This window comes from Emys orbicularis, chromosome 7 (assembly GCF_028017835.1).
Source record: "Emys orbicularis isolate rEmyOrb1 chromosome 7, rEmyOrb1.hap1, whole genome shotgun sequence".
Lineage (NCBI taxonomy): Eukaryota > Metazoa > Chordata > Testudines > Emydidae > Emys > Emys orbicularis.
Window position 1 is genome coordinate 73,561,281 of NC_088689.1, and position 71,149 is coordinate 73,632,429.

Consider the following 71,149-nt stretch of genomic DNA (forward strand, 5'->3'; position numbering starts at 1 on the left):
TCATCAGGGTGATAGTTGTTTCCTGACAGGTGCTTGGAATAGCTCCCACCAGTGGAGTTTTACAGACACTTGTTTCTTGAATTCTGTTTAAACTCATCCAGTCAAGGGGATTTTCCATTGGGGAGGCCATCTGTCACTTCTCTCCCCTTTTCAAACATGCTGGCACCACTGCTCTTTGGTTCAGGGTAGAATTTGGAAGTTCAGGGTGCCCAGGGAATCCTGTCTAGTTACATTTGGGCTTTGATTTTAACTAAGGCACCAATCCTGCCACCGCTCACTACTGGGTGAAATCAGTTGAACAACTCACAGGAGGAAACACTGCCCCTGGTACTAAGTGTTCACAGGAGTGGAATCTAAGTTAAAATTGAATACAGTTGGGAATGAATATCTAGTAAATCACATGTTCTAGCCAATTTCCCTAGCATAACTATTTGCTGCAGATCATGAAACTTATAAAACACAGCTGTTTAACAATCTTTTGTTTTCTTGCTTTTGACTAGTATATAACCATGACCTCTTAGAAATGAATACTTCTAACAGCTACCTAAGTGAAACCCACCATAGTATGACGATCATTTAAATAACTGAAATTACTGAGCACCGTCTCAAATGTTACAGATTGTCCATTCAGGAAGCATGTACAAACCTCAATTAGTCAGCAGTTCCCGTTGGTGCACCAACTGGTACAAACTAGGGGCATGATCTATTGTAGGGGTCGGCAACCTTTCAGAAGTGGTGGGCCGAGTCTTCATTTAGTCACTCTCATTTAAGGTTTCGCATGCCAGTAATACATTTTAAGGTTTTTAGAAGGTCTCTTTCTATAAGTCTATAATATATAACTAAACTATTGTTGTATGTAAAGTAAATAAGGTTTTTAAAATGTTTAAGAAGCTTCATTTAAAATTAAATTAAAATGCAGAGTCCCCCGGACCGGTGGCCAGGACCCAGGCAGTGTGAGTGCCACTGAAAATCAGCTCCTGTGCAACCTTTGGCACGCGTGCCATAGGTTGCCTACCCCTGATTACATGATCTATGCACACCCACTCCCTCACTGCAAGATGGTGACAGCTGACACAGCTAATGAACCCTTCCCTTGTAGTAGATAACTCCACTGCGTGCCTGTTTGGTCTAACCTAAACTAAATGGCCCAAATGATTAAATTAAGGCTAGGTCTACACTACCTGCCTGAATCAACGGGTAGAAATCGACCTCTCGGGGATCGATTTATCGCGTCCCGTCGGGACGCGACAATCGATCCCCGAATCAACTCTCTTACTCCACCAGCGAAGGTGGGAGTAAGCGCCGTCGACGGGAAGCCGCAGAGGTCGATTTTGCCACCGTCCCTACAGCGGGGTAAGTCGGCTGCGATACGTCAAATTCAGCTACGCTATTCGCGTAGCTGAATTTGCGTATCTTAAATCGACCCCCCCCCGTAGTGAAGACGTCGCCTAAATGAAGTATCAGATGTGAGATAAACCCAGGCCTGTTGGGTACAGCAGAGTAGTCCTATTGGGTACTGGGAAGTGGGCAGGCGGAAGCCCGCCTACAGCAGAGTAGTCGAAGGCAGATATACTGGCCACTGGATAAGCAGTTTTCTGTTCCTTGACTGACCAGAGCGGGGGCTGGTCCAGGTTAGGCTAATGAGAACACCTGACTCCAATTAACCTGCAAAGAGTCAGGAGAGGCTGTTAAGCTAATGTGAACACCTGACTCTAATTAAGGCCCCTCTGAGACTGTAAAAGAGCTCGCTCCAGTCAGGCTGGGGGGAGAAAAAGGGAGCCGGGGGGAGGAAGTGTAGTTGAAGGGCTGGGTAATGAAGACACCCTCAAGGCACTGGAAAGGGAGCCCTAAGGTAAGGGTGAAGAAGGCATTAAGAGAGAGAGAGAAGTGGGAGAGCTGTGGGGAAGTGGCCCAGGGAACTGTAGCAGCTCTGGCAGTGAAAGGTCGGCTGTCAACAGTTGCTGCCACTAGGGTCCCTGGGCCAGAACCTGGAGCAGAGGGCGGGCCTAGGTTCCCCCCAACCTCCCACTACAGAAACACCTCCTGGGAAGGGAAGACAGGCCCCTGTCAGGACAGGAGGCTAAACTGTTCTTGAATAAGCCCCTAGGGACAATAGAGACTGTGGGAGTTCTCTCACCAACCTCCTTGCTGGCTTATGATGAAAAGGGCTCCGTAGATTGCAACCCTGGCCCTAGAGAGAGAAGGGCTACGTGGAGAGTCGCAGGGAGCCTCTGAAGCTAGCAATAACCACCTGGAAGCACGGGACCCACAGGGACAAGGTCGGAGCTCTGCCACACAGAGTACTTGGCAAGTATTTAAAAATATGAATAATCTGCCCCGCAGCTGCTCAGACCTCCCAAAAGCTACTTACTTTCCCTGTTCAGGACAATTGTTTTTAAGATTCTTGTTAAGATTATGTACCTATAGGTGGACTTCTGCAGTCAGAGAGATCTTCAACTTTTTAATGAGTGAATGCTCTCTGCTTCTGCCTTTGTATAACTTTTATATATTTAAATCTTATTACACAAAGGCTGTTGATAGAAATCCTTTAGTCTCAGTGGGTCTTGGTAGCAATTTTCCAATAGTTCCTGTAGTCTCTAGTACTGAAGTGTTTTTAAGTGCTTGTCTGAAACTCCTTTTTGTTATAGGTCTGAAAAACCTATTCAGGCTTTTCTGCACATCACAATACCATTTTAGGCCCAAACTTTCCCATGTTGCAGTCTTCTAAAGGTTGGGTAGGTTGTCTACCGCTTCACTCAAGCCAGATATTACTGGGGTAGCAGCCTTACACGGAAAAGCCTGCCAGTGCTGGTCAAGACTCAATCTATAGGTAAACTACAAAGATGAACTACTATTTATTAATAAACCTTATGCATTTGTAAATAGATGTACTCCAAACAGAAACCACAGGAGATGCTTTTTCTGACCTAACACTAGCAATTACTGAACACTTACTCTGTGATGTTCTGATATGGGATTACTGTCCTAATTAAACATTGGATAAAACCAGGTCCTATCCTACATGAAACTTGCCACCAGTGCTTCAAAAGCACTGGTAAATATTTTGAAAGCTCTACTGTCTAGCACATGTGTAGAGCTCTCCTAGGTACCTTGCTTCTGCATAAGGTGTCTTCGTGTTCTGTTATTTTTATCATTTTTCATTAGTCTCATACCAAAAATGCACAACTGGCAACACAATCTGATCAGAGACCAATTCTTGTTTCTCTTCATCTAGCGGCTGGGATATGTCCACGTGATATTATATTATTGTAGTGCCTAGGAGCTTCCTTATTAACACAGTTGATACTGATAAAATGAGAGAACACACTTTGGATTGCAGTAAACTTAGGCCAGGTAAGTTTTGTCAGCATAGCTGTCAGGTGTGTGAAAATACCACGCCCTCTAGTGACATCGCTATGCTGGCAAAGCCCTCAGGGATGGTCAACACTAAACTTAGGTCAGCTATGTAGTTACGCTGACCCAAGCCCCGGCGTAGATGCTGCTAGGTTGACAAAATAATTGTTCTGGCTACACAACTACTACCTCTTGTGGAGGTGGATTTACTCAGCAATGGCCAAACCCCTTCTGTCTCTGCAGGTGTTCCATTGTAGCCTTTCTAGCGGACACATACCCTCAGTATAGAGGCAACTGTGCTGCAGGGTGTGGCTGTTGGCATAACTAACATCACTGTGGTACTGTCCTGCCAGAAAAACTCCTCCTGTCAGCATATGCTGTGTCTACACCAAGGGACACTTGGTCTAGCTATACCTGCAAAGGATTTGTACTGTAGCTGAGACCTTCATTTCTCTGTGGGGCAAGGACTGTCTGCTCATCTGTTAGAAAGCACCTACTGCTGCAGGCACTTCCTCAATCTAATGACTATTCACCCATGGCCTCTGTGGCAGTGCTGTGGCCATTATTACTAGGAGTGACAGTGTCCTTGACATTTTCCTGGAGAACGCTGCTTGGACTCTCCGGCTCTGTGCTGATGGATCAGTGAATGCAGTGGCTCCTAACCATACAGTTGGAGCCCCCCTTGTGACTGACTGGACAGGCATACCCTGCCGTAGCCCCTCACTGCCACACACCAGCACAGCTGAAGTCTTTTTTTTTTTTTTTCTTCAGGCTTTCCCCTCTTTCCCTTTCTTCCCTCTCACTTTTTCTCTGGGAGACAAGGTGGGGGAGGTAATATCTTCTATTGGACCAACTTCTGCTGGTGTGAGAGACAAGCTTTCAAGCCTCACAGAGCTCTTCTCCAGGTCTGGGAAATGTATTCAGAGTCACAGCTAAATACAGGGTGGAACAGATTGTTTAGAAGAAGTAGTTAACACACGTTCTAAGAGACCATTTGAGGTGAAATGGCCTGTTAACACTTCTGCAGTCACAGGACAAAAAGGGGGGTTAGTGGGTTACAGGTTGTTGTAATAAGCCATAAATCCTGTGTCCCTATTAAGACCATGATGTGTAATGTCTAGCAAAGTTATGAACTAAAGCCATAGGCGCTGACTCAGTGGGTGCTCCAGCACCACCCATCAGCCCCCCATCAGCTCCTCCTCTGCCCCGCAGTGTTTGCTGCCCATCAGCAGGCCCTGCTTCCCCCTCCCTCCCTGTGCCTCCTGCCCACCATGATCAGCTGTTTTGCGGCATGCAGGGGGCACAGGGAGGGAGGGGGAGGAGCGAGAGCGTGGCGTGCTGGGGGCAGGGGACGGAACATGAGAGGAAAGAACAGAGGAGTGCAGACACGGATCCGAGAGTTAAACCCTCGAGCTTTTTATGTCCCATGCAGTTCTCATTCATTGGACTTGGTGGTCAGTGATGCAGCATCAGCTTCTAGTGAGGCTGCTGAATTTTTTTAATGTAATTCAAAGCATCTATTTTTTTTTTTCTGCATCAACTCATCAATGGCAAATTTTGAGGCAACATCTGGGAACATCCTCTCTGACACTGAAACCACTGAGTGCCACACGATGGGAAAGTTGAGTGGAGGAGATAAAGCCTATCAAACGCCAAATTGGGAAGATAGATGATGCCATAGTTGCCATTATGGAGGATAATGCTATGACAGGAACTGTTCGTGGGAGAACAGTGGCAGAGGGAAATGGAATCACCAGAAACATACATAACTTCACATTTCTGTGTGGCTTTGTGTTGTGGCATGCCATACTGTTTGAAATAAATATTGTAAGCAAGACTCAAAGGTGTTGACCTTGATATATCTGGAGCAATGGAACAACTGGACAAAGCAAAGTCATACCTACAGTCTTACTAGTCAGATGAGGGATTTCAAAACATTCTGAAGAGTGCACAGAAGTTGGCAGAGGAACTTCACACTGAAGCTATTTTCCCACCCATTCAAGAATACAAGTCACTAAAGAAGAAGACATTTTGATTACGAGGCACTGGATAATCCCATAAGAGACCCCAAACAACAATTCAAAGTTGAATTCTTTAACCAGGTGCTAGATTGTGCAACACAGTCAGTTGAACGTTTCATGCAGCTCAAGGAACACAGCAGTATATTTGGGATGTTGTATGATATTCCAAAACTCCTCACTATACCTCAAGAAGACCTACACTAGCAAGGCAGGGCACTAGAGACAGTGTTAACACATGATGACATGTGTGATATTGATGCGAGTGATTTAAGCGATGAACTGAAAGCCCTTTCAAGGTACATTTCAGCAGGATCAACTCCAAAGGCTGTTCTGGAATATATGCGCACAAATAAGATGACCACCCTCTTTCCAAATGCTTTTGTTGTTCTGTGCATACTTCTAACACTTCCTGTAACAGTTGCCAGTGGAGAACGCAGCTTCTCCAAGCTGAAGTTAATAAAAACACATCAACGCTCCACAATGACACAGGAGAGGCTGGTCGGCCTTGCAACCATCTCAGTAGAGCATGAGCTGTCCCAGACTGTGGACCTTCAGCAGGAAGCAGTTCAAATCTTTGCAACCAAGAAGGCACAGAAAGCACCACTTTGATTATTCAAACAGTGTTTGAATGCCAGTGTTTACTATGCAGACAAGAAAAGTTACATTTGCTGTTCAGGCGTTTGAAAGTTAAGTGTTACTTAAAATTTTTGAACAAGACATTTTAAGTTGTTAGTTCTCCTTTATTGGGGTAGGTAGCACAGCAGTCCCATGAGAGGAGTAGAACAGGAAGAAGGCAGAATTGAAACCTTTCAAAGTTTTGGCCCAAGCGAGGGGGTATGAGGGCATCATTTGAGCTCCCCGCCTCAGATGCCAAAATGTTGTGGGTTAGCCCTGCTGGCACCCTTGGATTGGGAAACTCTGAATTAACGGTGAAACTCAGGCCCCTACTGACCTGACATTGCACAGGAATTTACAATGTAAAATGGAGAAAACTGTTTGGAAATTGACAGACAAGTTGTTTGTCCCTGACATGGGTATGTAGTGTTAGAGGGGGAGGAGGTTCCAGGAAACCTGACACATTCCGGGGTGCAATCCAGACCAACAAGGGGCTGTGACACTGCCTGCCCTGCAACCTTAGGCCTGGTCTACACTACGAGTTTAGGTCGACTTTAGCAGCGTTAAATCGAATTAAGCCTGGACACGTTCACACGACGAAGCCCTTTCTTTCGACTTAAAGGGCCCTTTAAACCGGTTTATTTACTCCACCTCCGATGAGGGGATTAGCGATAAAATCGGCCTTAGCGGGTTGGAATTGGGGTAGTGTGGACGGAATTAGACGTTATTGGCCTCCGGGAGCTATCCCACAGTGCTTCATTGTGACCGCTCTGGACAGCACTCTCAACTCAGATGCACTGACCAGGTAGACAGGAAAAGCCCCGCGAACTTTTGAATTTCATTTCCTGTTTGCTCAGCGTGGAGAGCACAGGTGACCACGCAGAGCTCATCAGCACAGGTAACCGTGATGGAGTCCCAGGATCGCAAAAGAGCTCCAGCATGGACAGAACGGGAGGTACGGGATCTGCTCACCATATGGGTAGATGAATCAGTGCTAGCTGAACTCCGAAGCAGTAAACGAAATGGCAAAATATTAGAAAAGGTCTCCAAAGCCATGAAGGACAGAGGCCATAACAGGGACGCACAGCAGTGCCGCGTGAAAATTAAGGAGCTACAGCAAGCCTACCACAAAGCCAGAGAAGCAAACGGAAGGTCCGGGGCAGAGCCGCAAACATGCCGCTTCTACGCGGAGCTGCATGCCATTCTAGGGGGTGCAGCCACCACTACCCCAACCGTGTGCTATGACTCCCTCATTGGAGAAACACACAGGGAAGCGGGTTCGGGGTACGAGGAAGATGAGGATGGAGATAATGTAGATAGCTCACAGCAGCAAGGTAGCGGAGAAACCGGTTTCCCCAACAGCCAGGATATGTTTATCACCCTGGACCTGGAACCAGTAACCCCCGAACTCACCCAAGGCGTGCTCCCAGACCCTGAGGGCACACAGGGGACCTCTGGTGAGTGTACCTTTGTAAATATTACACATGGTTTAAAAGCAAGCGTGTTTAATGATTAATGATTAATTTGCCCTGGCAATCCCGGCCAGTACAGCTACTGGAAAAGTCTGTTAACGTGTATGGGAATGGAGCGGAAATCCTCCAGGGACATCTTCAGAAAGCTCTCCTTCATGTACTCCCAAAGCCTTTGCAAAAGGTTTCTGGGGAGGGCTGCCTTATCCCGTCCGCCATGGTAGGACACTTTACCACGCCAGGCCAGTAGCATGTAGTCTGGAATCATTGCATAACAAAGCATTGTAGCGTATGGTCCCGGTGTTTGCTGGCATGCAGACAACATCCATTCCTTATCGCTCTTTGTTATCCTCAGGAGAGTGATATAATTCACGGTCACCTGGTTGAAATGGGGCGATTTTATTAAGGGGACATTCAGAGGTGCCCGTTCCTGCTCTGCTGAACAGAAATGTTCCCCGCTGTTAGCCACGCGGTGGGGGGGAGGGGTGAAGTGATCATCCCAGAGAATGGGGGGGGGGGGGGTTAGTTGGGTTTGTGCTGCATGTTAACCCGGAAACCGCAGCCCCTCCTTTTACATTGCAAACCCATTTTAAATGGCCAACCCAATGGGTGCTTGATATGGGAAATGAGGGCGCTGCTGTTTGAAACCATTCCCACATGTTAAGAAAGTTAAAAAAGCCAAAAGACTGTGGCTTACCATGGCTGCCTGCAAGCCGAAATCTGTTGCCTGGCACTGCGTGAGTGATCTCTCACACCAAACCGGCAGGCCCTCAATATAAAAGGAAAAATGCGACCTTGTAACGAAAGCACATGTGCTGTGTAATGTGAACAGCAAAATTTAACGTGAAAGAGTGTACCCATTACACTGCTTCACTGTTGTAGCTCCCAACCTGCACTGCTCCCAAAGAGCCTGCAGGTCACACCCGGAGCGTCGGTGTACAGCTGCAGCCCTGGTTCAGCAACCTGTTAGCGACACACCAGCCACCCTCTGGCTTCCAGCAGCCTGTTACTACCCGCAGGGTGATTCAACACACTTCCAGCCCTCTCCTGGACAGTTCAGATATTAAAGTTCTGTTGCCCCTGCTATATAGGGTCAATATTCAAGTTTGCTACTTTAAGTGGAGTTACTCAACAGTGCAGTTTAAACACAGCACTGGCTTGGTTTCACTGAAAAAGAATAAAACCGGTTTTATTAAAAAAAGAAGATAGAATTTTAAGTGAATTCAAGTATCAGATATGAAAGTCAGAAATGGTTTCTAGTAGCTAAACATAACACCCTTGACTTGGTTCAAGGTTAAATCCTCACCCCATGTTCCCAGCAATGTGGCTGACCAAATTCTCAGGACAGGATCTCCTCCAAAGTCAAAGAGCTGGTTCCTTTGTTTTGTTAGGCGAGAGAGATCCTTTGGGGTTTTCTGCCCCTTTCTTTTATAGGCCAGTTAACCCTTGAAGTGGATTCTTCCGAGGGTTACCCCTCAAAGCAAAGTTTATTCAAGCAGTAAAGAAGGCGACATTGGGTCTGGTGGTGAAGGAGGCTCCCCGTGTTCTTTCTTCTCACCTGTGTTTGCTGAAATGCAAATTTGGTTTGTCTCCTGCCCTCTCCTCTACCTGCTGTCCCAGGGACCCTGCTTACTCCTTCTATGTAAACTGAGGTAAAAACACATTTCTTCATTCAGGATACTTCGGGCTGGGCTGTGTGGGTTTGAACACGTGTTAAGAATAGCATGCAGGGGGACTTCATAACTGTACATCTAATGTTACATACACTTCACCATGATATTATTGGCCTGTGAGCTGTTAGTTTTCATATGATCCCTCACAAGCCATATTTTGTACAAAGATTACTACACTAGTGTGTAGGTATGAACACTGGAGTGCTTTCGGTCTCACCTTCCTCCCACTTGCATGGCCCCATGAGGGTCAGACAGTTGCAGTCCCTAAAATGGAAGCTGCACAGAGACTTTTTCCTCCCTTGTGGCATCCAGCACACCCAAGGCAACGGAGAGGAGCGAGCAAGAGACATGATCCCATAGAAGGGGTGTAGCAGCAGATGCACTTCCCCCTGCAAGCCAGGATTTCTTAGGGGGGAAGGAAGGGGTGCAGCTCTGCATTGCCCCAAATGAGGGGAGAGAGGAGGTTGGCTATGTGTAAGGGGACTGTTGCCCCCTTACTAACATTCAGTGGGGGTGTTTTGATTGGCTTGCTCCCAGTACTAAAAGGGGAAGGGTCGATGGCAAATCAGGAGCCTGAGACTGACAGTCCCCAGGAACAATGGGGAGAGGCCAATGCTCCAGATCAGCCTGATTGACAGGGCGGGCAGGCTAATCAGAGAATCAGGAGGCGAGGGAGGTCCCGTCCTCCGTGTGAGCTGGAATTGCCTGGGTCAGACAGAGTGGGGCCGAGCTAAGGAGAAAGCAGGGGCCCAAGCTGAGCTGGAGAGCAGAACCGTGCCAGATCCAGAGGGGCCAGAGCTGCAGCCCCAAAGCCAGAGCACAGCCAGGACAGAGAGGGGCCTGAGCTAAGTTGCTGGGAGCAGAGCTGCAGCCCCAAAGCCAGAGCACAGCCAGGAGAGAGCAGGGGCCTGAGCTAAGTTGCTGGGGGCCAGAGCTGCAGCCCCAAAGCCAGATCACAGCCAGGACAGAGAGGGGCCTGAGCTAAGTTGCTGGGAGCAGAACTGCAGCCCCAAAGCCAGAGCACAGCCAGGAGAGAGCAGGGGCCTGAGCTAAGTTGCTGGGAGCAGAGCTGCAGCCCCAAAGCAGAGTTACAGAAGCAGCCTGCAGAGCAGACCTGCCCTGGGAGGAGAGCTGCAGCAACCAGAGCCAGAGGGGCCAGAGAAGCAGCCCAGGGAGCTGGAGGCAGAGCAGCAGCAGCAGCCGTGCTGAGGCAGAGTGGAGCTGGAGCTGGGGCTGGAGCAGTCCGGAGCTGGGTGCGGTGAGCAGCTGGGGAGAGTGAGGGGGACCCTGGCAGTGGGCCCAGCGCAGGGAGATACCTCAGCCAAGAGGCCTTGCAGGCCAGACTTGGAGGGGGATCGTAACCCTGACAGGGCGGGGGCGACGCTGGGAAGAAGGGTCCTGCCACCTAGAGCCTGAGAGCGTGTGGCTACCGCCAGAGCAAGTGTCCAACCCACAGCGTCTCTGCAGCACAGCCAGGGCCTGAGAAGGAGGCCCGGGACCTACAAGGAACAGACTGTGAACTGCCCTGACGTTCCAGAGACACTGCTTGTGATATTCCCTGCCTCAGAGCAGGGTGATGTGTTTCCTTTAACCTTTTCCATTTTTCCTTATTCTTTTTTAAAAGTAATTGTTAATTAAACAACTTGTATTTGCTTTAAATTGTATAAAATGATCAGTGGGTCAGGGAGGTGCCCAGTGCAGAGAGAGTACCCCGGAGTGGGGACACCCTAGCCCCTGTCCTAGGTGACCACAGCAGGGTTGGGGGTCAAGCCCCCCAGGAATCCTGGGCCCAGCCTTGTCGGGGTTTACGAGGACTCTGCCAAACAGGAGAGTGAAAGGGGAGTCCTCAAGGGCAGGGAGGCCTCTGGGTAAAGGAAGTGGGAGCGAGGACTCGGATCCTTTCGCTAGCCCACTTCACCGGGGTAGTGCAGAAGCCAGGAAAGTTCCCCACAATAGCGGGACCATTCCCCCGCTTACATATGGAACCTTACCTCTTAATTTCCACGCTTACAGATGGGTGGGGATTTCTTTAACTATGCTGTAATTAGGGGGTGTTTTGGTTTAAGGACTACGTATTTTCAACCTTACCACTATCTAAACAGTGTCTTGTTTGGGAACTGTCTTGTACAGTAAGATGTACGTGTAAACACTGCTGATCATGGATGAATTCAGTGTATGCATTTTGTACATCGCTAGATGCAGTTATTGGGCATTGAACACTTATACTTGTGTGAGTGTGTGGGGGGTGTTCAGTATTTAAATAAGAGACTGCATCTTCCTAGATACTGTACAGTATCACTTTAGCCTGAGGCTGCGGTTGGCTTTGTTACAAATAACTCATTGGCTCCAGTTAGCCTTGGGGATGTTTTAAGGTTCCATCTGCACCACATACTTTGTCACATGTTGTAAAAAGTGCCTAAATACAGTATTGCCCTGAGTAATACCGTGAGGCTTTACTATGTCTGTGCTCCCATAAGCAGACAGGCTGGGAGGAGTATCCCCTCCTTGCATCATTGCTGCTGCTGCTCTCCTATGAGATTCTCTCTGGGTTTTGCACTAACCATCCTACACAAAGAGCCTGTGGAGGGCTTGAGGGTGACCGGGAGGCAGTATTGAGACATAAGACCTTCATGCAGGTGACTATGGCCTCCACTGATACCCCTAACTTCAGTGACCAAACCCCTTACCATTTAAGGTGACCCACCCACTCCTACCCCTTGGAGGAAAGAATGCACTGTAAACTCAGGGCACAAACTTGCAGTGGTTAAGTCTGGCCCATGGTGCTGATGATATCAAACCATGTTAAGGAACTGAGACGTGTCCTGGAGCATGATTCCTTAAAGACTTATAACTGTTTGTTTGCTCCTGTTCAGCACATGAGACCAAACCATACTATAACACAGGCTCTATCACATTTGATAAAGTACAGTAGAATCTGTAGTCTAGGCAGGGCCTAATTCAAGCGGAGGCATAACTTAATTGTTGCTAGCTGGGTTCCAGCCCAGGTTTCCTGATGGGTGTGGACTGGCAACTCCTTGCTGGAGGACCATGCTGTGAAACTGTGATATGGATGACTTTTCATGTCCCTGTAGGATTGTGTCTAGCCCACTCCTCCGGGATTGTTTTCCCCACAGCATAGACTGGTCAGGCAAGACTGGCAGGACCCTGCTGGAAAGAACCATTTAAACATAACTGTAGCGATGCAGTCCTGCTTACAACAGGTGTATATGCATTAGAAAATTGTATAGCCATTTTCCAGCAGTAATTCAGTTGCACTTGTGCTAGCAGTGTAAGCCCTACTGCATACAAGACTTGGCCATTAAAATCTGTTCTGTACCGGCGGTGAGGCAAGCTTGGTCAAACTTGGCTAGAAAGTTCAGCTTCCATCTATTCCTCCATGTAGATGCAGTCCTGCGGAGCAATCCTATCCTTAAAATCAAAACCTTGATGTGGAAGGGCTGGATAGAGAGAGGAACTCTGACTGGGTTGCAGTTACTTGGCAATGATAAATTTAAATCATTTGTAGTCTTCAACAACAATTTGGCTTGCCCTGCTCTGGGCATGGAAATATCTCCAATTAAAGTATTCACTTCTGACTGTATTTGGAGCAGATGCATTGGGAGCTCCAGAACTTTTGTTATTTTAAGGGAAACTTCCTGGCTTTACTTGGCCATTGGTGTCCTTTTGTGATTTTTTTTTTTTTTTTTCTGGCTCAAAAAACTCTGCCAAAAATTAAGAATCTGAGAGTTGCTCAGAATAGAGATTTGGATACATGACTATCTTCAACCCAATAGAATATATTTGTATCTGATGTTTAAAAGGCAACTATTGATCTGAGACTACAGTTTATTCACCAAAAGACACTCTTTCCAGTATCCTGGTCCTGACATTGGTTAATGGTAATGGGCCCCTCACAAATGCTAATCTGTGTGGGAAATGGAACTCCTTTGTTGCTATATTAACTTATAAGTTTTGGGGGTGCCTTTATATCAAGCATTTATGGCATGAGGTGGGTCAAAGGACCAATTAGCTATTGGATGCTAACTTGGAGCCCTCCCCCTTAAGTTTCCTTCTTGGATGTATTCCTGATACCTGGTAACAATGCGGCGTGGTTCCAATGTGCAGCTTTGGTTGCTACAAAATTAACCCTGCACAAATGGAAAAGTTGATTTCCACCAAACCTTGCTGCATGGCCCAGTGATATTGCTGGCTTTGCAGCTAACGCAGGCAGACTGTCATGAGGGGAGTTCCATCCTGGCTTGACCCAGCTTCTGCTGATGGCCAGTAAAGACCCAGACCTTCTAAAGTTTTTAAAATGAGGCAGAAATTTTCCACAGTGGGAGTATGTGCAGAGCTGCTGATTCTAGCACATGGGGAAGAGGCATGTTCTGGCAACTTTAAATAGTTATATTGTGAAACTGCAGAGATCCACAGATATCAGATACAGTGTGCAGTGCTGAGATAGCTTCAGGACTTTCCTTTTTGGGGGACCACTATGCAGAGATCTTGGGGAGATAATCCTTCAGTCCATTCAAAATCAATAAGTCAATCAGCTGTTGCTTCTCACTCCTAGTCCTCCTCCCTTCCCCCCAGCCTGGGGTAAATGAGTGGTCTCTGTCTTTGGAAAAATCTGAGATAGATTTGCCATTTTGTCTCTGTGTCCCCACCCTGCCCCCCACCCCCTATCAGCCCACTGATAACATCTATTTGTCTGAAACCTTGGTTTCAGTTACAGCCTCAGAGAGTCCTTCAGTGGTAACCTGGAAATTCCTCTGCCATCATGGTTGTGATTTCCAGGGAGTGCTGTAAATATTCCACTCTTTAGGGAGTTAAACACCGGCTTGTTGAAACAAAGTTGTTATAAACCTTTGAGTGCTGGGGGAAAATGCCAGCTCAGGAGTTCTGGAGTCGGAGATGGACATCCTCAATGCAGCCTTACAGCAGGAACTGTACAGGCAGAAGCCGTGCAAGGTACCCCCACCCCTGATCTGGAGAGACCCCCTCGAGGGCTAAGAGGAAAGTCCAGGGTCCAGGTCTCACTTTGCCCTTGGCTTGTCAGCTGAGGTTGCCACAAAGAGGGAGGACAGCTGTTGCCAGTTGTGATAGTGTTTGTGAGAGGGCACTTGTGCTCTAGACACTTGGCTGAGGCCCACCAGGAACACTTCACATGGCATGGCACTGCCCTGCCCCTCTTGGATAGTAACAATGATAATTCTATTCCGTTAGGCTAGATTTCAACTGGGGACCTAGATGTGAAATAAAGGGAGTGTTTAGGATCAGGGCTTTGGAGCTGTGCTCCAGCTCCAGGCAAAAATCTGCAGCTCCACTGCTCCGGAGCTGCTTCACGCTCCAGCTCCAGCTCCGGGCTCCGCTCCAAAGCCCTGGTTTAGGTTTATGACAACCTAACTAGATGCTTCAGCTCACTTCCATGGAGGGGGTTGCCCAGTTCCTTTCTTCAAGCTGGGATTTTCTAACTGCAGAGGGCATTGGATGGAGTTTCAGACATGGGAAGTTGACACTCCATCCGGAAAACAGGGTCAAATTATTGTGGCTGATCTCTGGTGGCACTAGCTGTCTGAGGTGTCAAGGGCATGGGCACTCAAACTCTGCCAAACCAGGACCCTCCCATTTAGCAATATGGGGAGGGCAGGGTGTCTGACCCCCCACCCACCCCTTCATATGTTCACCACCGCAAGGTTGAGAACCTATTGGTTCGGGGATGTTGAAAACATTGTATTTCACAGTGCTCCCAACCTGTAGCTCCAGAAGAAGCAGAGTTGCTCAGAATAAATCTGATTCCCTGACTGGGTGTGAGGGGAAAAAGCAATGGAGCTGCCAGCATCCTCACCCTCTTGCTTTGGCCTAATAATGGGCTAGAGGGAGGAAGAGGGCCACCTCATCTAGTACTTGTACAGCCTGGTTGGACAAAAGAGAAATGCTGTTTTGTTATGTTGCATCTACGTCTTCCAGCCCTTGGGATTTCTTTGTGAGGGACGATGCTGAGGAAAAGGCAGTGGCCTGAGAGCCACTGGCCCACAGCTGCTGGAAGGTTTTATACACATTCTGGTGGAGTGTATTCGGCTGTTTTTTATCTGAATATCTTAACAAACACACTCCAAAACAGAGGTAATTTTCAGGCTGCTCTTAGACTGGCTGGCCTACTTAAACCAGTAATCTCCTAAATCCCATGCACTCGGCCCCACTCACTGCTCCTGACACATCATCAACAATAACGTTGTATCAATGACATGCACCTGCATGTAAACAAATCACACCCACGATGAGGGGACACTGTTCTAATTGCTAAGATAAGGACAAGCACAACCCAAGTGTCTATATTACTGAAGGGCCCTCAAGAGACCCCACAACCCTCCTCCAGACAGCTCACTGTCTTGTTTGGGGACAACCTGCTAACCTCTTCTGTCCCCAGGGCCAGCTCCAGGCACCAGCTTAACAAGCAGGTGCTTGGGGCGGCCAAGGGAGAGGGGCGGCATGTGCGGCAATTCGGCGGCGGCAGGTCCCTCACTCCCTCTAGGAGCGAAGGACCTGCCGCCGAACTGCCGCCGCCGATCGCGGTTTTTTGTTGTTTTTTTTTGCTTGGGGCGGCAGAAACGCTGGAGCCGACCCTGTCTGTCCCTACAGGTACCGAGGGTTGATCTGGGATAGTGACCTCATGACATTCCTTCCTCCCTCTACCTGTGCCCTGGAGTTCTCCCCACTCTCCCTTTTCCCTTTCATCTTTGTTTCATAGCAGTGGCCTCTATTTCAAAAGCAATGGTTCTCAAGGGAATCAAAACACACCAATCAGCTCCTGAATACAGGATCTCCCCTCTGCTAGCCTGAGCCGAGGAACTGATCCCTGCAAAAAAGCTTAGAGCTAAAGGTTCCAGGTCTGGTCCCAGGAGCATCAGGCTGTGCTCCAGGTCTGCTTTTCTTCCAGGCTGCTACCAGCAGCTGCACAGAATTGCAGATCTGATGCTCATGTACTTATAGGCAACTGTCATAATACATTCCCTTCAAAGAGGCTGTTATGACAATATCCTGGACAAACCTTATGGAATTAAGATAAACACTATTGAATTGAACAGGAGTACTTGTGGCACCTTAAAGACTAACAAATTTATTAGAGCATAAGCTTTCGTGGGCTACAGCCCACTTCTTCGGATGCATATAGAATGGAACATATATTGAGGAGATATATATACACACATACAGAGAGCTGAACAGGTGGGAGTTGTCTTACCAACTCTGAGAGGCCAATTAAGTAAGAGAAAAAAAACTTTTGAAGTGATAATCAAGATAGCCCAGTACAGACAGTTTGATAAGAAGTGTGAGAATACTTACAAGGGGAGATAGATTCAATGTTTGTAATGGCTCAGCCATTCCCACTCCTTATTCAATCCTAAATTGATTGTATCTAGTTTGCATATCAATTCCAGCTCAGCAGTCTCTCCCTGGAGTCTGTTTTTGAAGTTTCTCTGTTGTAAAATAGCCACCCGCAGGTCTGTCATTGAATGACCAGACAGGTTAAAGTGTTCTCCCACTGGTTTTTGAGTATTATGATTCCTGATGTCAGATTTGTGTCCATTAATTCTTTTGCGTAGAGACTGTCCGGTTTGGCCAATGTACATGGCAGAGGGGCATTGCTGGCACATGATGGCATATATCACATTGGTAGATGTGCAGGTGAACGAGCCCCTGATGGTATGGCTGATGTGATTAGGTCCTATGATGATGTCACTTGAATAGATATGTGGACAGAGTTGGCATCGGGCTTTGTTACAAGGATAGGTTCCTGGGTCAGTGTTTTTGTTCAGTGATGTGTGGTTGCTGGTGAGTATTTGCTTTAGGTTGGGGGGTTGTCTGTAAGCGAGGACAGGTCTGTCTCCCAAGCTCTGTGAGAGTGAGGGATCATCTTTCAGGATAGGTTGTAGATCTTTGATGATGCGCAGGAGAGGTTTTAGTTGGGGGCTGAAGGTGATAGCTAGTGGTGTTCTGTTATTTTCTTTGTTGGGCCTGTCTTGTAGGAGGTGACTTCCGGGTACTCGTCTGGCTCTGTCAATCTGTTTTTTCACTTCAGCAGGTGGGTATTATAGTTTTAAGAATGCTTGATAGAGATCTTGTAGGTGCTTGTCTCTGTCTGAGGGATTGGAGCCAACCCCTGGAGAGGTTTGCATATACTAGATCAAACTGGATTCTCCAGGGACCAGCAGACGAAGGATTTGTGGTTAAATAGCCTTGTTTTAAACAGGCTTAGGGCCTTCTTCCTGAGCCAGCAAATGGACAGGCCCCTGGAAGGACTTGGCCTGCTGTGGCCCTATAAGATTGGTGCTTTAACTTGAAACTACAAGGAAACACCTCGGGGGTGGGTGTTGAAGGACTGCTCCTGCCAGAGCCTGTATTAGGGTTGGCGTGATCTCTGGTAAGCTTATTAGCATGCATACAGGTTCTTCTATTGCTTGTAATGTTTTCTCTTGTGTTTTTACCTTAAGAACATGGGTGGCAGGTATCGTAGCCTGGGGGAGGCTAAGCCTCCCCAAACAGTCCCATGTGACCCTGCCCCCTCCTACTTGTTGCTATCCCCTTAGCCCCAGCCCAGGCAGGCTGCTCCTCTTCTGCGGCTGGGACTTGGGGCCGCTCGGGGGGGCTGGGGGCACTGGGGCTGTGCTGCCCAGTGCTCGGGGGGGAGGGGGCTGTGGCACCCGGGGGGCTGGAGGCGCTGAGGCTGTGGGCAGTGCCAGGTACTCTAGGGCAGGGGGTGCTTGGGCGGAGCGGCCCGGGGCTGGGGTGGCAGGGCTGTGGCCGTGGGGGGTGGGGAGGGGCTTGGGTCTCTGGCAGGAGAAGGGAGTGGAAGGGGCAGAGGAGGGGGCAGAGGGGTGGCGGGGCCTAGGGTAGAAGAGGCGGGGCCGAGGGCTAACCTCCCCCAACGGACAGCTCACGCGCCGCCCATACTTATTAATAAAATAGGCTTGCATAGGAAGTGCTATGTGGTTACTATAACTATTGGCAGTTACACTGTGTACGTGTCTGAGGAGCAAGAGAGCAAGCAGACCTCAGTAGGCAGCCTGTCTCTGCTAGGAGTAACACAATGAAGGCAGTGAGCAGCTCAACCTGGAAGGACCATGGTCAGAAAGGGAGAGAGAGACATCTCCACCCAAGAGAGGGGACAGCCATGGGAACCGGAAGCCAGAGTGTGGGTGCCTTTGCTGGACCACAGAGGGGGATGACAGGTGCAGATACCCTGAGCTGTGACAGAGGCTTTAGCCTGGCACTGTCCTGACATTAGGAGAATGCTCTCTCCTCACATCCACCCCTCCACACCCTCTGCTCCTGAGTGACTGTTGAGTGTCCTGGTCAAACTCCCTGTGATGCAGGGGGAAATATCAGTGATCTGTGGAGATTAACTTGGATTACTAGAGAGAGATTCACTGGGTTATGCTGAAACAAGACCTAAACCATTTTCAGTCAGGCTAAGCTACTTGCCTCAGTATCATGCAGCAGTGTGTTGCCCAGATTAATTACAGGCTGGATTAAAGAATTTGCTTTATTACCTTTAAAATTGTTGTCTTTTGGTTTCATCATGGCCTTGTGCAATGGGACGTGGTAAATAGAAGCACAGAGAATGTGTGTTATGTACTGTTTGTGATTTCATACACTTGTCATCTGCTTTTACTCTTGCTAAAGTAAATTGACCTAGGGACAAATCCTGCCCTCCGTCACTCAAGAGGGCCATTGAATTCCAACAGACTGCATGGCTAAGTAAGGTGAGCAGTCGGCAGCTTTTAAAAGCCCTCCCCAAGTAACCATTTTTGGGGCCCTTCTCTGAACCTGTACTCTCTGATATAGCCTCATGTGATGAGGTGACCAAATTGGACTGTGTCCAAGGTGAGGCTATACTGTGCATTTGTACAATGCTGCCGTATCTTCCATATTCTCTCTCCCTCTCCTTTTAATTCATCCTACTGCCACTCCTTATTGGAGCTGTTCTACCAAGCTAACTCCACTGGCTGATGTATCAGCAGTGATCAGCACATGACCTTACTGAGCATCTAGAACAATGGCAAGATTATCCAACTTCACTCAACTCTTAATACTTCACTAGTATAAAATAATTGCATAGCACTATAGATGGGCATAGTGCTCCAGGATACAGATAAGGATGGATTCCTTGCCCTGAAGAGTATAGTTCAGTCAGTGGTTCTCTACCTCCTGCACACTGAGACCCCATGTTGCAGCAGTAAAAATATTCTGCCCACCCTCTCACTTAACCATTAAGAAAGCAAGTTGAGAACCTGTGTTCTAAGTGAAAACAAAAACATCTAAAGGAAGGCAACACAGGGCGGGACGGCAGAGGTGGAAGCCAAGGTAGAGGATATGAAAAAGCAATTAATGTTGTGTAAAGAGGGGTGATGGTGCAGAATACAACTGGTGTTTCCCTTCAGGAATCTTCTAGTTTTTGAGTGTGGTAAGGTATAAATAGAGGCTTACTTAGTGGTAGCCAGTCACAGGAGTCGCTGAGGGCAGTGACCTCTAAGGAATGAGAGGTATGTGGTATGTTACTAATAAAAGTTTTGAGGAATCTTATAAGAGAAAAGGAATAATTTCAGTCATGCTGTTGGCCAGGTGATGCTTGTAGCACAAGTTACACCAGTCTAACTGGCTGGCTTGGTGCAGAATATTCTGATTTTGGTCTCTGCCTATTGTATTCACAATCGCAGTACAACCTTGTCACGCATGCCTGGTAGATGACAGGAGTGCAGTGCACGCAGGGACACAGACTAGGAAGGCTCTAAAAAAGAAGGTTCCAAGGTTTCAGGCTACAATTTGAGAAATACAGCTCTTTAAAAGCTAACCTAGAGTCTTCCTGACCAAGCTGGAAACCCAGCGAGATGTAGTCTGAGAACCCCTGCATTTCAACCAGTAGTATGTTTGTATGCACTTTTAAAGCACATACCACAAAAGTAGTCTAGATCAGTGGTTTTCAAACTTTTTTTCTGGCGACCCAGTTGAAAAAAATTGTTGATGCCCGTGACCCAACAGAGCTGGGAATGAGGGATTTGTGGGAGGGGCTCAGGGCTGGGGCAGAGGGTTGTGGTGTGGGGGTGAGGGCTCCGAGGTGGGGTGGGAATGAGGGGTTCAGGGTGTGAGAGGGGGCTCTGGGCTGGGGCAGGGGGTTGGGGTGTGGGAGGGGGTCAGGGATCTGGGCTGGGGGTGCAGGCTCTGGGCTGGGGCGGGGATGAGGGGTTTGGGGTGCAGGAAGGGGCTCTGGGCTTAAATGGGGGGCTCAGGGCTGGGGCGCAGGCTTAACTCTGGCAGCTCCCGGTCAGCAGCGCAGCGGGATGCAGAGGCAGACTTCCTGCCTGTCCTAGCGCCACGGACTGCGCTGCGCCCCGGAAGAGGCCAGCAGCAGGTCTGGCTCCTAGGTGGAAGTGCGCAAGTGGCTCTGCACAGCTCTCACCCACAGGCACTCCCCTCCCCCCCAGCTCCCATTGGCCAGAAACCGGCCATTGGGAGTGCGGAGCCAGTGCTCAGGGCAGGGTCAACGTGCAGAGCCCCCTGGCCCTTCCGTCTAGGAGCCGGACCTGCTGGTGGCTGCTTCTGGGGCACAGTGCAGTGTCAGAACAAGTAGGGACTAGCCTGCTTTAGCTGGGGCAGCGCCGCCGACGGGACTTTTAACTGCCTGGTCGGCGGTGCTGACCAGAGCGACTGCGACCCAGTACCTTACATTCTGCAACCCAGTACTGGGTCGCAACCCACAGTTTGAAACCACTAGTCTAGATGCTGGAATGCTGAGCTAGCTTAGCCCCAGTCTGTCTCTGCAACTCACTGACCTTTTGTATAATTGTTTCTACCTCATTCTGCTTCTTGCGTTTGCTGATCTGTCTTTTTAGTGGAAAACGGTTCAGTGCTGTGAGCCTTATTTGTGTTGCACCAAGGGGAGGCCCCTCTTCTGACAAGTGTGAAGATATGGTCCTTATGCTTGAAAGCAAACTCAAAATAGCAAATGTACAAAGTATGGGGTTTAGGATGCAGAACAGGTAAGATGACTGGTGATGTAGTGTGCACATCGTGTTCCAAGAATCATGCTTATGGTCATTGTTTTCAAATATAGGAACTGCCATACTGATTAGCCCAGAGGTCCATCTGGTCTCTGAGGGTGGCAAGGACCAAATGCTTCAGAGTATGGCGCAAAACAGCCCATAGCAGACAACTGGTCTCTAAGTGCCTATAGGGTAAGTTTCTTCCTAATCCTCATCAATGTGCTATGTATATTATTTGGATGATACATTGTTGGATCAACCAATGCAAACACTGGAATTAATAGGCCCTCTGAAAGGGAGCGCGTGTTTAATAAGACAGTGAGGGTGGCTGGAGAAAGGGCAGCCTGGGTCAGAGAGGGTATCAGGTACTGGGTGGGGGAGCTGATGGCTACCTTCCAGGTGCTGGGGCTTCTGAGGATAAAGGACCTGTACTAGTGTAACTGAAGGGAAATCATCTTTACAGGGCCAAGGACTCTGGCCCCTTTGATTTACACAGTAACTGCCAGCAGCAGGTTGGTTGAGGGCCAGCACCTTGAGGGAGGCCATAGATAAGTAGGCTGCGAGCTTCCTGCTGCCAGTGCCCTGTATGGGGTCCGGCTCTGCGGGAAGCAAGGCTGAGTGTCTCAGAGGAGCAGCAGAGCCTGGCGCGGCGGCAGATGAAGGACAAGGCTGCAGCCTTTCCCCGGGGCGGAATGGAAGCGGGGTGTCCTGGTGCAGCCGCCTGTCAGTAATGAGGTGGGTGGGCGGGGCCTCTCGCGCAGTCCGTCTCCGGGATTGGTTGTCGGCGGCAGGCGGGGCGGGGGCGGGGTCTGAGCTGAATCAATTGGCTGGGCTGGCGGCGGGAACCCGTCACCTGCAGCCTGGCTGCGGCTGGGGGTTCCAGCTCCGTGCTGCCGCCGGCGGCCCCTCCTCTAAAGCCGGCCCGGCACTGACCCGCCCGCTCCTGCAGGGTCCGACCCGGCACTGACCCGCCCGCCCGCTCGCTCGCTCCTGCAGAGCCCGACCGCTCCTGCAGGGACCGGCCCGGCCCGGCCCGGCCCCGAGCCGCCCGCGCCCCTCCAGCATGGAGCTGCTGGGCGCCAACCTGTCCGCGCTGCCCCGCCCGCAGGAGTACGACTTCGAGCGGCACTTCGACGAGCTGCAGGCGATCCAGTGGATGCGGGAGAACTGGTGAGCGCTGCCGGGGCGGCGGGTTAGCTCCGCGGGGGCACCTTGCTGGGGTGGGGATGGCCGGGCTAGGCAGTAACTTGGACTGGAGCCTGCGGTGCAGCACCGGGGACCCGTCTGCTGCACCGAGACTAGCAGCGCTAAAGCCGGAGCGCCCCCCCGTACAACCAGCTTGGCGCTGCTGCTGAGAGAAAGGGGCTCCTAGAGCCAGCCTGGAGATGCCCCGTGAAGCTGAGGGGGTAACTGCCATTCTGCAGGGCCCGCCTCATGTAAGCAAGGCTGGCACCTGGACGTGACATTCACAGGCTTAGATTTTTAATAGTGAGGGTAATCCACCATTGGACCAGAGAATCCTGGTGGATTCTCCATCACTGGAGTGGGTCTTTTCTAAGAGATCTGCTCCTCTAGTTCAAATGGGAATTAATCGGGGAAGTCCTGTAAGAGGCTGGTTATGCAGGGGGTCAGACTAACACAGTGGTCCTTTCTGGCTTTATAATCTGTGACCCAACTCAGAAGAATGTGCTTCTGTCAATCTTTTGGGAAAGAGGAGCTAGATAGTAAAATAAGAAACAAAACTATAATCTGAATGAAAGACTGAGCACGTACAAAAGCCAAATCCATATAGCCTTCCAGAAGGAGATGCAACTTAGTTAATAGAGCAATTGCCTTAAAATAAAACTAGGTTAACTGCCCTGTTTACTTCAATATGAATTTAGGGTTAAAATTGCTGGTGAAAGTTTAATATTAAACACCTTCATAAACCTATGCCGCTGAGGTCCTTTTGAGAGCCAAGAATTAAACTTATGCTACTGGCTTGAATAGTGAAACCCATTGTACAAGATTAGTCAACAATTGCTAGATTTCATAAAGCATCATTCAATGTGCAATTGTTTTCTCTGTCTCAAAGGAGACATTAGAGAGCAGCATCTTTATACTCAATTCTTGTTTGAACTCTTTCTTCCCTTGACACAAACATACATTGTAAAAAGAATGTCTACACTGCAATTTTTAGTCCTGAGTTAGCTGGCCCGGGCCAGCTGCCAGCCGTGCTGTGGGTCTTTTATCCCTGTATAGACATACCCTAAGTAGCGCCTTTAGAGTAGCAATAATAGTGATAATGACTCAGCCATCTTACCTAGTGTACAGATATTGTTTAATCAAATCAAATTATTTCTTGAGTGCAGAAAGATTTTTAGGGTGAAGAGCAGCAGCTTGAAATAAACAGTTACAATAAACTTTAAAGAGCCTGCAGGTACAGTCCCTCTGTGTGTGAGGTCCTGAGTTCTGTATGTAGGTGCTTGGCCTTGACCAGGTTTGTCCCCAAGACTGCAACAGGAGGGGCTGCTGTAGGTCAGAATTTAGGGGTGGTGTGGTAGAACTGTATTTGGAGAGAAGCTTCCTGCATCATACTTGGACTTCGTTAATGTGATTGCTCTCTGGCTTTTTGACTAGCCTCGCTCAGGTGACGCTGTAGGTGGAACATGTAAAACAATCACTGAGGTCTTGCCTGTCATCTGAGGTGTTCTAAAAATTATGGCCCCAGATCTTCTCTAATAAAATGAATCGGGATCTGGGGGCTTTGCCTCAGACACAGGCTGGGTTCAGTGGACATTGCCAATGTTTAGTTTACAGAGCTAGGTGGTCTGCAGGTTTGGAGGTAAGCGATTGCATGGGGTGGTTATGGTATGTTGGTATTTCAGAGGACCGGAACAATATACAGTTGACAATTCTGGGAGATGAGGGCAGTGTGTGGGAGAAGGATGTCGCCTGCTTGGAGCAGCTGCTGATTCCACACAGCACTGTTATACTTCCTGAAAGTGTCATCTTCCTAAGATTACAAAGTTGTCTGCGTGCTAGGAAACTTCTACTGAGGTGATGTGTCATAGGATAACCTGTATGTCTGACAAGAAAACATGGTGCTATTTTTATTTTATTTTTTCTTGTGCCGAAGGTGTGTCATGAAGTCGTTTTCGTCTCTTTCTTAAGGGAAAATTACTGGTCTAATCTGTAGTTTAAAACTCTGGTGCATCAATTGACAAGCACATCCAGCTTGAGGCTGAAAATGAAAACTGCTCTCCTGTCTCTTTTTCTCATAGCTGCTGCTGAACAGCAAAGTCACCCCATGCCATGCCTCATGACAGGAAGAGCTGTCTGCTGTTTGCTACCATGCCCCACGAGGCTATGTGCACAGCCAGAGGAGGAGTTACACCATGAAACAGGGAAATCCATTCACTTCTGCGGTTGGAATTTACAGGGAAACTTGAGTAGGACTAGGAGACCATGTTTCATTTGCACCTTCAGTTCAGCCACATGCAAATCCACATACCCAGGATCTTGCCATGTGGGGTGACAGGTTGCAGCTGCTTTTGATTTGTCCACACTTGGTATTTCTGGGCTGGCAGCCAATAGGCTTTTCCTGGCCTGCTAAGATTTGCACTGAGCACAAGATTTGCACTGTGCCACAAGATTTGTCAGGATTCTAAGCCCCCAAAGGCCTGAGGTGGTTTGCGTCCAGGGTTTTGGTTTGGGGTCCAGCTAATTTGACACCAGAACTTAGAACACCTGAGTTGTATTGAACTTCATAAATATTTCTTCTGCATGCTGAGATTACATGACAAATGTCCACACCACACACCTCTTCATCTTTCAAAATCTCTCCCTGAGCATGGGGTAAAATCCGTAATGGTTTGCTATTTGGGGTTACTAATTCTAAAAGAATAGACCGCACCCTGTTTCCATTGGGACATCTATTGTGTATTCCTGTTTCCTAGCATGGAAATATGATGGGTTGGAAGAGGGGGAGGGGAGGTGGGTCAGGTAGTCTCTTTTTATTGGACCAACTTCCCTTGGTGAGAGAGACAAGGTTTTTAGCTTACACAGGCTCTCCTTCAGCTCCTGAGCAACACAGGGTTGGTAACTATCTCTGGAGCAAACTTAACTTGTTTGTTCTTGGCTTAGTACAGTTTGGAAGGATTTATGCCCTGATTGGGAGAGACTCAGAGAGAAACTTTCTTGGAGGGGGTGTTTCCTCAAAATGCCAGAGCACTTGATTACTTTGTGGTGAACTGTTGTAAGCATTTGATGGAATGAATGGGCTGGTTGTCATGGGTGCAGTGATAACATCATTAACACAATGTTAAATTATGAAGCGTGGTTTAGATTTGGAGCGGGATCCTTTGCTTGCTTAGTCCCATGGCAAATATGCTATGGGAGGGGATGAGAGATTCATCCCAAAGCTAAGTTTATTAATGGAATAGATGGAAGAATTCAAAATGAAACGAACCATTTTGAAATCAAAATTAAACAGTTATTCACAAAACAAATTCTAATGCAAAACTCACAACTCCTATTTCAGAGAGTGTCTATTCATCCCTTATCTTAGAGTTTCTTACCAAAGTCCCTTAGAGCAGTGGTTTTCAAACTGCAGGTCGCGACCCAATGCTGGGTTGTGGTGGCTCTGGTCAGCACCAGGCCGTTAAAAATCCTGTCAGCGGTGCTGCCCAGCTAAGGCAGGCTAGTCCCTACCTGTTCTGACACTGCGTTGTGCCCCAAAAGCGGTCAGCAGCAGGTCCAGCTCCTAGGCGAGGGGGGCCATGGGGCTCCGCGCACTGACCCCACTCCGAGCACTGGCTCCGCACTCCCATTGGCCAGCTCCCAATGGGGGGTAGTGCCTGTGGAGGGGGGGGGGGTGCTTGCGGGCGAGAGCCGCGCGGAGCTGCTTGTGCACCTGCCTAGGAACCGGACCTGCTGCTGGCCGCTTCTGGGGCGCAGCACGGTCCACTGTGCCAAGACAGGCAGGAAGCCTGCCTTAGCACCCCCACTGTGCCACTGACCGGGAGCTGCCGCAGGTAATCCTGTGCTCCATCCCCACGCCCCATTCACCTACCCCAGTCCTGAGCCCTCCCCAAACCCAGAGCCCCCTCCTGCACCCCAAAGCCCTTATCCCCAGCCCCATCCCAGAGCCTGCACTCCCAGCCTAGAGCCCTGACCCCCTCCCACATCCTGACCCCCTGCAGGAGCGGCGGCAGGGCTCCTCCTCTGAGCATTCAGCGGCAGGGGTCCTTCCGCTCTGCGTCTTCGGGGCACTTCGGCGACGGATCCCGGAGCGAGTGAAGGACCCGCCGCCGAATTTCCGCTGAAGACCCAGAGCGGAAGGACCCCCCCGCCGCCGAATTTCCGCTGAGGGAGGCAAAATGCCGCCCCCCAAATCCTGCTGCCCTAGGAAGTGCCGTCCTAGTGGAAGTGCCGGCCCTGACCCCCTGCACCAGCCCAGAGCCCTCACACACACCTTGAACCCCTCATTCCCGACTGCAGCCCTCACCTAGCACCCCAACCCTCTGCCCCAGCCCTGAGCCCCTCCCACACACCAAACCCCTCTGCCCCAGCTCCGTTGGATCACGGGTATCAATAATTTTCTTCAACTGGATCGCCAGAAAAAGTCTGAAAACCACTGCCTTAGAGCCCTCCTTGTGGGGGATCGAGGAAAGGTTAATTCTGTTGCTGGACCTTGAACTTGCTGTTTGCTATTAAAGTTACTCTTGCCTTTAGCAGACCCAAGAGAGCAGGATGGAGAAGAATGGCTTTCTGTTGACATTCACAAGACAGTCACAGACAGCTCATGCACCTGTTGTGGCCAACCTGTGTAACACCTCTGAGCCCTGGCTGGCTGGCTGGCTGGCTTCCCCCACCTGGCAGGTGCCTCTTCCTTTGGTTTCTCTTGGGCAAGCTATGCTGCTTCATGCTATTGTGCTGATGCCATGCAGTACAGCTGATCTCCACACCAGGTGAGAAATAGTGGGGGATCCCATGAATCAAATTGGGGTCTTCACTGGTTCGGCAATGATGGTTCAGTGTCCTCACTGGCATGTTGACGCCTGGACTGCTCCATCCTTCACCTGTGAACCTGGAGGATTCTGGAGCGAAGCAGAGGCCTTCGGGTATTTCTCAAGCAAACCCCTCAGGAGCCCATGATCTTTCTCATTCTCTAGAGTCCCAGTTCAGCCTGACTTCCAATACACCAAGTTTGTCTAACTTCTGGTTTCAAACTCCTCTTGTTTGCGAGTTGTAACCTCAGTAGAGTCCTTGGGTTGGAGCAGCAGCCCTCTTTTGTTAATACATATTCAATCTTTTTTTTTTTTTTTCCCCCTATACCTTCTCGATCACCTTTCTTTGTTACTGTGACTCTGTAAGTTTTCATCCATGTATCAATTACAGCTCAAACGGCAACTAGGCCTGCTATGTCCTACCAAGGCACCAATACTACCCCAGTCAGGCCAAAGTTGAGGGCGTTGGCAGTGGCTCATTTGGAGTAGAGAGAGCATCTTTGCCCTGTGAAATTAACACACGCCCTCCTTCCTGAGCTGTCTACCAACCTGCCTTTGAGAAGTCACTTCCTCCAAATGAGGCAGTGGCTTGTAGGAGAGAAATCAATGTAGCTCCCTTCTGGTCATGGCTGTCTAACATATGGCATTGTTTTAACTGCTAAGCTGCTGGTTGGGCCAAGTGTGCTGTGCCACATACATCCCCTGGCGCCCGAGATCAGCTTCACACCTCTACACTGTCAGCACTGAGAGCTGGAATAGAGTCTAAATTCAGACTTATAAAATGAAAGTGCCTGAGAAGTATTCCTGTGAAGGAGGCCCCTTACCTGGTGGCTGACTGTGTGTTGGGATTGGCTGATAGTTCTGCTCGGTACCAGGAAAGATGGTCTTGTGGTCAAAACACTGGATTAGGAATTAGGAGGCCAGCTCTGCCTCAGATTTGGTGTGACCAAGTACGTTGCTTAATCTGACTCAGTTTCCCATCTCTTAAATGGATCTAGTAGTACTTCCAGCCTGCTCTTGGTCACTCTTGTCTCACAGGGACAAGGGCTATCTCCTCAGTATGTAGAGAGCCTATAGTACAATGTGTCCCTGAGCTCACTTGGGTCTTCCCAACCACTTTGGTATTATATTTATGTACAGCCACTGGGGGCTTCAGTTTCACCAGGCTGCTTAAAATACTGCTTGGTGATGGCTACTATCGTGTTTAGTGTGAGCAGCTTCACGTTGACTGCGACTCTGTGGATGTAACTTGAGCTTCCTGAAGAACTGGAGCATCTTTCTTCTCTTTTGGCCCTGGCACAAGGGTCCTTCTGTTTAAGAGGAAACTGCTGTCCACTCTTACCCTCCACAGATAAACCCCTTTCTGGGCATGTTGGGCCCAGTTCATCCTTCGTGGAACCCAGCTCCCATGGGACCGAACGCCCATGGCCTGGGAGGCTGGGTTTGGGTGAGAGGCAGGAGAATTGCTGGCTGAATCTTGGGCCTTAGAGCCAGTGTGGGCAACAGTATTGTTTGAACTGCTTCTCAGACCTGTCTCGCTCCAGTAGGGTGGGGAGTGTGTGAAGTCTTTTAGCAAATGAGCACAGCCCCTTGGGAGGGGATTATGTTGACTCATCAGCCTACATGTCTGTGAGGTTACCAGATTGCCTGCTGCATACAAGAGTCCTCCTTGATATTGAAGACTACGTTGCACACAAACCACCACCGGAGTGTTCCCCTGGGGCTGCTCAGGCTGATGTGGGTCCAGTGTTCAACCCCATCTGTGATCTGCAGCCTTCCCTGTTGGCAGCACTTGGCAGAAGTTCAGTACATAGATAGGAATGGAAAGGGATGGGTGCAAAGGTCAGCATGCGTCACGCACAACTAGTCAATGCTGGGAGTAGCTGTTTACTTTAGGGGTGTCTCATCAAGGTGGAGGGTGGAGAGGGGTGTTTTCTGGACTGTTCCATGGAAAGTGGCTGAGATATGACCTTAGTCCCACTTGGATTTTCTTCACTGAGTCAGTTGGCCTCTAGGTACAACTGCACTGCAAAAGGAAAAAAAATTCTGCAGCAGTAAGTCTGAGCCTGGTCAACTGACTCGGGCCCTGGGTCTCATGCCACAGGGCTAAACATAGCGGTGTCGATGTTTCTGCTAGGGCTTGATCCTGGCAAGGGGTGGGTGACAGAGCCCAGCTCCAGCCCAAGGGGATGTCTACGGTGCTATTTTTAGCCCTGTAGAATGCGCCAGAGTCAGCTGCCCCAAGCTCTAAAACTCACTGCTGCTGGATATTTTTGCAGTGTCCCCGTACCCTTTGACCCTCCCCTGTTAATGGGGGATTTTGAAGTTCCTTTCTTACTGGGTTGATAGACCTGTTGAGGATGAGCTGGCCAACCTGTCATTTTCCTTGCCTCCCCGTTCTCCGGACGTGGTTGGAGCTGCCACCCACCTGCTCCCACCTCTACAGGACAGATGAAAAGTTGAGTAATTTGCCTGAGAGAGTGGAGCAGTGAGATTTCCTGTTTGTTCTGTAACTTACTAAATTAGGAGTCTTTCCTAATTTTACATAGCAGGGGCAAGAGTGTAACTTCCTCTTCCATTTGGAATCATGTGGCATGCCTCTGACCACTGCGATTGCTTAGGCGGAAAAGTCACATCGAAGTATTTAGTGTGTTTTTCTCGACACCTTCTAATGAAACTTGGCAGTTGCAGGAGAGGAGTGAGAGCCATGTGACCAGCTCCCTTTTCACTAGCAAATGCCCAGTGGGCCCCGCATGACAATTTGGGGGATTTCCTGTTAAACCAGGATCCCAATTCCAGTGGGTTTTATAGTGCCGAGGGGTGAGTCATGGCTGGAGTGTGGGGAACGGTGCTCCTGAATTATAGGCTGGATCCCTGGCATCTTGGATACGGAGCTCACGAGAGCAGAAGGTCTTGTCAGAGAACCCTCGGGGTGATAACGAAATGCAGCCATTCAGCCCCTTCTCTTCCATTCACAAGCTGTGAATCACAGAGCCGTTGGCAGCGCTGCAGATCAGTGAAATGTCGACTCCACCCCTGTGCTGCCTCTGGCACCAGCTGTCAGTGCCAGTGCTTGCTGGTACACACCCCTGTGCAGGCTCAGCAGGAAGGAAGGGTTAATCCTGTTCTTAATCAGTACCAACAACCCGCTGCCGCCTCTTTAGCAAACACGGATGGAAGCTTAACCCTGGCTGAGCTGGGTTCACTACTACTTCTCGGGATGCCTTGGCACTTCCTGGTGCTGGGATCCTTCCCTGCCCGAAGCCTGCCTTTGCAGTGATTTGGGTACAGTTGGGGGGCAGGGGTGGCTTCATGATGCAGCGCTGCTCTAGTGTGGGCTGGGAGCTTCGTTTTCTGCCATGCTGTTTACCTTTAACTTCAGCATGTAGTGCTTGAAGGGAGGTCCTGGCTAGAGCAAAGCCTAGTGCAGGCAAGTGGTGGTCACTAGCAGTACCTGCTGGTCTAGGACTCTCTCAGTGAAGTTCTGTGGCCTGTTATATGCAGGAGGTCAAGTCATCATGGTCCCTTCTAGCCTTAATCTATTAATCTCTTTTCTTTTTTTTGTTTGAGCGAAGGCAGTGCGTCTCTGCCAATACACAACAATCCTGACCTGTAACATGTCCTGCTTTTCTCTCAGCCAGCCTGCTCTGCTCATGCATCTAAGTCTACCTGCTACCCCAGTCCAGGCGTATATTGCCCACTAGGCCACAGCCTGAGACCTTCAACCTCTTTGCTGTTAAGCTAAGTAGAGTAACTTGGACTCAAGTCTCTGGGGTTGAAAGGCTTGTGCAACAGCCTGAATGTCAATTGATGTACAGATTCTCCTAGGGCATAGGTACCATACATACAGATGCCTGACCTGGGAGTACAGTCCTCACTATAGTAAACTGTGGATCACATTTCAAGCTATAATTCTACGGTTTCCATGGAGACTTGTTCTGAATGCCTCTCTCCGTCCATCAAACGTCTCTGTAAAACATCTGGCATTTTCAGTCCATGTAGACCAGGCGTCCCTGTGACCGCAGTGTGAATTCGAACAATACTGGGGCAAAGAGTAGGGATTCCCTCACGGTAATGCCACTTTTGCCCAGAAATCTGGTAAGCCCATTGCAGTGGGTCCTGGAAGCTAACTAATATAAAGAATGTTAGACTTAGGCTGCATTGGCCTAGGATCAGAGAAAGGAATGTAGACCTTCCCCATGCATGGTTGAAGAGGGACTCGGTTGCTTTGGTTCTTACCCTAGATGGGGATCTGACTTATGGTGGCTGGAGTCAAGTCAGTGGGCTGTGCAGCGCGTGGACATTCTGGTGGTTGTTCTCAAATAAGCCAAATCAGACCCATCAGCTGTTTGGGGCTGGGAGGAGGGGCAGCTTCTTAAGGCCAGGGAGAGAAGAGAAGAGGGGCTCTGAAGGGCAACTGTACTCCCTTGTTTACTCCCCCTAGCAAGAGGTGGGTGTTTAATCCTAGGTCTTGAACTCGAGGATTTAAGAACAAAGTAACATGGGCAGACTGGGTTGAGTGGCTGCCTTGGGTTCTGTCCATCCATTCGGTCTCTTCCACTTCTCTCCAGTGCTTCTCATCCTTTCCCTGAAAGAGGGAAGATCTGCCCCCTTCAGAAATGGAGAAGGCAGCTGGTTGCTGGGACAACCCATTGTTACTCTGTGCCTTACAAGGGGCATTTCCATCTAGCAGCAGAGAAATGGAGCGAATAGGATTTGTTGGTGCCTTCGCTACAGAGAGGACACAGCCGAATGCCTGTGTCCAGGCTGCTGCTCCTACTGCAGAATCCCCAGGCACGAGAAGCTTTATAGGACTATTGGGAGTGGGGAAGATGGGGAGGGATCCCTTACTGTGTGGCTGGAATCTTAGATTTTTGCGAGTTGAGCCTAACTAGATTAAGACTTGGATGGGAGAGCTCCAAGGAACACAGCTGGTGCAGGAAGTGGTATTTGTGACCCGCTAAGCTTTCTTCCTAACACAAACTCATGGCCTAAGATTCTCTGCTACTCTTTGATTGGTGGCGTCAGGCAGGCAACAAGGGCCAGACTCCGGCTTGGGTTCTGTTCTGCCACCCTAGGTTCCACTTGCAGCTTCTCTTCACTTCCTGTCCTGTTACGTTACTGTGCGCTGCTGGGGCTGCATTTCAGTGGGGCTGTGAGAGCTGGTATAGGGTTTGTAAATGTCTCTGGGATGAAAGGCTTGTGAAACTCTAGTTAGCCAGGGAGAGAATTCTTTAGTTTTTTTTTAAAGATAATTTAATTCTTCAAAAATGTATTCTGATGGCCAGTATAGGGGACTGGATTTTGTCCAGCCTGGTGAATTGTCAGGCCTTTTTAAAATCAGACTGCATTATATGAATGGAGTATCAAAAATGGGGTCCCAAATCTGGGAAGCTAAGGCCAGAACACATCACAGCACGACAGAATGTTGTTTTCAGCCAAGTCTGTTGTGAGGGTCAGCCCCCAGCGCTGCCTGTGTAGAACGCTGTCCCTTTCCTCCATGTACTAAGAAGTTGTACAAAACAAGAAACTGTGGCCTCCTCACAAATTACAGTGAAGGAGCTAGTCTGTAGATAAATAAAACTGCCCTGTTCTCTCAGCTTGAAATCCTTGCAGCTGAGCCCTCACTTGGGATCTGAAGGGGCAGGGTGGCATTGTGGAAGTCTCCATAATGTGAGAGATCCCCTTTCTTTTCCTTCCCTCACCAAGGGTATTTCTACCGGCTCCACTTATGGCCAAAGCCTGCTCCTCATGACTACAGCTAGAGGAACACAGATACTTCCAGTACCCATGGGAGTGCAGGACTCCATTAGATTCCTCCTTGTCCGGGCTAGCGAAGCCCCCACCAGGAGCAAGGGGTAGGTCTGTGCTGTACCACGTGCCAGCCTGTCTGAGAACTCTTCTTCCCCACTCACAGGCGTAAATCTTTCTCGTTCGCCTTGGCTTATGTGCTGCTGATCTTCGGAGGCCAGCATGTCATGAAGCAGCGGAGAGGGTACGACCTGCGCAAGCCACTGGTCCTGTGGTCACTCAGCCTGGCCTTGTTCAGGTAAGAATGGCGTCTCTCGCTGTATTCTGCTGCTGACGGTTACTGGGCAGCCGTAGAGCCCCACCGTGCCAGCTGACCCTGGAGAGAGACATGGAGGCATTTCCTTCTGGGATGCTAACCCAAAAGGGGCAATAGGTTTTTGATAAACTGCTGAACCACAGACAATTTCCCACTCCCAGCCTGGCCACGGGGCTTTAATGTTAGTCCTTATTTTAAAACCTTCCTCCTCCTTTCTCCCCCCTCCCCCCCCACCACATTTCCTAACCCTGTAGAAGTGATCCCAAAATGAGGGGGAAGGATCCTGTGAAGTCTTTCCCCCTTCCCCACCCCGAGCCCTCTGGTCTTGAGCCATCCCTGCAAGGCCTCTCTCTGCTTTCCCCACCAACAGCTGCAGTCTCTGCCAGGGACGATCCCTGCCTTTGTCTGTGGCAGGCAGGCAGCAGTGCGGGGAGAGGCAGAGGCACTGCTCAGTTGTGGCCTTGGGCAAAACAGAGGGCGCTAACACTCAGCAAAGCTCAGCCTGAACTAGAGAGTGGAAGCATGGGGATCTGAGCTGCTGCCCCAGATGAGATGAGCCACGCTGGGGTTGACGGCTTCTGTGCTCTTTTGTACGGGTTCTTACAGTGCCCTTGTCACCTCAGAATCTGAAACCGTTTGGATTTGTTGACTGTTGTCTTCATCTGAGAGCATTGGCTCTCCTAGGTACCCTGGGCCCAGGTGCTGGAGCATCTTGAAGATAAGGGGGGGGAGGGATAGCTCAGTGGTTTGAGCATTGGCCTGCTAAACCCAGGGTTGTGAGTTCAATCCTTGAGGGGGCTACTTAGGGATCTGGGGCAAAATCAGTACTTGGTCCTGATAGTGAAGGCAGAGGGCTGGACTCGATGACTTTTCAAGGTCCCTTCCAGTTCTAGGAGATAGGATATCTCCATTAATTTAATTTAATTTTAATTTAAAAAAGACGGAGACCTTGAACTTGACTGCTCAATCCACTCCCTGAGCATTTCCCTTAGAGTTTGGGTGGGCAGAGTAGCAGGCCTATCCCTACTTCAGATGGCTGGCTGGCCATGACCATGAGCAGAGGCAAAGATCGCCCTCTGCTGTGCAGGGCCCAGCTAGCCTGGTCTTGAGGTGCAGGATTCTGAAGGGTGAACAGAGAAGTGCATGATCCCTGCCTTGCTCTTTGAGCTGAGACCCTCTGAATCCAGAGGAGAACATGAAAGGGATTGCCAGCTCCTCTCTGGCCATTGGCACAAGCTGGCTGAATGTGTCAGTATGTACAGGCTTCGCTATTCCTTGTTATCTTTACTGCACTTGTGAGGTGCTGGAAACTTTCCAGTGTGGAAAACTTGCTACTTGTTTTTGCAGTGGTGAGGATAAAAGCTGAATAGCAAAACAACAAGGATGAGACAGTTTATGTTAAACACCGATTTCTTTTGTGAACAGGGTATTATTTTTCAAGTTTCAGCAACACACATGTCATAAAAGTGAGAGTAATCTTGCATCTAAGGTCTCTGTGTAAAAGATTCAGTTCTTTGTCTTTTAAGCAACCCTATAAACTGTTCATAAACATACTGTGCTGGCAACTCTGGCTTCCTGCGTGGACTCTGATAGGAGTCTGCCGAGAATGACTCAACCATAGCTTTGCTCTGTAATTTAGAGCAGAGCCAAGCCAACATCCTTCAGTTTTCTCACCATCCTCTCAGCACCTGTTTACTGCGGCTCTGGCTGGTTGGGCAGAGTGAGACTATCATCCTCACGAGGTTAATTGGTGTAAGATGCTGAAGTATGAGGGGGATGAAGCTGGCTGGGAGTGATGCTGGATTCTGACTGGCTTGCGTGGTCCACATAAGGGTGGAGGGGGTAGGGGAAGATGTGGGAAGCTAGAATGACACCTTGCTATGCAGTGTCCTGGGACATGTAAGCTCTGGCACTGATAGAGCATGCACAACCATTGTGAAGCCATATCCCCGCTTTAATGACTGACAGCTTTGGGTAGCCAGCCCACAAGTTTAAGGGGTGCTTCTTGGCCTGCATGAGCATCTCTTTCAAAGTACTTGAAGCCGAAGGTGGGGCAGGGAGCTCATATTCTTCACTTCTCTTGTTGTCTTGGTTTCCCAGGAGCCATTGCCTGGCATCAGGTACGCAGAAAGCCTTGCGTTTGTATACACTTGGTTGCTGTGATACAGTCCTCAGCTTTTTATCTCTTGTGTGGCATTTTATTGGTGGTGTCATTCTGACAAGGCAGTTCTAGGTGGAAAAACCACAACTGCTTACACCAGTTCAAACCGCTTTCAGCCTGATATTAGTCATCACACCAGTGGTTATTCAGAAGCTCTCCTACTCAGCCATGCAGTTATGGCTCCAATGCTTTGTGTACATTAGCCTTTTCCTGAAAAACTCGCTACAAGTGGCTCAGCTCTCGGGAGGATTGCCATAGTTGGGGTGGGTGCTGGCAAGACAGGAGCTGCCTGGAACTTTTTGGCTGAATAGTTTATTCGCTGAAAAATGTAGTTTGGGGGCAAGTGAAACTATTTGCGAATTTGGATCAAATTCAGGAAATAGCACTGAATGAATAAAAAATTTCTAAGTCAAAATGGTTTGTTCTAACACTTTTGAAATGAAAGGCTTTGACTTTGTTTCATTTTGAAATGTAGCTAGATTTGTTTCAAAACTTTTTAGATGGGTAAAAACCACCCTAAATAAATGAGAATTTCCAGGTTGAACAAAATGTTTCATTTGGCTGGAAATGAATTTTTTCTTTCATTTTCATTTTGCAAGAAAAAACAAATGTCAGAGATTTTTTGGTTCATTCTAAAACAATTTTTTTTTTCGGTTTTACTTTTTTGGTTCGGCCACTGAACCAAAAAATCCATTATTAGCTCAGCTCTAGTGAAGGCCTCCTCTAAACTTCAGTTTCTAAAATGGTGCTGAATGCAATTAATCTGCACTTGCAGCTAAACCATGTTCAGGACTTGCTTAGCTGTCCCTGTCAACAACAGCAACAACAACACAGAGCTTGTCTAAGCTACAGAAGAAGTGGGAAAAACTACTATGTTCAAATACATTTGTCGACCTCTTGATTTCTTGCTGTGTGGAGAAGGAGAGGGGAACCATGGCTTAGCCTAGGAATCTACCAGGGTTAAAACATGGCTCCTTATTATCTTGTCTGGTTAGTATTTCTAGCATATAGCAGACCTTGAAGTCTGTGATGATCACTTTCCAGACCCAAACAAGTGTTGATTCCTGTCAGCAGTGCAGAGCCCATGTAGCTGTTAAATGGATTTTTGAGATCCCAGCTGAGGTTTGCCCTGCAGCACAAGCTCTTAGATCACTTCTCAGTTTGTAAACTGAGCCAGCCATCTAGCGCTAGTGACATCAATTTCCAGTCGGATCAGAACCACACATCACATAGCTCTCTGTGTCATGTGCGCATGGAGTTCTGCAGTGTGTCTTATGGACGCTAGGAACGGGGTTAGGCAGCAAACCTTTAGAATGGCATTTATGCATGTTGATTGTAGGGGCTGAGATGAGCGAGTTGAGTTAGTGGCTCTTTGCCTAATTCAGACTTTCCGTTATGCTTAAGATGTGTAGTGGTTTTTGTATCCTTTGCTCATTTGAGGCCCGGGCCTGGCCCGACTTGCTGAAACTCCAGTTAAGAGGCGAGAAGAGACTGGAATATCAGAGCATGTGGTAGTTCACTGTTGAGGTGCCCTGGAAGAACTTGGAGTAGGACTTCATAATGAAGTAGGATCTTCATTAATGATCTGGAGGATGGCGTGGACTGCACTCTCAGCAAGTTTGCAGATGACACTAAACTGGGAGGAGTGGTAGATACGCTGGAGGGTAGGGATAGGATACAGAGGGACCTAGACAAATTAGAGGATTGGGCCAAAAGAAACCTGATGGGGTTCAACAAGGACAAATGCAGAGTCCTGCACTTAGGACAGAAGAATCCCATGCACTGTTACCGACTAGAGACCAAATGGCTAGGAAGCAGTTCTGCAGAAAAGGACCTAGGGGTTACAGTGGATGAGAAGCTGGATATGAGTCAACAGTGTGCCCTTGTTGCCAAGAAGGCTAACGGCATTTTGGGCTGTATAAGTAGGGGCATTGCCAGCAGATCGAGGGACGTGATCATTCCCCTCTATTCGACGTTGGTGAGGCCTCATCTGGAGTACTGTGTCCAGTTTTGGGCCCCATACTACAAGAAGGATGTGGAAAAATTGGAGAGAGTCCAGCGGAGGGCAACAAAAATGATTAGGGGGCTGGAGCACATGACTTATGAGGAGCGGCTGAGGGAACTGGGATTGTTTAGTCTGCAGAAGAGAAGAATGAGGGGGGGATTTGATAGCTGCTTTCAACTACCTGAAAGGGGGTTCCAAAGAGGATGGATCTAGACCAGGGGTCGGCAACGTTTGGCACGCGGCTCGCCAGGGTAAGCACCCTAGCGGGCCGGGCCAGTTTATTTACCTGCTGACGCGGCAGGTTTGGCTGATCGCGGCCCCCACTGGCCGCAGTTCGCCGTCCCGGGCCAATGGGGGCGGCGGGAAGCCACGGCCAGCACATCCCTCAGCCCGCGCCGCTTCCCGCCGCCCCCATGGGACGGCGAACCGCGCCGAATGGGGGCCGCGATCGGCCGAACCTGCCGCGTCAGCAGGTAAATAAACTGGCCCGGCCCGCTAGGGTGCTTACCCTGGCGAGCCGCGTGCCGAACGTTGCCGACCCCTGATCTAGACTGTTCTCAATGGTACCTGATGACAGAACAAGGAGTAATGGTCTCAAGCTGCAGTTGGGTAGGTTTAGGTTGGATATTAGGAAAAACTTTTTCACTAGGAGGGTGGTGAAGCACTGGAATGGGTTACCTAGGGAGGTGGTGGAATCTCCTTCCTTAGAGGTTTTTAAGGTCAGGCTTGACAACGCCCTGGCTGGGATGATTTAGTTGGGAATTGGTCCTGCTTTGAGCAGGGGGTTGGACTAGATGACCTCCTGAGGTCCCTTCCAACCCTGATATTCTATGTTTGTATGACTTGGGCAGGAGGTGCTGTAGGCTCAGGACTGAAATGTGTTGGCAGAACTGCCTGGGGACTTGTGGCTGGCTGGCTGGCTGCCCCTATCTGAGTAGGGTCAGGTAGTTCTGCTAGTGAGCCAAGGTATTCGAATCTGTGCTTCCCAAGACAAGGAGGAGCAGTAACTGGAGTAAATACAGTATCAGTTGCCCTGCAGGGCAGGAGACTGATTACTTGGGCTTCCTACTTCTCCTGTGGAGGGGACGGAGTTGCCAGAGTTTCTGTGAGGGGAGAAGTCAGCCTTCCTTGTGTGATTTCGTCATGTCCCATGATGCTCATATGGCTCTCTTGCAGTATCATCGGCACCCTGAGGACGTGGGGGTACATGGGATTCGTCCTCTCCACCAGTGGATTTAAGCGATCTGTATGTGATCCAGGCTTCTATAATGGCCCTGTCAGCAAGTTCTGGGCATATATGTTTGTCCTAAGCAAAGTACCAGAATTGGGTGAGTATAAAACCACCTTTGCTTTATCTGATGTGGTTATAAACTCTTCCCTTGTTACTGGCAGACTCTCTAAAGGGCTCCATCCTCCACAGGAGGGGCTGACTCAGCCAGCATAAGTTGTCTCCCTTGTTCTGACCCACTGCAGCTCAATGCAGACAGTGTAGCACCATCCTGTGACCTCCCAGGTAACCTCAGTCTAGCTCAGTCCCCCCAGCATGGTCACTTACACAGGAAGGAGGACTTCGGGATAAGACACAGGACTGGCAATGAGGATTCAAATCCAGGCCCTGCCACTAACTTTTTGCCTGGAGGGAGAAGGGGGTAAACATCAGTACCATAAGGTGTATGGTGTTACGCTGCACTGAGAGAAGTTGTATGTTTGGCGGAGGGAGGGGCTGTCCCCTTGGAGCATGGAAATAATCTGGGCTGAATAAAAGTTCTGGTTGGGTCGAGTGAGGTGATGGATTTAGTGCAATGGTTTATCTCTTCACTGCAGCCTGAAAACACATCAGCTGCTTTGCCTTATCTGACCAGTGATGTCTGTCTCCCAAGGTGACACAGTGTTCATCGTTCTCCGGAAGCAACGGCTCATCTTCCTGCACTGGTACCACCATGTCACGGTGCTGCTCTACACCTGGTACGCCTATAAGGACATGGTAGCCGGTGGCGGCTGGTTCATGACCATGAATTACAGTGTCCACGCCTTCATGTACTCCTACTACACAGTGCGGGCGGCAGGCTTGAGGCTGCCACGCCCATTTGCCATGGTGATTACCTTTACCCAGATCCTGCAGATGGTGATGGGCACAGCAGTGAGCATCATGGCATACTCCTGGATGCAGGATGGCATCTGCTCCACCTCCTGGGAACAGATCTTCTGGTCATCCATAATGTATCTCAGCTACCTAGTGCTCTTCTGCCACTTCTTCCATGAGGCGTACCTTAAGGGGAGGGGCAAAACAAAAGGGGACTAAAACTGAGGGAGGGGTGCAGCTGGGAGTTGCTGGGACTCTTACTCCCTAGGCTGTTGGTGCTCTGGCACGTTACAGGCCTGGTGTGATGATTGGGGGGGTGGGGGGGGTGGAGGAGGAGAAACTACTTGCTACCAGAACTTCATCTGTTGGACCTATGAAGAGGCATTGGTATCTGCCTCAGAGGGGGCTTCTCCCTGGGCCTTCCAGTCGAAGGCTGAGTGCTGTTCCTTCTGCAGTCTTTAGAGGGATGGGGCAAGAGAACTGGAGAGGCTGTGAATGCCAGAGAGAGGGTTGGAGGAGTGTCAAGAACCCATCACTGAATTTCAGGTTATCCCTTTTCTGTCCCGCAAACCTGTCTCTCCCCCACCCCCCAGGGTTGTGTTGTGCGTCTCTGGCACAGATCTAATCTTCCCTTCGCTTCTTAAAGGCCAGACTTTCCTAAGGGTGAGGAGTGTCTGCTCCCTGTCATGAGCTTCACACACAAGGGATGGTTGCGTGCCTGTTGCACAATGGCTGGCCATGCCAGTTCTGCAGGAGAGGGTTGGGAGCCAAGATTGGATGCTATTGCCAGCTGGAGGGAGACCCTTGAATTCAACAGCTCGCTGGGCCAGGGGGTGGGGCAGGAGATGGCAATGGTGGCTGCATTGAATGGGAAAACACCCTAGTTTTCTCAAGTACCTAAATCTTTCTCCTGCAAGGAACTGGTGGGGGGAGGAGGGAAGGTGCCAGTAACAACTGGGAAGCCTTGGTTGTCCTGATTGGCTTAGAGTCCAGGGGGCTTGAACTAAGGGGTTGAAAGCTTACAGGTACTGACCTTCTATTAAGGGTTCTCCTGCTCCCCCAAGCTAGCTGGCTTGACTTGGCATTTCATTTTTCTCTTGGATGACAAGAATCCTCCTCTTTTCTGGGTTATAACTGTGAACACCAACTGGGGAAGAGGGGAAAGGGACAGTCCCCAGCTGCCCCAGTACATATCTAGATTGCCTAGCTGGGGCAGAAGGAAGATCCTCCCGAACCTCCCACATGCTAATTGCAGGAGATGAAAAGCCCTGGGACCTGCTGCTAAAAGCCAGAGCTCTAAGTAACTAGTTCAAAAATTGATCTCACCCCAGTGATAGTCTCACTTAACTCCTCATGACACTCACTTTGGTATGAACGTGCATGCCTGGGCTGCTGGCCTAGATGTTCCCCCTCTGACATCCTGCCACTTGTAATTACTTCAACTTTTAATAGCGGATGGGCAAAGACGGTGTTTAAATCTGGCTTTGTGATCCTGGAGCTGAAATACTAATGCCCGTCATGAGACTGGAGGGGTCATCCCCAAGCTGGACCTTGGAGTTAACATACACTGGCTGCACTTTAAAAACCTGCTTTCCCCATTGTGAGTACAGGGAACTACTCCGATTGCAATACTGGTAGAGCTGCTAATCTCAGTAGGCCAATTTAAAGCTCCTGATGCTTTATTAATTGAGGCCTGTGTGCAGGACTGGGGCCTGGGTACCAGCCCCAGTTCTAACAGATTCCCGCTGTGGCCTTGGGCAAATCATTTCACCATGTTGTGCCTCAGTTTCCCCACCTGTAAAATGGGGGATGATCCTGACCTACCTCCCATGGGGTTTGAGGCTTACTGTCTGTAAAGTGTTCTGAAGGCTAACACTGTGCAAAGACTTGTCACTGTGTAATGCAGCCCCGCCCCCTGCTTTCATCGCAGGAATTGCCTCTTCTAGTCAAAGCACCTGTCTGTTTCAGGCAGCTGTGCCACTGGAGGAGGCTGAAGCCCTGATCACTAACTTCCAGGGGACACCAAGCCCAAAGCTTCTTTATGTTGTAAACAGTTGGAGGCAAGAGTTTTTCCTCCTAAAATCAAGATGGGAGAAGCCCATCCCTTAGTGGCATGCTGTGACTTGTGACTGAAGATAACCAGCGTCCTCTTCCTTGAACAGGAAAATAAAGGGTAAGAGTCCCTGGAGAAACAGCAATGAGTGTTAATGAAGCCAGGAATCTTTGGAGTCCAGGTTCCCTTGCTAAGGCACTGACTGACAGCACTCTAGTAGCGTGTTTAATCAGGTGTACAGATTCTCAGGGTTTAAGCTGCTCTTTCTACTTCAATTAAATCAATTTACGCTTCCTCATTCCTCAGCTGTTCTGCTGCTGACTTCCACTGCACCTCGCATATGGCCTCTTTCAGATTCCCTGGCTGGATGGCAATTCTGGAAGAGAATTCACCCCTTACTGGAGGGTGCTGAGCGGTTCCCACTGCGGTGATCTCTGCATGGGGCAAGCCTGCTCCAGAAACCCCTCCCGTTGGGACTTGCATCCTAGCCCTGCAATAGGGCTTTGGTGATGCTAGCTTTAACAGCCAGACATTTATTGTAACTAGCGAGCAGGGCCCAGCTTATTCTACAGCATCAAAACCTGCTGCAGTCTTTCCAGAATTATGCAGCCAAATCGAAACTTTCATTTTTAAGTTTCTGGGTGTTAGTTATGAAGAAAACATTAATCTGAACTGAATGTAAAGTGGTGCGGTACGGTCTGCCTGAGGCTACAGCCACCCAAAGCCATAGCTCTGAGTTAACACCTTATTTAGCTCGAATGGATGTACACTCTGAAATCTAATGACAGCAGTTTAAATGTCCATTGGTCAGCAATGTGACAGTTAATCTGGAAAAAACTTCCCGCTAAACTGCTTGTTCTGCAATCCCAAACTACCTTCCCTCCAGTTTCATCCTACCCAGCTTCCTAAAGTGTCAGTTTCCTCTTGACAATTGCTAAGTGGAGTCCTACATCATTCTGGAGCTCTGCAGCACAGGGCAAAGTGGGTGGCAGTGTAGAATTAAATAAGGAACACTATGCTGATTGTATTATTCATATTTATATTAAATAACCTCCAGTTAATTTACCAGATACTGCTTCCCCACCATCCCTGCCCCCAGAGTTCTGCAGAATCCATCTCTAGCTTGCTGCAGTGTTACGTGGGGCCTTGTAGAAGTGCTGAGCACCTATGACTCCCCTCAGCTTCAGTGAGATTTGCAGGTATACCCATCCCCCAGGACCAGGGCAAGCTGTAGAAAGGCTGGGAAGAAGCTGTCTGGGTGTCGCTGGGTGTTTGTCCTGGTTGTTACAAGACTTGCAAAGCAGCCAACAGTGAAGAAATGTAAATGTCTCTGAACCAGATCTGCAAATCCACTCCAACTGCTTCTGAAATGGTTACTATGTGATCTGTGAATTTGGTTAATAAAGTGTATGGTTTTTATCACTCTCCTTTGTATCTGGCCTATGTTCTGACTTAGCAAAAAAAGCTAAGCATGACTTCCCCTTTACAGCCCTGACTCCTCGTGAGGAAGAACTAACCTGGCTGTGGGCTAGCTACTGAACAGAGGCAACTGCAACTTCACTTGCTGGAGGATTCTCTGCACCTTGAAGTCTTTAAATCATGATTTGAGGACTTCACCAGCTCAGACGTAGGTTAGGGGTTTGTTACAGGAGTGGGTGGGTGAGATTCTGTGGCCTGCGCTGTGCAGGAGGTCAGACTAGACTATCATAATGGTCCCTTCTGACCTTAAAGTCTGACTCTGTGCTTATTTATATTTTTATCCAGCAACTTTTTCACTGAACTCTTGTAAAGCATCTGGTCCTGTTTTGTACTTTGCACACTGTCTAACTAAGGGTCATCTTACTCCATAAAGTAGGTTTGAGGAGAAGCAGAAAACAGTTTGGTAGTTGTGGAATAAACAAAAAACAGTTAAACCATAATTATTTCTTGCTCAGTTAAGCAACTAAGAGCTTGCTCAAACCTTGTGAAAGGCCACAAATCACTGAGCTGTAATGCACCCATTTGCCCCAAGAGTTGAGTTCTCTTCATACTGCTCATCAAACTGTGGTTTGTTTTTGTTTTTGTTTTTTAAACGCCCTACTGTTTTTGCTTGCCTAGTTCCTCCCCCACCCCCACAGCCAGGGAATCGGGCTCGTGAAATCAACAAGAATTCAGTAAAGACAAATGCAAAGTACTGCACTTAAGGAGAAGAAAAATCAAATGCACAACTACACAATGGGAAACAACTCGTGTACTGCTCAGAAGGAGCTGGGGGTTATAGTGGATCAGAATTGAATGAGAGTCATCAATGTGATGCAGTTGCGAAAAAGGCTATATAATTCTGGGGTATATTTAACAGAAGTATTGTATGTAAGACGAGAGGTAATTATGGGCCAAATCAACTGGGAGAACGAATTTAAGCAGAAAACTGAATGATTATTGGAAATCATCTAAGAACACTAGTAGATGCCCCAAAAGTCACAATTGAGGGAAAAGTCTGTATTTGAATAAATAAGTGAGCTGGTTTAGAAGGGAAGTAAAGGCAGATTTTTTTTTTTTTTTTTTTTTAAATGGAAGAAGGGGGAAGTTGGTAGTAATGAAGATAAATCAGAAGTTAGGAATGGTAGAAAATTGGTAAGGGAAGCAAAGAGACGCAAGGGGAAATCTCTATGGCCAGCAGAGTTAAGGACCAAAAGGAATCCTGACAATGATATTGGCCCATTATTAGATGGGAATGGTAGAATTTTAAATAATAATGCAGAAAAGGCAGAAGTGTTCAATAAATATTTTTATTCTGTAGTGGGTGGGTGGGGGAAATTAAATGATCTCATTATATGATAACACTTTAACATCCTCCAGAGATAGTAATGGAATGGAAACAGAAGCTACTCTAAGGCCTTGTCTACACTACCAAGTTTTGTCGCCAAAACACCCAGCTTTGATGACAAAAAACGTCCACCCCTACAAGAGACTTTTGTCTTTTCCCCTCCCTTTATTGTCCACAAAGCCAGTGTAGACACTGCTGATTGTTTTGTCGACAGAACTGGCTTCTGCCAGTCTCCCACAATGCCTGCCCTGATTGCTCTGCTCAGTGTTTTGATCTCTGCTGCCCTGTAGGCATACACCCCTCCCCTTTCAGAGCTCTGGGAAGTATCTGTGTGGTGCTCCGTTTGGGGAACAAACAAAGAGCAAATCATTGGAATGCTCCTGTTCTGCCCTGCACTAGGAACACAGCGGCAGGCAGACTGCTGCTGCAGGGGGAGAGGGACAGACTGCTATGCTTCTTTGCCATTCCTCAGCACAGAGAGCTCACAGAGCTACCCATGATGCTGCTCTCGGCAGCTGAGGGGGCTGTGGGAGAATTCGGAGAGAATCCCAAGATGCGCAGCGATCAGCTCTTCCTTCCCACAAAACTGCACTGTGGGGTACATACCCATGGCGCATTGCTCACCCTGTCGGTGATGGTGTCCCCAATGTGGACATGATGTGTTGACAAAGGGAGCAAGTGTGAACACCCTTTGGTGGTGTGTTTTGTTGACTTTTGGGTGCCAACATAAGTTTTGTCAACAAAACTTGGCAGTGTACACAAGCCCTAAGTCTTGGAGTACTGGGGAAGTTCCAAAAGACTGGAAGAAAGCTAATGTTATGCCAGTACTTTAAAAAGCTAATCATAGATCTGTCTGCCTGACATCGATCCTGGGCAACATAATGGAGCAGCTGATACAGGACTTGACTTAATAAAGAATTAAAGGAGGGTAATGTATTTCATGCAAATCAACAGAGGCCTATGGAAAGTAGATCCTGTCAAACTAATTTGATATAATTTTTTTTGATGATTACATGTTGGGTTGATAAAGGTAATTGAGTTGACATAATATACTTAGATTTTCCCTAAGGTGTTTGACTTGGTACTGCAGGACATTTTGATTACAAATTAAAACAATATAGATTTAACATAGCCAATTTTTAATTCATTTAATGTATACTAACTGATATTTACAATTACATTTTGAGCTATGGAAACATCATTGAGCAGATGTATTTCCGGTGGGATCCTCCAGGATCGGTTCTTAGCCCTACACTATTTAACATTTTTATTCGTGACCTGGAAGAAAACACAAAATCATCGCTGATAAAGTTTGCAGATGAGGCAAAAATTGGGGGACTGGTAAATAATGAAGAGGACGGGTCACTGATTCAGAGCAATTTGGATCATCTGGTGTCAGACTCATAGGACTAATGCTCTCTGCTCCGTACAGTCCCTGGGAGGAACCCCCTTCAGCGTGCCAGCCCTCCTCAGGATTTACACTCTCTCTTGGGGGTTAAGCCTTGGGCTCCACCGCCTTCTGGAACTGCACCTCTGAGCCTGCACACCTGTCTCTCTGTGAGCCCCCTTTGGGAGTCCACTCCGGGGCCTCCACACCCAGAGGGAGCAATTCAACCCTGATTTCTAGAGCGCAGTGACTCTGTCAGTGTAAAAGAAAAGGGTTTATTGAACGTCTGAACACAGCACGGGAAGTGCTCAGAGCCCTCGGGCCTAGAAAGTCAGCACAGTCCGTCTGGGCCTGTCCAACATCGAGGTGGGATCCGTTTTCTCTTTGTCCCCAGTCCAGAAGCGACCTCCTTCCAGCCCACCACCCTATATCAACTTCCCAACACGCCCCCTCCATCCTTTGTCTTCTTTCCTGGGCAAACAGATCATCTGGACCCTCTCTCTTCCACCCTTTGTTTTCCCACGGGCCAGAACCCACTGCCTTCCAGATCACCTGGGCCCTCTCTCCTCGGCCCTTTGTTCTCCCCCTGGCTGAAACCGGCTGGCTCCCAAGGTGGGGGGGTCTCCGGGTCACCAGTTGCTATGTTAAGAAATTCCAGGCTGTTGTCCAGACTGCTAGGTGGGGGGTCACACCTGGCCCTCTGCAACAACAAACACCCTCTTCCACCACCTCATTAAACACACAGTACAAAGGGAAAACAGAGACACACACTGTACTCATGCAAACCATTAAGAAAATCCCCCACTTCATTACATTTGGTAAATTGAGTCCAAGCATTGTGTATTTTAATACAGCTAGTGTGACGGGTTGGGTCACAGAAATCTCCTTGGGATTGCCACCTGTTGTGCTGAGACTACTTCTGAGCCTGTTTTCCCTGGCAGCTTGGGACTTCAGTACCCTGTCTTGTTGGGCCAGACACACTAGCCTGCTGCAAAGACAGACCCATGTCTGAACCACATCCCCCACAAGCTGCAGGCTTAACTGAAAACAGCTTAAGAAGTGCTCTTGTCTCTAGCGCCCAGATACCCAGTTCTCAATAGGATCCAAACCCCAAATAAATCCGTTTTACCCTGTATAAGCTTTATACAGAGTAAACTCATGAATTGTTCACCCTCTATAACACTGATAGAGAGATATGTACAGCTGTTTGCTCCCTCAGGAATTAATTACTTGCTCTGGGTCAATTAATAAGCAAAAATGTTTTTATTAAGTATAAAAAGTAGGATTTAAGTATTCCAAGTAATAACAAACAGAACAAAGTAAGTTTCCAAGTAAAATAAACCAAAAACATGCAAGTCTAAGCCTAATACAGTAGGAAACTAAATGCAGGTAAATCTCACCCTCAGATATGTTCCAATAAGCTTCTTTTGCAGACTAGACTCCTTCCTAGTCTGGATCCAGCAATTACTCACACCCCCATAGTTACTGTCCTTTGTTCCAGTTTCTTTCAGGCATCTCTTGGGGGTGGAGAAGCTATCTTTTGAGCCAGCTGAAGACAAAATGGAGGGGTTTCTAGGGCCTTATATAGTCTTTCTCTTGTGGGTGGAAATCCCTTTGTTCTCCTGTGTAAAATCCCCTCAACAAGATGGAGTTTGCAGTCACCTGGGCAAGTTACATATCTATGAATTGTTCAGCTTTTTGCAGGCTGACCCCATTGTTTACATGTTAGTTTGACCGTTTCTAGGAAAGCTCAGATGTGGATTGGCGTCTTCCAAAGTCCATTGTAAGTTAAGTGTTTCTTGATTGGGCACTTACTGAGAATAGTCCTTTCTCAAGAAGCTGACCAAATGCTTCACTGAGGCTACTTAGAATCAAACAAATACATAGCCAATATTCATAACTTCAAATACAAAAATGATACAGCATAATCATAACCAGCAAACTACAACCTTCCCATAGACACCCCACTTGGCCTCTTCTGTATAAGAACTGGTGCAACCATAGGACCCTGGTTGCAACAATGATCTGTACGGTCACAGTTTATGTCAATAACGTCACAGCCAGTAACAAAGAATGTAGGCCATACTTACAGGTTAGGGGATTTTACCCTGAGCAGTAATGAATCAGATGAACATGAGCTCCCAGTGCAACGCTGGGGCCAAAAGAGCGAATGTGATCCTCAGATACATGAACAGGGGAATCTCAACTAGGAGCAGAGAGGTTTGTTTTTCTTCTGTTTTGCACTGAAGCAATTGCAGCTGGAATCCTGTGTCCAGTTCTGGTGCCCACAATTCAAGAAGGATGTTGATATATTGAAGAGGGTTCAGAGAAGAGCCACAAGAATGATTAAAGGATTAGAAAACATGCCTGACAGTGATACTCAAAGAATTCAGTCTATTTAGCTTAATGAAGAGGAAAGTTAAGGGATGACTTGATTACAGTCTAAGTATATACATGGGGAACAGATATTTAAGGCCTGGTCTACACTTGGCATTTATGTCGAATTTAGCGCCGTTACATCGAATTAACCCTGCACCCGTCCATACCACGAGGCTATTTAGTTCGACATAGAGGTCTCTTAAATTCGACTTCTGTACTCCTCCCCAACGAGGGGAGTAGCGCTAAATTAGACATGGCCATATCGAATTAGGCTTGGTGTGGATGGAAATCGACGCTAATAGCTCCGGGAGCTATCCCACAGTGCACCACTCTGTTGACGCTCTAGACAGCAGTCCGAGCTCGGATGCTCTGACCAGCCACACAGGAAAAGCCCCGGGAAAATTTGAATTCCTTTTCCTATCTGGGCAGTTTGAATCTCATTTCCTGTTTGGACAGCGTGGCGAGCTCAGCAGCACTGGCAACGATGCAGAGCTCTCCAGCAGAGATGGCCGTGCAATCCCAGAATAGAAAGAGGGCCCCAGCATGGACTGATTGGGAAGTCTTGGATCTCATCGCTGTGTGGGGCGATGAGTCCGTGCTTTCCGAGCTGCGCTCCAAAAGACGGAACGCAAAGATCTATGAGAAGATCTCTAAAGCCATGGCAGAGAGAGGATACAGCCGGGATGCAACGCAGTGCCGCGTGAAAATCAAGGAGCTGAGACAAGGCTACCAGAAGACCAAAGAGGCAAACGGACGCTCCGGATCCCAGCCCCACACATCCCGTTTCTACGAGGCACTGCATTCCATCCTTGGTGCGGCCGCCACCACTACCCCACCACTGACCGTGGACTCTGAGGATGGGATATTGTCCACGGCCAGTTCCTCGGACATGTTAGCGGACGGGGAAGATGAGGAAGGAGATGAGGAGGACGAGGCAGTCGACAGCGCTTACCAAGCTGATTTCCCCGACATCCAGGAGCTCTTCATCACCCTTACAGAGATCCCCTACCAACCCTCCCCAGCATGTAACCTGGACACAGATTCAGGGGAAGGATCAAGCGGTAAGTGCTTTAAACATCTAAACATTTATTTTTTTAAAAACTGGAATATTAACAATAAGAACAAGGTGTGCTTCATGATTTCTTTACCCTGGGCGCTTAAGTAATCAGTTCCAACTATTTTAAAAAAATCAAACAGTGTCCGGTTGTCCATGATTCTGCTGCCCAAGCTGCTCCACTCTATAGTCCCTGCAACTGCAGCTATATGAAAATCCGGTCTATATGTCCGGGGATAGAGCAATAGTCCTCCACTGACATCTCAACGAAGCTCTCCTGCAGGTAATGGGAAAGCCTGTTCATCAGGTTCCTGGGGAGAGCGGCCTTACTGGGTCCTCCGAAGTAGGAGACATTCCCGCGCCAGGAGACGAGCAAGTACTCCGGTATCATTGCCTTGCACAGCATGGCGGCATAGGGCCCTGGTCTTTGCAGGCTTTCTCTAAACATCCTTTCCTTCTCGGTGTCCGAGATCCTCAGGATAGTTATGTCGCTCATGATGACCTGCTTTGAATTAGGTAGGGGACTGTTAGTATTGGGACTGCTTGCAAGTTCCTTTACAGAACTGTAACCGCTGGTTTGCAGCCACGTGGTGGATGCGGGAGAGGGGCAGCATACAGGGATCTTTCCCTGGGACATCCGCGAGGGGGTGGGACAGGGACAGAGTTCATGCTTGGCCGATTGCTGGCAGCAGAGACTGGCATTGCTTTCAGTGTGAAAGGAGGCCAGTGGTACTACAAAAGTTTTAAGCAGCCACAAGTCTACGGCTTACCATCTTTGCCTGCTACAGAGATTACGGTGTCCTGCCACGCTTCCCAGATCTGCAGTGCAAAACCCCAGGCACTGAAGGCGAGGTCCGAAAATTCGACCTTGTCCTGAGTGCGCATGTGATAGGTGCGGTGCATGGTCTTGTTCACAGAGAAAGACTATGTTCTTTGTTCACAACTACATTTATGTTTCGGAGGCATTCACTACCTTTTCCTCATTCCCACAGCCACATCTGCGACTGTCTCCCAACCCAGCCTGGCATCACAGTCCCAGAGGCTAACGCACATTAGGCGGAGGAAGAAGAAGACGAGAGAGGACATGTTCTCAGAACTAATGGGCTGCTCCCGAGCCCAGGCAGCACAGCAGAACCAGTGGAGGGAGAATTTGTCCCAAATGCACCAGACACACATGGACCGTGAGGAGAGGTGGCGGCAGGAAGACCAGCAGGCGACTCAAACGCTGCTTGGACTTCTGAGGGAGCAAACGGACACGCTCCGGCGCCTTGTTGATGTTCTGCAGGAACGGAGGCAGGAGGACAGAGCCCCGCTGCAGTCTATCAGCAACCGCACTCCCCCGCCACCAAGTCCCATACCCCCCTCGCCCAAAGTCCAAAGAAGGAGGGGCGGCAGAGTCCGTGAAAACTCTCACTCGACCCCTGCAGACTGCTCAAGCACCAGAAGGCTGTCATTCCCCAAAATTTGAAAAGTCCTTTCCTGCCCGCCTCACCCAAGCCCCCGTCCAAGTTTCACCCCCCAGTTTCATGTGTGGTTGTTAATAAAAAACACGTTTCTGTTCATTAGTGTTTCAATCATGTTCTTTTGTAGGACAGTCTGTCTGAAGGGGGGGAAGGGGCTTGGTAATTGGACAGGACAGTCACCTTTAGCAGGGTACACAGGCGGGGGCAGGTCCAGCAGCAGGGCACACACACAGTGCAGTGAGTAGTTACCCTGGTCAGTCTGGGAGGTGGTTTTCATGTTCTGTGCGTGGGGGGGTGGGTTGCTCTGTGACTTTGTGGCGGGGGAGGGCAGTTACAGATCTTATGCAGCGGTCCTTTTCCTGGATCACAGAGCCACGCAGCAGGGGATCTGTAACCCTCCTCCCCCTGCCATAAAGTCACATAGCCCCCACATACACGCAGTCCCGCTCCGGAGGGCTGGCAGGCTCCGTTGAAACAACCAGTCCGCCACTGCGAATCCTGTCATTCATGGATTTTAGAAGGATCATTTGCATCAGTACACTACACCCGCTCCCCACCAAAGTCTGCGTCCCAGGTTTAAAACATTCCCGCGAAAACAGTAATAAAGACAACGGTGTTCATTAACAAAATAAAACTGATTTTATTTTTTTGGAAGGGGGTGGAGGGGGTCTGTAACTGGAGAGGATAGTCAACAGTAACTGGGAAAAGAAACGGGTGCAGGTTCAGCTTCTCTGTACAGAAACTTAAAAGTCACTGGTTACCCTGCTCACTGTGCAACCTAGCTGTCAAAGCCTCCCGGATGCACAGCGCGTCCCGCTGGGCTCTTCTAATTGCCCGGCTGTCTGGCTGGGCGTAATCAGATGCCAGGCTATTTGCCTCAACCTCCCACCCCGCCATAAAGGTCTCCCCCTTGCTCTCACAGAGATTGTGGAGCACACAGCAAGCTGCTATAACAATGGGGATATTGGTTTCGCTGAGATCACAGCGAGCCAGTAAGCTTCTCCATCTCCCCTTGAGACGGCCAAAAGCACACTCCACCACCATTCTGCACTTGCTCAGCTGGTAGTTGAACAGTTCTTTTTCAGTGTCCAGGGCGCCAGTATAGGGCTTCATGAGCCAGGGCATTAGCGGGTAGGCTGGGTCCCCAAGGATCACTGTAGGCATCTCCACATCCCCAAGAGTTATTTTGTGGTCCGGGAAGTAAATACCTTCCTGCAGCCGTCTAAACAGACCAGAGTTCCTGAAGACGCGAGCGTCATGAACCTTGCCCGGCCATCCGACGTTGATGTTGGTAAAACGTCCCCTGTGGTCCACCAGTGCTTGCAGCACCATTGAAAAGTAGCCCTTTCGGTTGATGTACTGGCTGGCCTGGTGGTCCGGTCCCAGGATAGGGATGTGAGTTCCATCTATAGCCCCACCGCAGTTTGGGAATCCCATCGCGGCGAAGCCATCTATGATGACCTCCACGTTTCCCAGGGTCACTACCTTTGAGAGCAGTACCTTAACGATTGCGTTGGCTACTTGCATCACAACAACCCCCACGGTAGATTTGCCCACGCCAAACTGGTTCGCGACAGACCGGTAGCTGTCTGGCGTTGCAAGCTTCCAGAGGGCTATGGCCACTCACTTCTGGACAGTCAGGACTGCTCGCATCCGGGTGTCATTGCGCTTCAGGGCAGGGGACAGCAACTCACAAAGTTCCATGAAAGTCCCCTTCCGCATGCGAAAGTTTCGCAGCCACTGGGATTCATCCCAGACCTGCAGCACTATGCGGTCCCACCAGTCCGTGCTTGTTTCCCATGCCCAGAATCGCCGTTCCACAACATCCACATGACCCATTGTCACCGTGATGTCCTCGGCGCTGGGTCCCATGCTTTGTGACAGGTCTGTGCCAGTCTCAGACTTCAGGCCCTCACCGCGGTGCCGTAGCCTCCTCGCCTGGTTCATCTGCATCTGCCTCTGGGAAAGGTGGATGATAAGCTGCGAGGCGTTGACAACGGCCACAACTGCAGCGATGGTCGCAGCGGGATCCATGCTCGCAGTGCTGTGGCGTCCGCGCTGTCACTGACCGGAAAAGTGCGCGAACTGATTTCCCGCCGGCGCTTTCAGGGAGGGAGGGAGGGCGGTAGTGACGGACGGATGACGACAATTACCCAAAAGCGCCCTCGACCCTTTTTTTTTACCCAGAAGGCATTGGCGGCTCGACCCAGAATTCCAATGGGCAGCGGGAACTGTGGGATAGCTGCCCACAGTGCACCGCTTCCAATGTCGACGCTTTCCCCGTTAGTGTGGACTCACAAAGTCGAATTACTGTCCTTAGTGTGGACACACACGTTCGACTTTGCAATATCGATTCCACAAATTCGATTTAAGAGAAATCGAACTACCCTCGTAGTGTAGACATACCCTAAGAATGGGCTCTCCAATCTAGCAGAGACGGGTCTAACATGATCCAATGGCTAGTAGTTGAAGCTAGACAAATTGAGACCAGAAACAAAGTATACATTTTTAGTTGTGAGTGTAATTAACCATTGGAACAATTTACCAAGAGTCGTGGTGGATTCTCCATCACTGACAATATTTTAAATCAAGACTGGATGTTTTTCTAAAAGATCTGCTCTAGGAATTATTTGGGGATGTTCTATTGTCTGTGTTATATAGGAAGTCAGACTGGATCAGTGGTCTCCAAACTATAGGGTGCAATCCCCCCCCCCCAAGGTGGGACACGGAGGAACATTTGAAGGGGCAAGGAGGGAGCACCACCCAGCCCCGCTCCGGACCCAGCCGCAGCTCCGCTCCGCCCCCAGCTAGCTCTGCCTGTAGTCCTAGCTCCTCCCCCATCCCCAGTTCTGCCTTCAGCCCAAGCTCCTTTGCTGAGCCCACTGTGCTGTAATGGAGGAGGGGTCAGACAGATTCCATTACTGGTAAGGGGGGAGGGGGGCGAGAGGAAAAGTTTGGGCACCACTGGACTAAATGGTCATAATGGTCCCTTCTGCCTTTGGAATCTGTGAATTGTCCCACTCTACTAGGCAGTGGTGAGGCCTCAGATGGAGTACTGTGTCCGGGTTTGGACACAAGAAAGATGTGGACAAATTGAGGAGAGTCCAGAGGAGAGCAGCAAAAATGCGAAAAGGTTTAGGGAACCTGATCGGTCAGGAAAGGTTAAAAAATTGGGCATGTTCAGTCTTGAGAAAAGATGACTGGGGGGGGGGCATGGGAGAGGCGTGATAACAGTCTTCAAATATGTTAAGGGCTTTTACATAGAAGGCCCATGTCCACTGAAGGAAGAGCAAGAAGTAGTGGGCTTAAGCTGCAGCAAGGGAGATTTACATTAGATATTAGGGAAAACTTTACAGGAGTAGTTAAGCTCACGAACAAGCTTCCAAGGGAGGTGATGGAATCCCTGTCTTTGGAGGTTGTTAAGACCAGGTGGAGCAAACACCGTCCAGGACGGGCCACGTTTATTTGGTGTTGCCTCAGTGCGGGGGGCTGATGACCTGCTGAGGTCCCTTCCAGCCCTACATTGGTGGGGGCCATGGCTGGGATCTTGGGTGGAGGGAGCGGGCGTATCTGGGTAAGAGGGGCCCCATTGCTGGTCTCTGGGGGGGGGAGGGGATGCGGGTATCTGGGCGGGGGGGCGCAGCTGGGCTCTTTGGAGGAGGGATTGTGGGTGTCTGGCCCCCTGGCTGGGCTCTGGCGTGGCGGGGAAGGGAGCAGAGAAACAGGAACTGGATTGTCGTTGGAGTTTCTTTAACTCTCTACTCCTGGGGGAATTTTTGTGTGTCTGTATTGTTACAAACATACTTGCTGACAGGTATTTTGAAATAAATTACCAAAATAATTGAAACTGCCGTGATTGTGTAGTCTTATTTTGACAAATAAAATTTGCAGAATTTTAAAATATTTTGCACAGAATTTTTATTTTTTGGTGCAGAACTCCCCCAGAAGTAGAGCTCTCACACCCCTGTTCAGGACAGGACCTGGTGCGGAGTGAATACCTCAGTAATTTCTCCAACTCAAACCTTCCTGACTGGCACCATGGCCACCGGCAGAGGCATGGGAATCGTAAGCTGACTCCTTTCCATGGGCTAGGAGGAGGCCATAGCTAAGGCTAAGATTTTGTCATGGTTATTTTTAGTAAAAGTCACGGACAGGTCATAGGTTTCCATGAATTTTTGTTTATTGCCAGTGACGTGTCTGTGACTTTTACTAAAAATAACCATGACAAAATAGGGATTGGGGTCCAGCACCCACCACTGCTGCCACTCATGGTGGCTGGGAGCTATGGGGTCCCCTCCGCCCCGATGTGGGACAGAAGCAGCTCCACACGCATCGTGGATAAAATAACATCTACTGTTCAAGCCCTTCTGCAGCAGGGGGGAGCCCCAGGTGGTGGAATTAATGTTGGACACTGGCTCAGCGGTTTCTATACTACCTGTATCAATTCACTTGCAATACTTTGGACGTGTGCCACTTACTGAACCAAGCTTACATCTAGCGCACTACTTGCTGAACTGCATTCCTGTGCTTGGTTGCTTACCTGTAACTGTGACTTTTGATACATGCTGTTTACCAGCAGAATGTATTGTGCAGAGGGGTACTCCTGTCCTAGGCAGAGATTTGTTTGACGCACTCCACATGCCGGTGGTCAATGGGCAGGTTACTCCTATGCCACTGGCACCATTACAGCACAAACTCCAGTCTCCGCTCTTAACAAGGATGGTACAGAGAAGGCCCTTGGCTGTGCATTTGGATTTGTTCACAAAAGTAAACTTTGACCTAATGTGACAGCCATAGCACAGAAATTGCACTGTCTTCCATTCTCAATCAGGGACGCTGTATCACAGGAGCTTAAAAAATGAGTACGGAATGGTATTACACTGGTCTACAATTTTTGAGAAGTCGTCTGCTTCAGAGATAAAATGTGCTATTTATTATGTATTTTGATGTGCTGAATTCAAATATGACAATTAAAACAACTGATCGGCTACTGTTTCTAAGATATTTAAGTTTTTACATTTTATGTCTATGTATATTGTGTAGATAGTAGAGTTTTAATCATAAATTGTAAACCTAGGTCTTTTCATGTGTTTATGGTTGCTTTACATGATAATATTTCACCTGTACTGTTTATGTAACACTTTAAAAATCAGCAAAAGGGTTATATAAATAAAATTTATTATGAAACAAAAGCCAAAAAACTATTCTGTACATAGTTTAGTCCTATTCAGTGTCTACTCCGCGCTTCTTGGCTTGTCTCTTGTATTCATTAAATGGAGCATCTCTTGTCACTGTCCAGCAATAGTCTGCAAGCATTGATGGGCTCCATTTGCCCTGATAGCGTTTCTCCATTGTTGCAATGTCCTGGTGAAATTGCTCGCCTTGCTCGTCGCTCACTGCTCCGCAGTTCGGTGGGAAAAAAATCTAGATGAGAGTGCAAAAAATGTATCTTTAGTGACATGTTGCAACCAAAGCTTTTGTATGCCTTGAGGAGGTTTTCCACCAACAACCTGTAGTTGTCTGCCTTGTTGTTTCCGAGAAAATGTATTGCCACTAACTGGAAGGCTTTCCATGCCGTCTTTTCCTTGCCACGCAGTGCATGGTCAAATGCATCATCTCGAAGAAGTTCACGAATCTGAGGACCAACAAAGACACCTTCCTTTATCTTAGCTTCACTTAACCTTGGAAATTTTCCACGGAGGTACTTGAAAGCTGCTTGTGTTTTGTCAATGGCCTTGACAAAGGTCTTCATCAGACCCAGCTTGATGTGTAAGGGTGGTAACAAAATCTTCCTTGATTCAACAAGTGGTGGATGCTGAACACTTTTCCTCCCAGGCTCCAATGACTGTCGGAGTGCCAATCTTTCTTGATGTAGTGGGAATCTCTTGCACGACTATCCCATTCGCAGAGAAAAAAGCAGTACTTTGTGTATCCAGTCTGCAGACCAAGCAAGAGAGCAACAACCTTCAAATCGCCACAAAGCTGCCACTGATGTTGGTCATAGTTTATGCACCTCAAAAGTTGTTTCATGTTGTCATAGGTTTCCTTCATATGGACTGCATGACCAACTGGAATTGATGGCAAAACATTGCCATTATGCAGTAAAACAGCTTTAAGACTCGTCTTCGATGAATCAATGAACAGTCTCCACTCATCTGGATCGTGAACGATGTTGAGGGCTGCCATCACACCATCGATGTTGTTGCAGGCTACAAGATCACCTTCCATGAAGAAGAATGGGACAAGATCCTTTGGATGGTCACGGAACATGGAAACCCTATCATCACCTGCCAGGAGATTCCACTGCTGTAGTCTGGAGCCCAACAGCTCTGCCTTACTCTTGGGTAGTTCCAAATCCCTGACAAGGTCATTCAGTTCACCTTGTGTTATGAGGTGTGGTTCAGAGGAGGAGGATGGGAGAAAATGTTGGTCCTGTGACACTGATGGTTCAGGACCAGAAGTTTCATCCTCTTCCTCGTCTGACTCAAGTGAGAATGATTCTGGTGCATCAGGAACCGGCAGTCCTTCTCCATGGGGTACTGGGTGTATAGCTGATGGAATGTTTGGATAATGCACAGTCCACTTTTTCTTCTTTGACACACCTTTCCCAACTGGAGGCACCATGCAGAAGTAACAATTGCTGGTATGATCTGTTGGCTCTCTCCAAATCATTGGCACTGCAAAAGGCATAGATTTCCTTTTCCTGTTCAACCACTGGCGAAGATCTGTTGCACAAGTGTTGCAGCATATGTGTGGGGCCCACCTCTTGTCCTGATCTCCAATTTTGCAGCCAAAATAAAGGTGATAGGCTTTCTTAACCATAGTGGTTATACTGCGCTTTTGTGATGCAAAAGTCACTTCACCACAAACATAGCAGAAGTTATCTGCACTGTTCACACAAGTACGAGGCATCTCTGCTCACTTTGGCTAAACAGAAATGTGTCCCTTTGCAAAATCAAACACTGACAAATAAGAGAGCACGACACTGTATGATTTCTAGAGCTGATATAGGGCAATTTGTTCAGCAGAGTGATGTAAGCTTCGTTATGATTGCATCATCCATGACTTCTAGGAATAACATGATGCAATTCACATCATGTATGACGCAATACCAGCTTCAGATTGCACCATTCATTGTTTTGCCTAAAAAGCAAGTACTGTCCAAACCCAGTCATAGATTTATTCATAGATCCAGTCAAAGATGTATTTTAGTCATTTCTGGTTTAAATTGAGATCCCTTCCCTTTATAACTCACTTATCCTCCGCCATTCCCAAGTCAAGGGTCGTATATACTGACCCAATAGCATATCTTGAAAACTAGAGCCAATCAACAATTTTAAGCATCATTTTCGTTCTCGGTGACCCAGAATTAGTAAAGTTTGACTACATTTATTTCAGAAGCATTTTGGCTGTAGAGCAGTGTTATTGAAGAGATGGCATCCTCTGAATGGGTCTCACCAATAAAGGTGATGAAGGAGAAACCTGGAGGTGTAGATTGTTGCGTAGAATTAAGGGAGCCTAATAAAGCTGTCGTGATTGACAGCCATCCACTCCCCCGAAAAGAAGCAGTCAAGGGACTTTGTGGTGCAAAGATGTTTTCTACTCTTGATCTACAGAGTGCATCTCACCACATTATGCTACAGAAGGAAAGCACAGCTCTCACAATGTTCATTATTACGCATGCTGAACTATTCTGCTTTAAACCTGTTCCGTGCAAACTAGCATCAGCACCCAGCGCTTTCCAAAGAATGATGTCAGTGATTCTAAAGAACCAGCTTGGAGTCCAGTGTTGTTTGGACAATATTATTTTGTTCAGCAAGACTCCAGAGGAACATGAAAATATCTCCAGGTTGCACTACACTGTATCACAACAGCAGGGCCGCACAAATTAGTTTTGAGACAGGAAACAATTTGATTGTAAATAGCCCAGCACTAACTTTGTTTGCACCTGCATTACCAACAATTGCGGCTACAGATGCCTCACACTACAGACTGGGACACTATTCAACTCCACCATGGAAACATGGAGAAGCCTGTTGCATTTGCTTTGCAAACACTTACAGAAGCTTAGAGGAGAAATTTTCTGTTGTTGAAAAGGTGGCATTTGCTTGCATATGGGCTATGGAAAAATGAAGAACTTACTTTCAAATTGCATACAGATCGCAGCCCTTGGACGACACTGTTAACATCTAAAGGACTCGGACAAGCAGGAAGCCAAATTACTCAATGGTCAGCAAAAGTATTGCCTTTCCTGTATGACAGAGTACAGGCTGGGAATGAAAAATGATTGCTGATCATTTGTCCCACCTTCCCTTGCCTTTGCCCGATGTACAGATGGATGATGACAAAGAAGTAGTTGCATTTATTACAGCCTGTTCCTCTTCCAGCTGCAGCACGGGAAGGGTTTGCCAGGTCCATTCGACAATGCGCCAAGTGACTGTTACTATGCAATCAGCCTGATAGACTACTTCAGTAAATGGCTGGAAGTGTTATTTACATCACAGGTCTCCACTGCTATGGTGATCAAGTTCTTGTTGACAGACTTTAGCAAGGAAGGGAACCCAAAAGAACTGATATCAGACAACAGAACCAACTCACCTCACTGGAATTTGAAACTTTCCTGGCAGACAGGCATATTAGACATAGCAGATCTGTGTATTACCCTCAAGCTAACAGAGAAATTGAATGATTCAGCAGAAGCTTGGAAGGCAGTCTTCAGACAGCTATGTTGAAAAGAAAAGCATAGATGACCTTCACTACAAATTTCTTTCAAAGCTATGGTGCCACAGTGCACAACTCACCGGCTGAATTATTGCATGGTAGAGAGATGTATATTAAATAAAATGTTGCTCAATTACAGGAATGTACATCTGATATATCCCTGCAGCTGGATATAAGACAAACAGCACAAATGTAAGACATACAGATAAACATCATGGGGCCCAAGAACCCAAAGTCAAATGTGGTTCGTTTGTAAGAGTACAACATCTTATGAAAAGGAGACCCCAGGTTCACATCTCCACTGGAAAATTGTTGCATAAAAAGAACCTGGCACTTACAAGCTGTGAGATGGTCCACTATGGAACGCCATTCAACTTGCACCTGCTTACCAAGAGTGAAGCAGAGATGTTTCAGACCATCTAACTGGTCCCAGTGATTTTACTTTGCCACTGACAAGGCAGGAGAACAGACAGGACATTGGACGTGACAGACATGCTATCAGAGTCAGATGGCCATCGGTATGAACTAGAAACTGTTATATAATTATTAACACAAAAGTGGATTAGTCCTCAATTATAACTAGACATTTACTTAGAGTTACATAACTATTTCTTCTTAGTTATTGTTTATTTATTTGCTAATTACTTAATTGGCATTTGTTAATATAATAGCAAGTTACTGCATTATTATTACTGATGTAAGATCAGGGTTGTTCTTGAGACAGGGAAATGTGGTGTTGCTCTAGCCAGTATGGCATGCTGGGAGTTGTAGTCTTTGAGTTTAGAAAATCTAACAGGAAGCAGGAAGAGAGAGTGTGTGACAGAGAGAGAAACAGCTGGGGGCAGGGACTCCTGCAGCAACTATTTCTGGAACAGCATGGCTGTTTTGTCTAAATAAAAACCTTATTGGATTTCACACTTTCAATCTTACCTTCCACTTATCACTCCCCCTGCCCTATAATTTTCTACAACAATTAACTAAATGTTAAACAATAATTCAGCCCAAGACTTTAGCTTTCAGCAGCTTTGAAAGCATCTGATTTCTCCTGTTTTCTCCCACTGATCTGCAGCTTCTGGGTCTTTTCCTGCTTTTCAGCAAGAGACCCAGCCTGATGAAGTGCCAGTCCAAGGGCTGCCCCTACTGAGACACCAGCAACACTGCTGAGAAAGTCCTTGCTCACTTTCTTGAACATTATGCTGTAACAAATAATCCACACTCCACAGTCCTCTTCCTTTCCCTGCAGGCTCCTGGAAATAGGCTCAGGCCAGTGACTGGGGGGAGGAGAAGGGTCTCTTTCAGAAGCAGTTGTTCTGTGATCCGAAAGTTGCCAAAAGTCCTGATTTTGGAGGGGACAGTCCTGAGTTTTTGCAAAAATAACAGGAGTACTTGTGGCACCTTAGAGACTAACAAATTTATTAGAGCGTTTTTCCTCTGGACAGTCGGACACGGGAACAAAAGTTGGCTGCAGTTTTAACATTTGGCCCCTAGAGGGAGCTGGTGCCTGTGCAGCCAGACGCTGCCCTTCCATTCACTGCTCAAGGGTGCCCACCGTGGGGAGCACAGGTGAGAGCCAGCAACTCACCCCCTGGGGGAGAGAACAAGAGGAAGTGGGGGAAGAGACTTGGAGGCGAGGGGGCATGTGGGGGAGGCCAGAGGGTGGGGGGAAGAGAGCAGGGGGGAGAGGCAGTGGAGGACACACCTGGGCGCAAAACCCCAAGGGGAGGACAAAAAGAGGTGCTCAATGGGGGGTTGCTGTCGCAGGGAGTGAACGGTGGTGGGGAGGTGGGGGTGATGGCCCTGGGAGATGGTGGGGTGGGGGAGAATGGCTCTCCCAAAGAGGAGTACCAGCCTACAGGGCCCCCTCATCACTGGAGAGGCCTCCCTTCAAGAAGACAGGTGCAGGTGGAAGGGGCCTAGTGTGGGGTGGGCTGGGAGGGGTGGGAGGTCCCCACCCAGGCTGTAGGGTGTGTCTCTGAACTCTGAGCCGTGCGGTCTCCCTGTCATTGGGGTCTTTGGGGTCTTTGTACTGTTGGTCCGTGCTGTGTCCATGGTTTCCATGTCCTTTGCCTCATTTGGCCCCTTTGGACACTACAAGGTCCTGACTCAGCCTACAGAGCAGAGAATGCAGGGGTGAGGGAGCTTGGGTCTGACGGGCGAAGATGCTGGAAAACAAGGCCTGCTTCGACAACCCTCTGGAGGATTAGTGGCCTTGGAGCTCTGGCTTATGTGGAGGCTGGTCCTTGGGGAAAACCTTTCAAAGTCTGGTGAACTTTAGAGGCCGGGGAAGTAATGACTTTACCCGGAATAGAAACAACCGCTAGGTGGCACCATTGCACTTGGTTTTACAACTGAGCCATTTCCTACTGCCTGGCTAGGGCCAGATCTCCTAGGCCTTTTTACCCATGTCATCTCTGGCTCCTTGACTCTCTGGGGCTGGGTCTCCTCCAGCAGTGCTGGCTGTGTGTGCGTGGGGGGAGCACCCATGCCTAGCACCACCTCCTCTCCTGGGTGTGTGAGGTGGTTCTATTGACCCACCTAGGGACAGTCAAGGGGGCCGATTGGCCGTGGGGCTTTATAGCTAGTGCTAAACTCTGTTTCAGAGACATAGGGACTCCTCCTAGCGAGGGGCAAGTTGTCTGGGCTCCTTGGATGTCCCCTCAGTGGAGGTCAGGGCTCTGGGCTTCTCAAGGAGCAGGCCCATCATTGTCCTCAGGCCCCTGAATTTTGTGGGGACAGCTGGCGAGAAGGTAGCAAAGGAGAGCGCAGCAGGCTGTGTTGTAGGATAGGGTTACCATTCGTCCGGATTCTCCTGGACATGTCCGGCTTTTTGAGTTTAAAAATAGCGTCCGGGGGGAATTTGTAAATGTCCAGATAGGGCAGCCAGCCGGATCGAGCCACTCGCACGGGGCTCCAGCAGCCAGAGCCCCTCCTCTGCTGCCCCTCCTCCCCTCTCCTGCAGCTTCAGATCACTCCCCTCCTCTCTCTCCCCCTCCCTGCATTCGCAGATCGCCGGCCATTCGCATCAGGCCTCCAGCAGTCTGGAGCTCCTCCCCTTGCTCCCCCTCCCCTGCTGCCCAGCGCGCCGCTCAGCACTCTACGAGGGCGGGAACCGGGCTATGCGCTCCGTGGGGGAGCGCGGCAGCATGTTGGGCTTCGCGTGGAGCCCGACATGCTGTTCTGAACGGCACGGTAAGGGGGCCAGGGGGTCAGAGAGGTTCTGGAGGGAGCAGTCAAGAGACAGGGAGCAGGAGTTCTGGGGAGGGGGTCTGTGGATAAGGTTTGGGGCAGTCAGGGGACAGGGTCCTAGGGGGGCAGTTAGGATGGGGGGGGTCTCAGGAGGGGGCAAGGAGCAGGGGGGGTTCGGAGTTCTGAGAGGGGCAGTCAAGGCTCTCACCGTCCTCTTTTTTGATTGTTGAAATATGGTAACCCTATTGTATGATTAGTGCTAAGGTGGTGACTCTGTGAGGCTCCCTGCTAGTGGGTGTGAGAGGGGGCCAGTGCTGCAGGTCTGACACCCAGTCTGTGCTGGAGGGTGCTATGCAGCACAGGAGTGGGCCCCTGGGGCCTGTGTGTCTGGGCCTCTCCCGGTGTCTACCCTCAGTGTGGCTGTGATGTGGGCAGTCCTGAAGCCTCCAGCGGTGTCATTGAATCATAGAATATCAGGGTCGGAAGGGACCTCAGGAGGTCATCTAGTCCTGCTCAAAGCAGGACCAATCCCCAGACAGATTTTTACCCCAGTTCCCTAAATGGCCCCCTCAAGGATTGAACTCACAACCTTGGGTTTAGCAGGCCAATGCTCAAACCACTGAGCTATCCCTCCCCCCACGCTGGGCCAATTCTCCCCAGGCTCTGTAGTTAGAAATCTGCTTGCCCCATAGTGGGGGAGATGGGTAATGCATTCCTGAAGCGTCGCCAGCTACACTCACCTCACCTCTGCACCATGGAGCCCCTTCTTGCCACCTTTGGCAGGTATCTGAGGCTGCTAGGGGGGGGTTGGCCTGGGGACAGGTCTGAGCCAGCTGGTATGGCTGGGGGGACCGTGAGGGGCTCAGTGCCTGTGCTGGCTGGTGTGGGAGGCACTGATAGGCTGGCATGGAGCTTTGGGGGGCTCTGCATATGCTGGCTGGTAGGTGGGGGCAGGACCTGATAGGCCAGTCACAGGGCTCGTTGAAGGCTGTGCATTCCTCCAGGCTCTCCTCACTGTGTTCCATGTGGACTTGCTAGCCCCTTCCCTCTCTCCTGCTCCCCGCCCAGATGCCTGTCACTGCAGCCTGCAGTCTGTCTCACTGCCTCCTTTGGGGAAGGTCTGGGGGTGCGTTGCTCTATGGGGGGCAGCCAGCCTGAGCCTGTGCCATTCCAGCTGGGGTTTGGGGTTTTCTAGTTGTGATGTCTCCCTCTCTCCCCAGTGAAGGAGCAGGATACAGAGTGACAGACAATCCCTGCCTCGCAGTGAGGGATTGCTGTGGGGAGGAGGAAGAGGGCATTGCATGGGACCAGCCACTGTGCCAAATTAATGGGAGCCACTGTCTGCCCCAGGAATCCTCACCAATAAACGGGAGAGGGCCAGGGCCAATTACCAGGTTTGCATCTCCGTGAGCAGACACCATGCCCTGTTCCTCTTCTCCAGGTCCAAGCCTCTTGGCATCCCCACTATTTAGAGGAAGTGGGGAGAGACCCAGGTAGGTCCTGGGTAGATACAGAACTTTGAGATCTCACTCCCGTCTCATCAATGCACCTCTGTTAGATCCTGGTCTGTTAGGGCCTCTCTTCCCCATGTGCGCTTGAGTGGGGATCAGCTGCAGGTTCCCCTCAGCACTCTCCCTCTGTAGTGGAGGCTTCCTTGCTCGTGCTAGTGGATGGGTCCTGATTGGCTGGAGTCTGAAGAGCTCAGTTTCCAGAGGAGGCCTGGGCGGGAGCAAGGCTAGCACCAGCCCATCCCTGGGGGAAAGAGAGCTCTGGAGATGAGAGGGGACTTTGGTCAGCGCCCCAGCCTGTTCAGTCCGGGGCTTCCTCGCTCAGACTGCCAAGGAGATGCCTGCCAGAGGTTTCGGGAGTGCGAGTACAGGATCTGGGCTGAGACCCACCAACTGGTTTCACACAGGGACACTAGATAGCCACTGGCAAGCCAGAGAAGTGCCCTGGGAAGCTCACACCAGGGCACAGAGGGGGTTCCTTCTCCCTTCTTTGGGTATGTCGGTCTCTGAGCTCACTCACCAGGAAGGATAGTTTTTGGTGGTCATGTTTAAGAGGCTCTAGTGGATGGAAGGGTCTCTGCTTTATGTGAGAGAATGTATCAGTGGTGGGGAAGGTCCCTGCCAGTCCAGAAGATGCTATGGCTTTGACTTGGCTCAATGCAGTGGCTGTTAGGTGTTGTCTCATTGTTGGAGGAAAACCAGGGGCACTGCTATCAAATAAGAGAGCTGTGATCACAACGAACAGCCTTGTCATTGTTTCCCTGAGATGACACACTGCTTGGATTCCGTCTCCTGGTGGCTTTCTCTATCAGAAGCTGTCCAGAACTGCTTCTCTCCCTCTCTTACCCTGCCTCCTCCCTGTGACACAATGTACCCCTGTGTCCACACCCTACACACTAGGGTAATCATCTTTGTACAAAGACTTTGCCTTGTGAGGGATCATTTGAAAACTCATAATTTGCTGGTCACTATTGTCCTGATAAAATATGTGCAGCAACATTGTATGGGAAGTTATAAGATTACACTGTATGGTGCTCTTAACACATGGTCTGTCTCAAACAACGGAATGTGTGCTTTGCTTAGTTTGCATTTAAGCAGTAAACAAAGTCATCAAGCGGAAGGGTGGACAAAGAAACCTCAAACAGGTGAGGAAAAGCAGCAAGGAACATCCTTCTCCATAGACCTTTGGTCTCCAGAATCTCAGCTGAAATGTTTTCCCCGGGCGAGGTAGGGGGAGAGAACGGACACTATAAAAAGGAGGGACAAACACCTTAAGGCACCCCTCTCTCTCTGTCCATCGATTCACTGCACAAGAAGGGATAAAGGAGGCAGCCATTGAACTGGAAAAGGGGTCCTGGCCTAAGACATTTGATCAGTAAGACTGTTGAGAGCAGGTGCGGAGAAAAACTTTGCTTTGAATTTAACATAGTTTGTTAAGTTAAGCACCAGTAGTGTTTTATCTTTGTTTCTTGTAAACAGTTCTGACTTTTATGCCTCATTACATGTACTCACTTAAAATCCCTTTCTTTGTAGTTAATAAATGTGTTTGATTGTTCTATCTAATCCAGTAAACTGGAGCGTCGGTGAAACTCCATTTGGAGTAATAAAGTGTGCCTATTACTTCTATGAAAGAAATACGGACTTTATATGAATTTGTATTGTCCAGGAGAGGGCTGAGCAGTACAGTACACACATTTCTGGAGGGAAATCTAGGACTGGCAGTGTGCTGGGGTCAGGGCCGGCTTTAGGCCGATTCCCCCGAATCGGGCCTCGCGCCTAAGAGAGCCCCGCGCCCTAAAGAAGAGCGCCTAACTTAGGCACCTTTTTAATTTTTACTCACCCGGTGGCGCTCCGGGTCTTCGGCGGCACTTCGGCGGCGGATCCTTCACTCGCTCCAGGTCTTCGGCAGCATTTCGGCGGCGGGTCCTTCAGTGCCGCCGAAGACTCGGAGAGAGTGAAGGACCCGCCGCTGAAGTGCCGCCGAAGACCCGATGCATCGCCGGGTGAGTCATCCCTGCCGGGGCCCCGTTGAAACTATTCGAATTGGGCTCCGCACTTCCTAAAGCCGGCCCTGGCTGGGTCACCCAACAGTATAACCAAGACTGGTAAGAGCCAAGGTGTGGCTGGCTGGCTGCAGCACACGCAGACACAGGTGGGAGTGACTTGCATGCTGGAGGCTGCTTGTGAGCAGTCCAGGCTGGAGGGTACAGCAGCAAGGCATTGTAAAGGGCACCCCATGTTAGAGGGCAGGGGTGACACAGCTACTCATTAGTCTGGATTGTACCCTGGTATGTCACACCCCCACCTCTCTCTTTTTCCCCATTCAGTTAGGGAAATTGGGGTCAAGTGGCAGGTCCTTCCTTTGTGGTTAGCCAAAGGACTCTCTTGCCCTTGCAGGCTGGAGTAGCTGCACCAGGATAGGCAGCACTCGCCCCTTCCTTCACGTGTTGTCTTTCTACTGAATTCCCATCCTGCTCAGAAGTGGTTTGTTCTGACAGTTTGCCATGAATCTTGAAAATCTCCATTCCTTTGGCCCCTCTAAGCCAGAGCAACTGACGCTTTGCATGCTGTTTGAGTGGCTGCAGGAGAAGCAGATGGACTCAATCCTGATGAAGAAGCATTGGAACATATGTGTAGTCTCCCCCTCCCATGGCAGACTGCAGCCCCTTCTGCAGGCATGAAAGGAGATGGCTACAAAGCTTCATCCCTGATAGGTGAAGAAGAGGAGGGAGCTGCCCCCAGGACAGTCTCTGGCATCTCCAGGTAGGAACCAGGCTGGTCAGATCCAGCCTGTCATCTTGTCACCAGCTCATGGCCATAGATTAAAGGGAAGAGGGGTTGTCACTGTGTTAACGCCAAAAGTAGTTATGGAAACAGCATGGAAAGGTGCTCTGAGATCCAGTTACTCGTCCCACAGATCCTCTAGCAGGAGAAACATCTCTTTGGGGCTAAGCAAGCCAACTCTGTCTGCTCTGCCAAAAACCCGACCCAGCCGGGCAGAGATACCAAGGCGATACAGTTAGCAAGACCATGGCAACCAGTGACATGGAGGCTCCGAAGAAGATCTATGGGATGGAGCTCTCCAGAGCAACTCAAATAGCAATTCTGACATCTCTTCCCAGGGCCCTTATGTTCAGCTAGGGTTCATGCTCAATCAAAGAGTGCCCCTAGGGAAGTATGCAAGCCACCGGGGCATGGCCAGGGTCCTGGTGCTAGAGGCCAGGCTGCATCAATAGAAGCCAAGCTTCTGAAATGTAAAACCAGGACATATTTCCCAATGGTGACATGGGGCAAGGTGGTTATGGGGAGGAATTGGCAGTTCGGAGGGGTATGAAGTTGTTGACAAAGGTCTGTGTGGAACGCTTTGGCAGCTGGGAGGTGAGCTTTATTAACCAAACTGTTGAACAGTTCAGGATCAGCCTTTTGTCTTACAATGCCCAGCCATGGGTGGTCCTTGACAGGCCTTCAGCACACCAGAAGAACACTGCTGCTGATAGGGCCAGGATATTGTGAGGCTAGGGCCTTCGATCCGCCATGTGGAGAACCAGGAAGAAAGCTACTTAGCTATCTCACTTGTAACTCAGTGAGATCTACATGAGCACGAGGTGGTTGAAAAGTCACATCCGTCGTCCTTGATCCCGGGTGACTCTGAAGTTCAGTCCATGCTATTTAGAGACAGGGCTGAACTGTCAGCTACTCCTCCAGCCCTAGGTGTCCCTACCAATGGAACGTGGTTCCTGCCCTGAAGTCACCTTGCTGGGCCTCCTTAGTCTCCATGGCTGGGTACCTTTTCTTCGGCTCCACCAATGAATCCCACCTCCTGACCTATGGGGACAGCACTCCCTTCCCTGCCCATTTGCAGAATGGACATGAAATCCCATTGCAAATAGCCATTCCCTATGATCCCCACCAATAGGCTTTAGTGTTGACTTGCAGAGAATCCCTTCTCCGGGTGCAGTTGACTTGCAGAGAATCCCTTCTCTCACCACTCCCTAAAACCTAGACTTTCCCCACACACTGCTGCACCCATGGAGCTGAGCCTGTCCATGAGATCTAGCTTCTGGGGTGAGAAGGGAACCCACACAAATGACGCATTAGCAGTGAGGAGGGCAAACCAAATTGTTTAGAAACAATTTGTTCAGATCAGAGTGAGTATGCACACTGGAAGGTGCAGTGGTTAAAGCAGGTTGAAATGGGGGGAGCTCTCCCCACACTAGCTAGGGAGGAGGCCAGAGGGGAAGCTCTCGCTATATGCTTAGCAGCACCAACCAGTGGAAAGGGGGAGCTCTCAGCTCTGCTTCTCACCCCTGGGGTGGGGGGATGCAACAGGTCCTTTAAGACAGACAGCATTTCCCTGAGCCTGGTCACAGTCCCAAACAAGAGGTATGCTGGGAATTAGTCCAAGAGACAGTTGGGTAATGTAGGGGCAGGAGATATAAAGCATGCTGGGAAAGAATACACTATATAAGCAGCTCCATTTTTTCCTGAGAGAGACTAGAAGGGAACCGGAGCTAGGGGATGTGCTGGCACCACCTGACGAAAGTCAAAGATTGCGGAGGCACCCTGGGAAAGAGGGTTTGGCAGCTGCAGTTAGTGATGAACTTTGTGGCGTTTGTTAGGAGCTCCAGCAAGGGGAAGGACTTGGAGAGAAGAAAGGTGTCTCAGGCAGGGGAGCTGAGAGGGCGTGTGTGTGTGGGGGGGCATCCAGACTGGGTGCTTGCTTCCTTCTTTGAAGCCCAGAGCAGCCGACAGTGGGCGGGTGAAATCTGCTCTTCACACCACTGCATCAAGGGTGGAGGCTTGCACAGAGCCTCTACAGAGAGGCCGTGACCCAGAGAGAGACTAGGACCGTGTGCTTGATCTGGTCTTCTGGTACTCTGAAGAGGAGTGGCTTCAGCTCGGCCAGAGAACCAACCACAGAACATGGGCAAAGCCGCTCCAAACCAGCACAGCAGCAGGGAAAGTGAGGTGGCCTCTGCATTCCCACGGTGGTACGGTCAGACCGGGCTACACTGAACTACTTTGTCTCAAATGCACTATTTTATAAAAGCTTGTGCTCTCTCTTAAATGTCCACCCTGGAACTGGATTATGTTCTCATCTATAGCCATGTAAATCTGGATTAGTTTAATTGAGTAGCTTCTGATTACGTCAGGTTGACTGGGCTCTGCTAGAGCAAGAATAGCCTGTGGTTATTCCATGGCGGACACGAAGGGAACGGAAGTACTGAGGGCCGCCCTTGTGAGTCCCAGAAATGGTTACTGTGTGAAAATGGATAAGGCACTTGAAGCCAAAGGGGGTTTCTACCTCTCCTCGTTGGGAGGACACATCTCAGCAGAGTCCCCGCCCCTCTGTGGCACATGCGGCAGCTGCGCATGTGGAAATGCCAGCAAGCATGTACTGTGTTTCTAGCTGTCTGTTAACTGAACTGAGCCGCTGAAAATGAAGAGGCACCAACACCATGTGCCCAGCCAGCAGATGGCTGGCTCCTGGGCCATGCTTCGGGAACCTCTGCTCTGAGACGACAGCATCAAAGGGCAGGGGGCACTTCATTTGTCAGTTTTTAAACAGCTTCATACTAATCCATTGGGAAAGGCAGGGGTTGCCCCCTCTGCACGTGTGCAGATTCCTTATGATCCAGTGGAAGCAAGCATGATCTGTACAACCAACCTGCTTCTGCTGTGGTGCCAGGCCCCACCAGCTCCTCCTAGACTCTGCACAGCACAGCGTGAAGGTGCCATGCCTCTAGCAGCTCCCGCTATGGCAGCTGTCCTCAAAGGGCACATCCCCCAGGGTGGCCGGGCAAGGCAGTGTAAGTTCATGGAGGCTCTGCCTCTATTAAGAGTTGGGTGTGGGTGTAGGAGGGGGAATCCAGAAGAGCCCAGGTCTGCTTCCCTCCCAGCCCACCCAGTCTATAGCACCATGGACCTGAAACCCTGCAGGGACCCCCAGGAAGGGGCTTCCATTAGTTCATGGGGGAAAGCTTGGTATAGTTTCTCCTTAATGCCCCCTCCCAGGGTGGGTGAGGAGACAGCCATGGAAATGGACAGTTCTGCAAGGGATCCTGGGAGTTAGGCCACTGGAACTGTGTTCCTTAAAGAACGCCAGAGCATTTGAATTGCAAACATGGAGGAGAAAGACGGCTCAGGCACATGTTGGGGCCCCCATCCCTTGACTTTGCTTAGATGACACTTCCCCTTCTGTTACTGGGCGCTCACCAAGAACTGGCGTCTCATAAACAGCAGCCCTCTTGCGGACTCTCCTCTTTCACAACGTGGGTTTGATTTGGACCCTTTAGACACGGTCGCTGGTCTTTCTTTTCCCCACGTTCTCATCTTGTGCGCGCAATAACCAGACAGACGGAAACCTCTAACGGGACTGCTCCAACTTTCATTTTATTGTTGAAAATGGAATTCGGGGGCGGAGAGGCGGGTGCACAAAAGAGGGCAATTTGTTGCAAAAGGGAAAAAAAGGGATTCTTTGGATGTACATTGGCAAAGGAATTCCTACCCGAGTGGAAATGACTTAAGCAGTAAAGCGGACAGGCTGAATGCTCCACCGTGGTGGACATGCTTGGCTTTTCATCTGTAAGGTCTACTTCATGGATTATCCCACGTACAAAACAAAAAGGTGTGTTATATATATATATTTATTTATTTGTGTGTGTATATGTGTGTGTTATATAACACACACACATCCTACATCCCTACAACTCCCGATCCCTAAGGGGTTCAGTTACCTGGCCATGCATATATCTGCAGTATAAAAATGTATTGCCGGCTGAGACAGTACTTTCCTGACTGGTGGCTGGTGAGACTGGCCATATGATAAATAAATGGGTGAGATGCCTCAAAATGAAATCTGACCACTCACACCTGTGGGTGTATCTGTGTTCTCAGCCAAGCATTGAGTAGCTGCGCTACTTTGTCTGGGTCCCTGGCTGCTTCCTACAGCTGTGCCACCTGGCTGCCTATGCTTTAAACAGGGCTTTTGTGCCAGGGAAGGGCAAGGACAACTATCACACCAAGGGGAGGGGGGAGGGGCAGATTGACATATGCTCAGTTCTGCTGCCCAGGAGCCAAACTGAATGTCACAGGTTCCTGTTTCCCACTGGG

At 49.2% G+C, this 71,149-nt stretch overlaps 1 protein-coding gene across 1 annotated transcript; it reads left to right on the forward strand.

The window, feature by feature from the left end:
* Positions 1–22,236: 22,236 nt before the first annotated feature.
* ELOVL3 (ELOVL fatty acid elongase 3) lies at positions 22,237–39,698 on the forward strand. The gene is made up of 4 exons (XM_065408443.1): positions 22,237–22,343; positions 33,081–33,212; positions 38,573–38,724; positions 39,277–39,698. Exons 1-4 carry the CDS (start codon positions 22,237–22,239, stop codon positions 39,696–39,698), a joined length of 813 nt encoding a protein of 270 aa, XP_065264515.1.
* Positions 39,699–71,149: the final 31,451 nt, after the last annotated feature.

Coding starts and splice junctions, on each gene's coding strand:
- ELOVL3 (XM_065408443.1), top strand. CDS start 22,237: ATGGAGCTGCTGGGCGCCAACCTGTCCGCGCTGCCCCGCCCGCAGGAG. Junction 22,344..33,080: donor CAGTGGATGCGGGAGAACTG/GTGAGCGCTGCC, acceptor CCCCACTCACAG/GCGTAAATCTTTCTCGTTCG. Junction 38,725..39,276: donor AAGCAAAGTACCAGAATTGG/GTGAGTATAAAA, acceptor CTGTCTCCCAAG/GTGACACAGTGTTCATCGTT.